This window comes from Ixodes scapularis, unplaced genomic scaffold, assembly GCF_016920785.2.
Source record: "Ixodes scapularis isolate PalLabHiFi unplaced genomic scaffold, ASM1692078v2 PGA_scaffold8__174_contigs__length_109621045, whole genome shotgun sequence".
Classification (NCBI taxonomy): domain Eukaryota; kingdom Metazoa; phylum Arthropoda; class Arachnida; order Ixodida; family Ixodidae; genus Ixodes; species Ixodes scapularis.
The window spans coordinates 75,643,439-75,715,527 of NW_024609883.1; the positions used below are offsets into that span (position 1 = coordinate 75,643,439).

Genomic DNA, 72,089 nt, shown 5'->3' on the forward strand with positions numbered 1-72,089 from the left:
AGGTGAGAGGCTGGATCGGGGATCAGTTGCCAGGAAATAAAAAAAAAGTCAATATAAATGAGAAATGAAGCTAATTAATAATTCTAAATCAGCCTTTAAATACAAAATTGAAAGTTAGAGTAAAACAAAAGAGAGACTCTAAGAAGCATGAAAAGACATACGCTATATTAAAAGGCAATATTTAATCTAATTTTGCCCTTACAGTAATTGGGAACCTGAAAATTTGCTAGGAATAAATCAAAGCACGTAGGAACTTTGCCATGTTCACTCAGAGCAGAAGACTAATGAGAATGATAGAACTGCCGCTGACGATATGCAATGGATACAACACAATTCGCTACGCGCAAATTGCACGGGAAAGCAAAGCAATTGTTAGGTACTGTGGGATTTCCCTTGCTGCTACCCGTCTCGGAGAATGACACAGCACACCGGTTCAACAACACGTAAACATTTAATGACCGCTATCGCCTGCGCCGCGATCCCAACAGCCCCCGCGCATCCGCTGCGACGGCCTTTTATCAGCGGCGGAGCGCCGCTCGCGTGGCCAGTTGCCCTTGGCCCCCTCGTGGCCAAGATGACCACTTATGATTGTCGGAGGGGCAGCCTGGGCCAACCGCTTGGAATCGCCAGGTTGCCCACACATCTCCCCCCTTCCAAAAACGAAAACAGAGGACGTCTTTGATGGTCTTCGGGGGGGCCTTCCTTCTTGGTCAGCAAGGGTCTTCTCAGATGAGCGAGCACGGGTCCGACGTCAGTACTTCCGGACAGTACCGATGCAGCCATGGGGGGTGGTCTGATGATGGGAGCTGCGTCGCCGCTGTCTGGCACGAGGAACTAGAAATTAAAAACAACATGAGGCCATGGCGCGGTAGGAAAAAGTAGCCGCGCACACGAAAGATGCCTGTCCCACTGTGCATGCGGGAGCGCGGACCATTTCTCTTCTCCCCCCCCAAAACACCGAAGAGGGCATGAAGATAATACGCTTAGAACTCGTGCTACTCCCGGTCGTCTTCACCGCCGTCTCAAGTTGTACCGCGGTAGAGACGGTGTGGAATCTTCCGAGAGGTGGTCCGGATAGTCGTCATCTGGAACCTGCGACACATCTACCTCCTCGGGTTCATAGAAAGCTTTTAGGTCGGCGACATGAATAGACCCGCACACTTCACCAGATTCACAATGCACCAGCTCATAGGACAGGTTGGAGAGCTTGCTACTAACACGGTAGGGGCCATCCCACCTCTTTGCTAAAGAGGCCGTGAAGCCTCTAGCAGCATCACTCAGCGGATGAGTTCGCCTCAGTACCAGATCTCCTACCTTGAACTGCAGATTTCGCCTCCCCTTGTTGTACTGGTTTGCCTGCTGCAGTCTCGAGACGTCGAGGCTCTCTCGAGCTTCACGCAGGTTCTCCGTGAAACGCTTCCGGAGATCTTCTGCGAACTGCGTGGTTGTGCGCTGCGTGCTTGCAGGATCTGTGCAAAGGAGGCCGTTTCCCAGGGGAAACACGAGCTCTTTTCCAAAGTTAAGTTGGGCCGGAGTAAAACCCGTGGACCGGTTGATTGTTGTGCGGGTAGCGAATGCCATTTCTGCTAATTTCGCGTCCCAGTCTTTGTGTCGCTCTGTATGCGATACAAGCATCTGCTTCAGGTTACGGTTCACTCTTTCCGTGATATTCGCCTGTGGATGGTAGGGCGAAGTCCGTTTGTGCCGTATGCCTAGCGCCTTACACGCATCCACGAACACCTTGCTAACAAAATAAGAAGCGTTGTCTGTAATAAGCGTTCCGGCAAAGCCAAAGCGCGCGAACGTCTCGAGAAGACAGTCCCAGATTTTCTTAGAGTCTAGTTTGCGCAAAGGAAACATTTCGACCCATTTTGTGAAATGGTCGGTCACTACTAGCAAATACTGATTGCCGCGTGGACTACGGGGAAAGGGACCGACAACGTCGCAGGCAACACACTCCCAGGGGTACTTGCTTTTGACCGACTGCATTAAACCTGGTGGTTGGCCACCTCGGGGTTTTGCCTTCTGACAAACCGGGCAGCTACGAGCGTACCTCATCACATCCTGCCTCATACCTGGCCACGTTGCAATTTGGGACAACTTTTCGTACGTTTTGCTCCCACTGCTGTGGCCTGCCAAGGCGGGATCATGCATATATCTTATAAATGACTTACGCAGTTTACGTGGTATTACAGACCGGAATGGCGGGCCGCTGGACCCATCGTCCGCCTGGGGGATGTATCGCAGCAGGATGCCGTCGCTGCTGAGCAGGTATGAGTCCAAGTCTCTGGGATTCCCAGCGTCGGCTGAGTTTTCTTCTGCCAGCTGGTGCATCACCTTCTGACAAAGTCCATCGGACAGCTGGGCCGCTCGGAGCTCCTCTCTGCTCACCAGGGTTCCCCACCGCGACTCTGGTGTGATGGGCGCCGCATTGGCCAGTGCCACCAAGTCGGGATCCACCTGCATTTCCTGCCCGAGAAGTGGAGCACGGGACAACGCATCTGCAACGTGGTTAGCCACTCCACGCTTGTACTCGATTGTGTATTTGTAGCGCTGGAGCGAAAGGGCCCATCGAGCGAGTCGTCCTGCAGGGTTTTGAAGCCCTTTGAGCCACGAGAGAGCCATGTGGTCAGTTTGAATGCTAAACGAAGCGCCGTCAAGGTACATGTCAAACTTCTTAAGCGCAAAAATAATTGCCAGGCACTCTTTTTCGGTTGTTGAGTAGTTTCGCTCCGCTCCGGTTAACGTATGACTGGCGAAAGCTACGGGACGAAGAACGCTGTCATGTTCCTGCAGAAGGACTGCTCCTAATCCGTAATCGCTTGCGTCGGTCTGCAAGACGAACGGACGATTCAAGTCGGGCAGGTTTAAACACGCGTTTTCAGTCACAGCCCTTGAAAGACACGCGAATGCGGTTTGCTGCTCTTGCCCCCAGCACCATTTCGTTTTTTTGCGGAGCAATCGGTTCAGGGGTTCAGTTATCTCAGCGCATTGCGGAATAAAATCTCTATAAAACGCAATCATCCCGAGATATCTCTGTAGGCTTTTGACGTCATAAGGGGGTGGGTACTCCGTTATTGCGCGCAGCTTATCTTCATTCGGCCGCAGCGTTCCGTTATCCACAACAAATCCGAGAAGGTTGATTACAGGCGATGCCAACTGGACTTTATCTGGATGAATCGTAAGGCCGGCTTGACGCATTCGTTCGAGTATGATCTGAAGGTGCACGAGATGCTCCTCGAATGTTCGTGAAAAGACCACTACGTCATCCATGTACGCCATCGCAAACTCGTACTTCGCGTCACCGAGGACAACGTCCATTAGGCGTTGAAAGCTGGCGGGAGAGTTGGACAAACCAAAGGGAAGGCGAGTGAATTCGAACAACCCCCTATGGCAAATGAATGCGGTCTTCTTTACATCAGCCGGATGAACTTCGATTTGAAGAAATCCGCGGCTGCAATCGAGGGTTGTGAAAACAGTCGCGTTTCCAAGGGCATACATTACTGAGGAAATACTAGGAAACGGGTAACTGTCTCTGACTGACACTTCATTTAGGCGCCTGTAATCAACACAAAGCCTTGCTGTGCCGTCCTTCTTTGGAGCAAGGACTACCGGGGAAGCCCACGGGCTTTTTGACTGACGTACTGCGCCTGTGTCGATCATTTCCAATAGCGCCGCATCAAGAAGTTCGCGCTTGTGAGCACTTATGGGTCTCGGATTGCACCTCCGGGGAGGTGCATCCTTGGTTTCGATGCGGTGCTGTAGGAGATCGGTTTTCCCAGGTCTTTCCGTGAACATCGGCGAGAAGGGTTCCAGCAGTTGCTGGAGCTGCTTCTGTTTGTCTTCACCGGAACACTTTTGCACGGCTTTGAGCACGCTGTCTGGAAGTAAAGGCATCTGCCCGGCAAAGTTTAACGGGAACGCTTGGCCGCGAATACAATCCTGCCGTCTGGTAAACGGCGTTAATTTCGTTTCGCCACCCAACCAATATCCAGCCTGGGCAAAGTCGAGCAAAACCCGCTCCGCTGCAATAAAATCTCTACCAAGGATCATGGGCACCGGCAGTTCTGGGAGGTATACGAACCGTTGTCTTCGTTTTCTACCATGAAAGGAAATTCGTAACCTGACTGCGCCGGCAGCAGGCAGTACGGACCCCGATGCTACTTGCAATTTCACGTTTGCTGACCGAAGATGTATCTTTCTCTTGTTACATTCCGCAAATACTGCATCCCCAATAAGCGATATGTTTGCTCCAGTATCTAAAAGAGCGGCTACTGGCATACCTAGTACATTCACAGTCATACGAGGTTCAAGAGACTTGGGTGTAGATTCGATTCTACTCACAGCTGGGATGAGCAATGTCGGTTCCTCGTTTAGTGAGGTTGTTCCTACCCCCGTCGGCTGGTGCGAGTCCATTAGCGGCCGGCCATCCAGAGCGACCATCCTTGGTGTTGAGAACTTCAAAGCGGCTCTGACGCTGGGGATCGTGCCGGCCTTTGGCTGAAAGGGAATCGCATTAGGGTCCAACTCAAATGCAGTTGCTTCGGGTAGCGTAGGACCGGGAACAGTGGAAGCTGTACGCCCGGGGATCAGTGCAAAGGCAGACGCGCCGGGAGTCTCATGACCGAGAATTTTATGAGCTAGCCGCCCGGATGTCTGTGCAAAAGGAGACACGCCGGGAGTCTCAAGACCGCGAACGGTGTGAGCTGGGCGCCCGGGTGTCGGTGTGAAAGCCGACACGCCGGGAGTCTCATGACGGAGAATGTTGTGAGCTGGCCGCCCGGGTGTCACTGCAACAGCAGGCACGCCGGGAGTCTCAAGACCGCGAACGGTGTGAGCTGGGCGCCCGGGTGTCGGTGTGAAAGCCGACACGCCGGGAGTCTCACGGCGAGGAGTGTTATGAGCTAGCCGCCCGGGTGTCTGTGCAAAAGTAGACACGCCGGGAGTCTCAAGACCGCGAACGGTGTGAGCTGGGCGCCCGGGTGTCGGTGTGAAAGCCGACACGCCGGGAGTCTCATGACGGAGAGTGTTGTGAGCTGGCCGCCCGGGTGTCACTGCAACAGCAGGCACGCCGGGAGTCTCAAGACCGCGAACGGTGTGAGCTGGGCGCCCGGGTGTCGGTGTGAAAGCCGACACGCCGGGAGTCTCACGACGAAGAGTGGAAGTGTTATGAGCTGGCCGCCCGGTTGTCGATGCGAGAGCAGACACGCCGGGAGTCTCAAGACCGCGAACGGTGTGAGCTGGGCGCCCGGGTGTCGGTGTGAAAGCCGACACGCCGGGAGTCTCATGACGGGGAGTGAAAGTGTTATGAGCTGGCCGCCCGGTTGTCGATGCGAGAGCAGACACGCCGGGAGTCTCAAGACCGCGAGCGGTGTGAGCTGGGCGCCCGGTTGTCGACGCGAACGCGGACACGCCGGGAGTCTCATGACGGAAAGTGTTGTGAGCTGGCCGCCCGGTTGTCGATGCACGAGCAGACACGCCGGGAGTCTCAACACCGCGAACGGTGTGAGCTGGGCGCCCGGGTGTCCATGGAAAATCGGACACGCCGGGAGTCTCACAACGAGGAGTGTTATGAGGAAGAAAAAGTGATAGAGGGCCACCGAGGGTCGATAGAAAAGCGTCAGTCCCCGGAGCCCGTGTGAGCCTCCGGGAGGCCCGGAGGCGGCTGCGGCGACTCGATCTCGTGGATTGTGTTTTTGACGCGGCCGGCGGAGAGTAGAAATTTCTTACCACCGCCGGCCGTAGCCGTTTCCCTGTGTCTGAGGCGGCCGCTGCCGTTCGCTGCAGTCCCGGTGTATGTGTCCTGGCTGGTCGCATCGAAAACAACGGGGCGTGACCCGCCCGTCGGCTTCGTGCGGTGTCCCGCTCTCTTTTGCCTCTCCCGAGCTCCGCGTTACCGGTCCAGAGGACAAGAACTCATCTTGACCAATGGAGGGGCTGTAGCGTTGTGATTGCGTGCCTTCGTAACCGCTGCACCTCCGTGATTCGTATGCACGAGGATCTAGGGTTCGTGATTCGTATGCACGAGGATCTGGGGTTCGGGGGACGGGCGCCTGATTGGAATCGTCTTGTTCTCTCTCGACTCTATGTGCACGTGCGTTTCCAGACCACGCAAATGATGGTTCCAGAGTCATGTTCTGCGGTGGAGGGGGTCGGTATCTTAGTTCCGCGAGGATGTCGGCCTGGATGGTGATTGCCTCCCGTGCCATCTCGTCTAAATTCGTAAAGGTACGTCCCCTGAGATGGGGATGGAAACGCGGGTGGCTTTGGCGGATGGCGCGTTGTACTTTCTCCGCGTCCGGTGCCGCGGCGTCGGCGATATCGTACAGGCCCTGGAGAGCCCTTACAAACTCAATAAGTGACTCTTCCGGGTGCTGTGTGCGCGCGCGCAGCTCGTCTTTAATCCGCACGCTGTAATCCGGAGGCAGGAACTCCGTCCTAAATCGTGCCTCAAAATCTGACATACTTGTGAATTTAGTTTGTCTTTGCCTCCACAGTGCTGCACTGTCTGTCAGTGCAACCGGCAAAAGGCGGGTGAGGATGGTTTCGTCGTCAATTCCCGACGCAGCTTGGTAGTCCCGCAGTTCCGAGACGAACATCCCAACTGACTTTCTATCTGCGTACCCCGAAAAAACCGGAACGCTAAGCGAGAGCCTTAGGAAGTCCCTGGGGGGCGTACTTCCAGCAGGAGTGGGTCTTGAGCGCATCATCTGCTCTCGTTGTATGTTAAGAAGCATGGTCATGGCCACTCTTAGTTCTGCTAGACCACCCTCTAATGATGCGTCTACCGGGACTGAGACTGCAGGCTTAGCGTCTGGTTTTATGTCACTGGCGGCGTTATCCGCGAGTGCACCGAGCGTCAAAAGGTCGTCCTCACTCACGTTTCTGTCGGCGTCCTCTGTAGACGACATCGTGTTGTAGTGGAGACTTGCGCAGGTCGATGAACGTGGGCTTCCGAAGAAACACCCCCTCAACTTTGGGCAAACTCAGGAACGCAAAATTGACTATGTAAAACGTAAGAACGAACCCAGTTTGCTGCCATCCTCCCAGACGAGCAGCATATCACGTTGGGCGCCAGTGTGGGATTTCCCTTGCTGCTACCCGTCTCGGAGAATGACACAGCACACCGGTTCAACAACACGTAAACATTTAATGACCGCTATCGCCTGCGCCGCGATCCCAACAGCCCCCGCGCATCCGCTGCGACGGCCTTTTATCAGCGGCGGAGCGCCGCTCGCGTGGCCAGTTGCCCTTGGCCCCCTCGTGGCCAAGATGACCACTTATGATTGTCGGAGGGGCAGCCTGGGCCAACCGCTTGGAATCGCCAGGTTGCCCACAGTACGTAGTTACACAGACATGAAACAGGGCCTAAGAATAGTGATGTTGGTGATGACAATGTCCAATAAATAAGATGACGAGGGAACATGCCGTTTACGCTGTTAATGAGCTTTGCGACACCGTCTCTTTACACGCGCCTATTGTTGCCCCGGTAATGGGGTATCCACACGAAGGAGAAATCCGCCACTTTCCTCCGCGGAGCGTGCATCACGTGAGACCTACGTCATCCCTTTTTAACGCCTCGCGGTACCGTTTTTCTCCGTGGCGGAGGCGCGGAGGTTTCGTGCTGTCAGCACGAAAGCTCCCCTGGTGCACACGGCGGATCCGGGGACGGAGTTTCCCGGGTTGTTGACGTCACGACATCCGTCCGCGGAGTTCTCCTTCATGCGGATACATGAAGGAGAACTCCGCGGTGTATCGTGACGATACAGGTGTATCCCCATGACGGACCAAATTGCTGTTTTGGTCCGCGGGCGGCGCATCACGTGACCTTACGTCACCGGTGTTTGAGGTCCGCCGGCGGTCCGCGGCCCTCGCTTCTGAGAAATGCAAGCGACTTTTCTCGCCGGACCCCTGCGGCGGACCGCTGCGTTTTTAGTATAATTGACGCGCTAAGTCTGGCAACAAGCTGACTTTTGTTGTTTGGATTGGAATTCAAATCCAAAGTCGTTTTCTTTTGGTGCCGACTGTTGAAGACGAAGAAGACAAACCTTTTGTTGTGCGACGATGCAACTTTTTACTTCGTCGCGCTCATGCATGGAGCAATTCCCCGCTCTGTGGGACAATAGTCGCGACGACTACTCAAATAATCATCTAAAGATGTCCCTGTGGCAGAACATCTTGGCCCAAGGCGCGCCGGGAGCTGTAGAAACTGCTCCTCGCTGACGCGTTGAAGCCGACGGTACTCGTCGGGGTCCGAAACCAACAGCTCCGAAAAGAGTTGACTATGCAGACCACGATCTTCCCTGCACATGCGGGGCTTCATGCAGCACGCCCTTTTCGGTTCACTTAAGTCCTCCTCGTCCTCAATAGTCAACGCCAGGACCACAGCGGCCAAACGTCTCTTTCGTTCAACCTCTATCTTGGCTCCTCACAAATAGCCTCAAAGCAGCTCGCTGCATACGTTTGGCGGAGCTGTGAGGTCGAGGGTTAGACCAGCCAGTTCACCCTGTCGTCTGGTCTTTTGGTCCGCCGTGTGGATGCTCAATGCAGCCGGGCCGCCCCCGGGCCGCGCATCACGTGATCAATCGGTCCGCGGCTGTAGTGTTTAAAGAAAAGAAAGACGAAGCAGAAATGAGATGAAAAAGGAAGAAGACGATGAAAAGGCGTACAACTGAATCGGCGTTCCTTCATCTTACATTCAACTACACTACATACACTACATTTGGCGACGAGGTAAAGTGGATTTCAACTTACTGATCTTGCAGCGCATACTATGTGGACCTAGAAATGAGTCACGCAATGCTGCAGCCGATTCCTTCGTTTCTTGAACGGCCTGGAAGACCCCTGGTTCCGTGGGACCAATGGCGCCGAATGTTCGAGAACTACCTTGACTGCGTCGAAGAGTCTTCCCTTATGCCGAAGCGAAAGAAGGCACTGCTGCTACATGCCTTAGGAACGGAAGGACAGCGAGTCTTCTTCACGTTGCCTCACGTCTCTGCTGCTTCCCCTAGCACAATTCCTACCGCAACCGCGTCCACGTCAAGTGTTACTACTACCACTGACGTGTACCAAGATGCTCTCGCGACTCTGGAGGCCCGCTACGCAGCGACGTACAACGTTATCACAGAACGCCGCAAGTTTCGCCAGCGTACACAAATTCCTGGTGAAACGATTGGCGAATTCCTCACGGCATTACGAGGACTTTCGCAGACCTGCAGCTTCGGCTCCGCATCGGACGAAGCGCTACGTGATCAACTGGTAGAGGGAGCTTCGATGACTCACGTTCGAGAACGACTCCTACTAGAAGGTTCTGCCCTTTCCCTCGAAAAGGCTTTGAACTTGGCCCGCAGCGTGGAACAGTCCAAGAAAGAAGTACAGGCATCCACTGACCCGCCTGCGGTCGTCCACAAACTACGAAAAACCAAGGGGAAGAGCTCAAAGTCCAAAATTCAGCCAGGCGTTGACGCACCAGCCAGACAGCAGAGAACATGCTACCGCTGTGGATCAGCAGATCGCTTAGCAAATGCTGCTACATGTCCCGCAAGGAGCAAGACTTGCACCAAATGCAGAAAACAAGGACATCTGAGCTCTGTTTGTCGGGGTACGGCGTCAACAATGGAGGTGGTGAGTTCTTTCACCACTACTTATGAAGACTTCAGTTCCCTTGAAAAGGAAAAAGAACGTGACCCAGTTACAAAAGTGCTGGAAGTTGGAGAAGTGCACAAAGCTGGAATCTATGTGACAATGCAAGTAGAACAACAAGATGTCAAGTTCCTACTTGACACTGGTTCTGCAGTTTCCATTCTCTCCCATGAAATCTACCAGAGCAAATTTGCGGACAAACATCTACTCCAACCAGCTGCAGTACAACTACAAAATTACTCAAGGCAGCTCATTCCGCTTCTTGGATGTTTCGTGGCAACAGTCACGTACAAAGGGTCCTCAGCATCACTTGTGCTTTACGTCGTCTCACAAGGATCAACATTGCTGGGACTGGACGGACTTTCCGCACTTCGACTTCGCATTGACGGATCTACCCTGCAGTGCATGGAGACCTCTACACCGATCTCTACGGACTTGAAATCTATCATCGACTCTACCTACGCTCACCTGTTCACACCAGGAATAGGCATGGCAAAAGGTTACGAGCATCTAGTCAAGGTGAAGAGAGACGTTCCTCCTGTTGCAGTAAAGCTCCGTCGACTGCCACTTACCATTCGTGAAGAAGTGTCTAAAGAGCTTCTGCGTTTACTCGATATGGACATTATCGAGCCAGTCACCGCATCTGAATGGGTATCACCCAGTGTTGTTGTAAGAAAAAAAGACGGAAAGCTACGACTATGCGTGGATCTTCGTGCTCCCAACAAAGCAATTGTCGTCGACTGCTTTCCATTACCAAACACGGAAGAGCTACTCAACGCCTTGAATGGAGCCAAGGTATTCTCCAAGCTGGACTTAACAGCAGCTCACCACCAGGTTCTTTTGTCGCCTGAAAGCCATGACCTAACTGCTTTCATTACACACGAAGGCCTCTACCGCTACAAGAGAGTGTGCTTTGGCTTGGCATCTGCACCTTCAGCTTTCCAGAAGATGACGCACGACATTTTCGTAGGATGTTCGGGTGTCCTTTGCTATCTCGACGACATTATCATCTTTGGTGCTGACGAAGAGGACCATGCAAAGAACTTGACAAAAGTTCTGCAGCGCATCTCAGACACTGGCCTGAAGCTAAACGACAAGTGTGTTTTCGGAGTAACAGAATTGACATTCGTAGGACATACTATCACTTCTCAAGGTGTGACTCCTCTACAAGAAAACGTTCAAGCTATTCAAGATGCGCCTATACCAAAGGACCATCATTCCCTGCGCTCCTTTTTAGGAATTGCGGGATATTACGCAAGGTTCCTTCGCAACTACTCGGATGAAGTGGAACCACTAAGAGATCTTCTACGTGGCGAGAAGACATTCGTTTGGACGAACACAGCACAATGGTGCTTCGATAGAATCAAGCTGCTGATTGCCAACTGCAACGCGCTTGCCATGTTCAGTCCAGGATTGTCAGTTCTTGTCACAACGGATGCGTCTGGATACGGTATTGGCGCAGTGCTCCAGCAGGCCAACGGATCCGATCTGCAGACCGTTGCGTTTGCTTCAAGAACACTTTCACCGGCAGAGCGCAAATACTCTGTTGGGGAACGGGAAGCCCTCGCATGCGTTTGGGCACTAGAGCATTGGCACGTGTATCTCTGGGGAAGACCATTCACCCTCTGCACAGACCACCAAGCACTTACCACCCTACTGAGCTCTCAAGGCACGGGTCACCGTCCGCTCAGAATCGCTCGATGGACAGCACGTCTGCTCAACTATAACTTTGTAGTGCAATACAAGAAGGGCGAAGACAACGTCATCGCAGATGCACTTTCCCGATCGATGGTCGATCGATCGGGGTCGGCAGGTCGATGGATTGCTCCACGTAGGAGCAATCCATCGACCTCTGACAGCTCGGATCTCACTTGGTAGTAGGGTAACACTTCAGTAGTTACCTTGGTCTTAGATGGCCAGGTTGTAACGACGAAATGCTTGATTTTTTTAAGTACCGAGTCAGCGGCTGTAGCAGACTGCAGGTCGTTCTTCGAAATGGGTTGTTCAGTTATGACGGAGATAACTTCCTCTTCAATCAGGTCAGGAGACGCATCAGGTAATGGTATGATTGAAAGATTTAACCGAGTGCTGAAGGGGTTTATTCAGCTGGCTCTCCTTGAACAACGAAACCTCGAAGAAACACTGACCGAATATGTCGGAGTATACCGTGCAACACCACACTCAACTACGGGTGTGTCGCCCGCATTCCTGTTGCACAATCGGCATCCGCGGACCAAGCTGAATGTCGTCGGATGGTCATCAGAAAGCTTTTTCACGGAACCGACCGGAGCAATGACGGAGCTGAGAGAGCGAATTAGAAGACAGCAGCTTGCTGCTCAAGAGTACGTAGACCAGAAGAGAGGCGCACGTACGCCAGCTTTTCAGCCAGGCGATTTCGTTCGCGTGAAGTTGCCAGGTCATCACGCCAAGGGGAGTTTGAGATACTCCAAGCCACGCAAGATACTGGAGCGTCGAGGATCGAATGCATTCGTGCTCGACGATTACAAGGTGTGGAATGCAAGCAAACTCTCAAAACTACCACAAGAAGTCCTGCCACGACTTACTTCGGGGACAGACAAAGGGCTGTCACCTGCCACTTCGTGGAATCCTCCACCAAACACGCCCCAGTCACACGAGTTTTCCCCGGCGGGAGACCGACCGGAATCGAGATCATTGTCAAATGGTACAGACACCCACCGACAAGAACTTCAACTCCAACCTCTTCGCAGGAGTTGCAGACAACGAAAACCTCCGGAAAGACTAGGAAGTTATGTGACATGAACATTGCCATATAGGCACTCGGGTTTTCGTTGACTCGACAACTTTGTTTATTTAGATGCTTCTTTTCTGCTTTGGTTGTTTTAGTATGTGCATTTCCTTTAAAAAACGGGGGAAATGTAGTGTTTAACGAAAAGAAAGACGAAGCAGAAATGAGATGAAAAAGGAAGAAGACGATGAAAAGGCGTACAACTGAATCGGCGTTCCTTCATCTTACATTCAACTACACTACATACACTACAGCGGCCCAGTCCGTCGTGTGGATACACCTGTAGCAGTGGGCCTGCTGAATGGGAGCCGCGGGCTGGGGTTCATTGGATGTACTGCGGCCACCCATGGGCCGGTTGGAAGACCTCTGTGGATCGAATCTGGCCCGCTGGTCGGAGTTTGGAGATCCGTACGCGGCGTTTAAGCCACAATAAAGAGTTAATTTTCGAAGTCGCTTTCATAGCAGTAAGCTCATTTAACTTTATTTCAAAATAAGATACTGGTTTTCCCCGTGAAAGTTTTTGAAAGGGATCACTGCCGACTAATAGATGGAGCAAGTCCACATTGGACGTGAAAGTTGGGATTGACAGCCCTTAAAAAAATGATCCTTTATTTTCGAAACCCAAACTGTCGGCTAGTTATATTTTTGATCTAAATAAAAGAATCGGGAGCAATTATTTTGCGAGCATCTGTTCAGCTGTCATAACTTAAAGGTTTTGTTTATTTTTCTTTATAGCGGGATATTTCTCTGGTAATGACAACTTAGAATAGATCGCGAAGTCCATCTCGACCCAGGCACCACATCAGTGTTGTGCCTACATTGGACCAACAATGGCAAAACTGGCTCCAGAGGTTGGTCAGAGATCGGCATTCTGGCCAAGTGCAACTTCTTCCATTGTTGGCCCAGCCATCAGCACCATCGTTGGGCCATCGTTCCACCAAAGTTCCAGCCATCATTGGCACCAACGTTGGGCCGTCGCTCAACCAATGTTCCAGCCATCATCGGCACCAACGTTAGGCCATCGTTCAACCAATGTTCCAGCCATCATTGGCCCCGATGTAAGGCCATCCTTTAACCAACTATCGAGCCATCATTGGCACCTTTGTTGGGCCTTTGTTGAACCAATATTTCAGCCATCATTGGAATCCACACTATGTCAATTTTGGCTTTCACACTCATTCAATGGATATGCCATCACTGGCATACAAGTTCATTCATTGAATAGACCGATATTGGCAGTCGAGCTAATTCATTGGCATGTCCCAAAGTTAATGCCATACATTTTTAATGCTGGCTATGCAATGATGACATTGCGTTTAAATCCTGGTTATTGCAACAGTCGGTTTTAAGAACCCCTGGCCTGTTTTGCATTAGTAGCCCGCTGAAAGAGACTAGGAAGGAGGTTCAGCGGGGAGCCTATGCCTGGTTCTGGGGAGGGTCCTGGGGAGGATCCTGGGGCGAGTCCTGGGGCTGGAGAGCCATTACGGCTTCCGAACGCCTCTTCCTGCCGATTCCCCTGTCGCAAAAAAACCCTGGCAGCCACTTCAGCGTCATTTTTTAAGCTGTCGATTCTTCAATTTTTATCTTCGCACTAATGGCATGCATCTACCAAAAAATCAGAAGGTCGAAGATCAACGCTTTAAAACCCACATTGGTGTTAGTAACGCACACTCCCAAGCAGCACATTGTGAATGGGCCAAGGCTCTACATAAGTTTATTTGTTTACCTGTAGGATCGCGATGTTCTGAAGATCTTGGCTCACAATGGACTAAAAGTTCTTCCGCAACCTCAAGCAAGTCGTTGTGAAGTCAAGGAAGACTGGCATCCATTAGCTTTTTTTGAACTATGTAACTGAATATATCATGCACAAGCAAATTAACAGACGCGATCAAGCCGCAAAAGAGAGTGCTGGCTCACTTGCTCTTGCAGAAGCCTGGCCGCGGCATCCCTCCGCTGACAAATGCTTGCTGAAATGAATCCCACTCGAGCTTGCATCTGGCACCCCTCTGAATTATTCGTTATCTCTGAAAGTGTATCGTCTGGAAGGTTGGATATCTGAAACTTATTTAAAATGTCCCGTACTGAATTAACCTATTTAATACACGAAGGAAACGTGTAAAGAAAAAGTACCCACGCATTAGTTTGTAAACAGGCACGAAAACAGACACAAAATATTCTCTTCAAATTTCGTAGAAGTTTATTATACACAGGATGTTCCGTAGAGAAGTACGAACGTGCAAGCGATCTGCGAACTGTAACGAGGTACTGCTAAGCTTTTATACTACTGAAAAGATTGCAAAACAAACAGAACCGGGGTAATTCTAGGCCACACTGTCTGTTGTCCCAGCAGGTGAACCCCGAAATTCTCCTGACATACGCCTATCATTGGCAGTGGCAAGCAGTTCATCGAATGACGTTTCATTGGCAGATCGCTTTATTGACACGCTGTTTCATCAGCAGATTGTTTTACAAAATAATATGGTTAGCTTTTTTTCTTTTCTGGTGCCGAGTTACCCCAAATTGTCGCAGCAAATGGCATGAAGGGCGGGACGCGTGGGTTAACATTCTTGTACTGAGCCGTTGCAGAACGTCGCCGCGAAGGTGCATGGACGGGTGTGCCGGGCCGTGTCACACCCGCAAAAAAAAGGAGTAAATATTCTGCCGCCGAAATAATAGCCTGGGGAAACAAAAGCCGGCAGTTACCCCCTATTGTGTCTCGTATAAAACTAATTGTGAAAACAACTATTTGAAGCTGTAGAGTAATTCCCTGGTAAGGTGTACCTCTTTTATGCGGGGGCACCCTGGTTTAATCGTCAATGTGGGATCACATTTTTTTTTTCTAGGCATAGGGCGATACCCACGGCATTTGTTTTTTACGATTAACACTGAAAAAAAATTAATGCTGTCAACGAAACTTCGCTCAATTAATTAGTAGGAGACTCCCTTTCGGGGGGTGAATGGAGGACAGCGAGGCTTGGGCCGCCGGCGGGCCGCTGGGAGACGGCGTGCACAAGTGGGACAATTGGGTTAATATTTTGCTAATGAGCAGCAGCAGGCTGTGATACACGGGCCGTCCGAAGCTGTCGGAATTTCTTTTCCCCGGGCTATGTCCTTCATTCACCCCGGAAAAGGGCGCAGTCCCATACCATTTAATTCAACGAAGTTTCGTCCAAAGCAATCGTTTTTTTTTTTTCAGTGTCAATCATAAAACACATGTTATAAATATCGTCAAGTGCTTAAACAAACGTTCTAGAAAAAAATGAGACCACACTGGTGCATTGAATCAGGGTCCCGCTGTGTGTGAGACAGACACCTTATCAGTGAGCCACTCTACAGCTTCAGATAGCCGTTTTCACAATTCGTTTTATACGAGACCCAATAGGGGAACACTGCCGGCATTCGTTTCCGGGCTGCCGGCAGAATATCCACTTTCGCGAAAAAAGTTCCCCGTAGCGTGCGATTCGCGTAGCGAGTGTCGGTGATATGTTAGTGTCGACGAAACGCGACCGTGAAACGTGTGTCCATGAAAAGTTTTCTATGAAACGTGTTTCCACGAACAGCCGGGAGAACAAGAAAGTTAGTATTCTACCGGGCGTTGCATGATATCAGGCAGCTAATGGGAGGTGACTCTCAGTATAATTTCGGAAAAATTATTGCCTCGGCTGCCGGGAGAAAAGACACTGCGTAATTCTAGAGATAATGTGGAAGAGTACCCGGAGAACAGCGGTCACTCTTTGCCAACAAGCGGTTACAGTGCACTTACCAAAAAATTAGCGGACTTGAGAGATCGCTTGTTGCCGACATACGTCTAGGACTTTTCAAACACTGAGCCACACAGGCCGCAGCTAACAGTTCAGTCAGGGCTAGGGAAAGGAATGTTGGTAGGGGGAAGCAGAGGGGTTGCTGGAGAGGTGAGAAGGAAACATTCCCCTCCCTCCAGCATTTCGCCTGCATCCTGCTTCTTCAGGATCCCCAGGCGGGTGCGCCCACAAAAGGCTCATCTTCGAGGGTCATCCGAACAATGAGCATAGCGAGAGGATTTGTTTGTGAATACTTTTGTAAATTCGTCCCAAAGTTGATAGTGCAGTGAATGCTATGTGAATAGTCTACCAAGCAGTGCCCTTCAGGTAGGTGTCGTACTCTGCCTTGTAACCCACTTGGAGACTATAGTCACGTGACCGCAACCGGAGACACGCATGGCCTAAAATACGCATGGTGCCTACTCTGCTGTCAATACCGAGTGAACAGGACAGCAGCACGCAGGCTACTCGGCGACAACTTTTCTTGGCAGTGCAGTGGAAGGCACAGCCCGCGCTCCCTCTCCCTTTGTGAGCGTTGAATAAAGCTGTGCGCAGACTCTCCTCCTTTCCACTACATTGTCAAGAAAAGTTCTCGCCGAGACAGTTTTTTAAGTCCCAAAGTAACTGCACTTCCCAAATGTTAAACAAAAATGAGAGGTATGACGACCCTATGTTTTACGCCGTAAAACCCACACCTGAACTAAAATGCAAACATAGCCCCGTCTTCTTTCTGCACACGATATCCCCAAATAAACTGAAATTCCGAAGAAAGAAATATTACTCAGAAATAGGCCGTGCCGTATATTTCGCAGCACGCTGATAACATATTTTTTGTTTCGCGAAAATTGTGTGCATGTAACAAAAATTATACCATTTCTTAAACCATGTATTTATTAATGTAACACGGATGCAAAGATTCCCAAAGCTGAAGATAAAAAAAAAACGTGAATCTAACAGAACGATGACAACAAATGGAGGGGTTCAGGGCTCGAAAGTGCTAACGACTTATCGTATTGCAGAGTAATAAAAAAAGAAATATATCTGCAATAGCGTCTGCGTATTTGTGGAATTTGCAGAACAGTGAGATAATAGGACGTCCCTAAGGTGGCGCAAAATTCACGATTAAGCATTAAAGATTTGTTTCGGGTGTTAAAAATAATTTTTAATGTATATTTCGTCGTTCTCGACGTGGGCCTCGACGGACATAGCGCCGCTGCTTGCGTTTCTGTCAAGGTGAGAACTAATTTTTACACGTCGTAACGACACTATATCGCGCTATAGGCTCGTATATTTGGCCCACATGCAGCCTTGAGCGAGCTGGTTCAAATGTCGGTACAAGACAGCAACGGCGTACCCAACGCGGCATGAGAACCGACTGGGCCTCGATCTGGCCGACCGCGATCGCTCTGCTGAAATATGAGCGTGGGAATTTCGAGCACCGTTAACTCACTGGTGTTACAAGAGGCTGCTTTGTCGTTGAGACTTTGCAAAGGCCTGCGGAGCCCTTTCAGTGCTTGGCGCATCTCTCGCGCAGCATCGTAACCTTTTTGGCGCCTGATAGGCCAACAGAGCCGCGAAATACGTAAACCGTTGCGTCGATGCGTGATGTTGAAAAATAAACAGAGAAAATTTATCTCGCAGGCTTTTCCAGTTTCAGATCTGGCGATTTGAGACATAAATGCTGTAAAAGTCTTAGAGGGATCAACTTGTTGACAGTATTTTTGCGTTCATTTGGCTCGCACTCTACACTAATGAACTGATCTTTTGATTTTCGAGGCTTGAACTTTTCTAGAGAGCTTCGTGAGAACGCCAGTCGTTTCACACCAGCTCGGAGCACGTGGAGCGAAAGCTCGCGCTGCAGAACCCAGGGATCCTGGGCTCAATCGCCACCCCTGCTCGTTTCAATCTGGATGAGCACCGTACTGGCGTGCGGTTGTATATCACTTCTGCACGTTAAACACCCCAGGCTAGCGGTTGTACTGCATTGACTAAATTGCTCATCTACAGCGAGTTACTCGTGGCAACTTTATAATGGCTGACCAACTATATGCTCTATAAATATCCCCCCAACCCCAATTATTAAGACAAGCTAAAACTGCGTGTGGCAGAAGCTTTTGCTGTATGAGCCCCAAGCTGCAATACCGGAGGTGGAAAGCCTTGGTAGCTAGGAAAGATTGCATGTTCTAGCGTTACTGAAAAATATACTGGTTAAAGTTTATATTTAATTAAAGACATAGTTAAAATGGGGAGATTGTAGGCTGTACCATATGGTTGTGCAGGAAAATATATCGTGTTGGTTCGGATGTTAGTGGACGTTAAAGACCCTAGGCTAGCAGGGGTACTGCACTGGCTACATTTCTCACCTACAGCTGAGACACTTGATGCCCGCTGAGCCTAAATTCTGGCTGCCTAAACACACACACACACACAACATAATTATTTTAGGGCTACAAAGTGATGTGACTGATAACTGTGTACATATTGCACAACATGGCAGATGAGAAATATAGTGAAACTAATTTCTGGCGAAGGGGATCCAGCCAGGAAGAGGAAGGGCGAACCAACCGGGAGCGAGCAGCTAGTCGCAAGGGTTGAACAACCGAGTCTGGCGTGTTCCGTGCAAGTCGACTCCGACGATCATCCAGATGAGTGTTTGAGCGACTACCAGACAAACTCTGTAATGACCCGAGGCCCTTGCGGGAATTCTCGGCAGCGGCCCAGGGCACCTGAAGACGAAAAGCTGGAATGATAATTCACCCGCAGGAGCAACTCTTGGCAGTGACTTGAAGGGACCCACCCAACTATTTTCACTTCTGGCAGGTGCCTGAGGCATGGCCATTTTAAGATTGGTCGGTGCCCGCAAGACGTTGAATCCAGCACCTGGATTCGATGACCAAGCAGATGAAGAACTTCGCCAGAGCTTCGGGAGGGTGACAAGACCCGGAAAATAAGTTTACAGAAACTGAGTAGGATTCAAGTTCATTTGCACATTTGTATATATTTTTACCGATTTCTAAATACACTTTCTTTAATCCTACAACGGTCCAGCAAACTCTTTTTTTTTTTCATTTGATACGGTGACTGGACGACATTGTTCATTTTGAGAGACTGCGTCATGACTGTGAAGGCCTAGGTAAGGCCTAGGTTGGTTGAAATATTCAAACGAGGTTGCACAGTTTGAGGAGGTATTGAGTCAACCCGCATTATTTTAGAAACAAATTTTGAGTTGCAGATTTTGTGATTCTTTACAAGTGCATGACAAAGCTTCGATAAGCGTCCCTAAGGTGTGACTATCTTATATTTCGCATATAACCGTGTTAAGGTCCTTCGCAAGCGAACCTGTGCGACTCCGCGGTACTCCTGCCAGTCAAATTTGGTGTTGCAGTCTCCCGCGGTGTGGAACCCTTCAGATATGTCTCGGAGTTGAGCGAGGTTGGCTGCTATCATAGGCAGTTTCCCGGATGTGCGCTACTCGCTGCCCAGCACCAGTCTAAACAACTGTTTTTGTGGGACTGGTTCAGTTGGTCTGGCATTGTGCGTACCTTTCGAACACGACATTTAACGTTATAAATGCAAACAAGTGTATCGTCTTTTCTCCAGCTAGGCTTAAAGGCTTCACTAGTTCGGCGTACAATACAAACAGTATCGCCTACATCAAACTGGCACTGGCATTCTTGAGTACGACGTCTTTCATTGCACGGAGATGCTCAAGACTATAAAAACACAATGACATGAACTAGAAACCACAAACCTTTGGAAGTGTGCGAGATAAAACCCGCGCGCACATCAGCGTAAACACGTCGGTCCGTGTCGTCTGGGCAGTGCAATCGCATCTTTGGACGTTATTTAACGCTAGCGCAACGAGTTTTGTTCCTAATTAAATGCATCGCCAACTATTTTAACCATTCTTGCACCCCGCGCAAGTGCCTATTACAGCAAATTTGTAATTAAAACAAAACATAAATAGAAAGGGGCTGCTGCCGCTAAAGGAAACAGCCAGTGACGTTATAGTCACCTGGACCAATAGGAGCTGACATGCATTTGTTTTGTTTCTTTTTGTTTTTTCCTTAGCTCCACCCCCCTGTAATGGGTAGGATTTCGAAATACGCGCACGGGCATTAGTTGATCGAGAGCCACACGAAGCGCGAGTGCGATACCTCCTAGCCGCTGTCGACAGAGGGTGTCGGAGCGATTCGTTGTCGCTAACGAAAAGTGGGCGTTGTGTTCAATAAAGACAGCATGCCAGTGTTTGTAAAGCTATCACTTTTTCTATAAACGCTTCTTATGCCATGAAAATCCGACCGGCATTAAGCAGGCCTAGCGAGGCTCCGGCGACAATCTTGGCTGCTCAGCCTCCAGCGGTTTCGGCCTTACTCGTATTACTTGCGGTGCTGGCGCTTTGAAATAGAGATCTTTGGAAAGTTTTTTGCGCCTACAGTAGACACCAAATGCGCGTGCGAGCCGTATGCTCTCGCTCCGGCTAGAAGCCGCGTACGGATCGCCAAGCGTTTTAATTATATCGCCTGTAGCATGCTGATGGCCGCCATATTGTTTTTAGGGCGTTAGCAGTTACTCGGTTTTATTCACCTCCGGCGGCTAAAACCCCTACACGAATAAAGGCGATAGCCAGAGGAGGAGTCATTTACACGAATAAGGGTATTAAAAATCTAACTGTGTGGTAAATACGCCAAAAACGCAGGGAGAAAGAAAGAAGCCTTGATAGATCTGATCAATTTTGACACATGGTTGAAAAAACCTGGAGACCGTGGGTAAACGACACGACACTAAAAACTCTCAACAGACTTTTTAGTGTTGTGTCGTTTACCCGCAGTCTCGAGATTTTTTCAACCATGTGCAATGTACACCAGCTCGTTTTCGCCCTTAAATTTTGTGCACTAGTTTGACACCTCGTCGCCAGTTTGTTGTATATCTAAGGCCATGGAGTAATCGTAGTCGTTACGAATAAGCATATAGTACATATAGAAACAACTACTGCATTTACGATCGGGCAGAGCAGTATATGCAGAGAGTTTGGCCATTCGTTGGGAAGTATCGGAGACAAATGAGGAGGCGCATTGGCCGAAAGCGGGCTGGGCGTGTCCCAGGGCGTCTTTACAAACTGGAATGTGGCCATCTAGAGGCCGGAAAGAATACCGTGGCGGTGGTCGCGAAAAGCAAGCCTACTAAGTCCGCCGGAGTAACTCTCGGTGACTGAAAATATGGTGCACGTGATGTTTCAATCACGGTCATTAAAAATCCCGGTGGAAGAGTGCTGCTAGCGAAACGATCGACATAATCCGTACGCCAAGCGCCGAGGGCCGGGAATTTGCCGTCCAAGCGGCCGTCCAAGTGGTCGCACTCTGTCTGAGCAAAACAGAGTCGAGCGGCACATTTCTTTCTTACATCTTTCTGCATGATCATGATCGAAACATCACGAGCTCTCTATTCTCAACCATGGAGGGCTACCACCTTTACGTGCTTATTAACACCATATACCAATATATACATTTGATTGAAACAGTTTCTCCCTATACCACCGCTAGGATATTCTTTTATGCTTCTTGTTGGCCAAGAAAGCATGTCAAGCCCACTTTCTACGTCTCTTGCACGCCCTGGCTCTGCCCGCGCCTTCCATTGACCAAACTTTCTGTATACATGGCTCTTAATCAGGGTAATTCCGGTATTGGCAGACTGCACCGTTCGGCTGGCTAGCTTGCTCGCGTCGGTCAGTTTGAACTTGCTTCTACCTCATCGTTTTGCGTACCTACTCTTGGACTCTATAAAAACGCCCCCCCCCCCCCCCATCCGAAACATCACGACACGTCATTGTTTCTAAGGTGTACAAAAAGTGGCTGCGAAAACCACAATTGTTGGTTGTCTATGAATTGCAGTAGCATTTGTCGTGAGGCTCACGACGCAGCTCACTGTGAATACAACAATGCAAATTTTGACTGAACACTTTATTTTACGGCTGGTTTAGGATTGAATCATTGACGTCAGCGTGACTGCAGTGCGCCACTTGGAAATTGAGCGATTGCTTCGCCTTTGTGTAAAGGTTGTCGGCACCCTGGCTGCTTCCCAGCCCAGTTGCCCGTCTGCGAGGCAAAGGTGCCGAACTTATCTCGCGTGCGGCGACGTCACGCAAGCCATGCGCGCATCGGATGCGCCGCCTTGATAAGGCAGATAACAGACGGCGCACGGGGAATCGCTGCCTGGACTCAGGCGCCTCTGGTAACCATGTTAATCGTCTCGTCCATCTCCCATTAGATGTAGTTGCTTGTTGTTGAAACCGTTGGCTCTGTGTTATTCCTCCGGGTCGGGTATGCAGCAAGGCAAGCCGACAACAAGGTTTAAGCTTTCGTCTCTGTGTGATCGCTTAATGATCAAGCTGTTTGCCGACCATCATTGCAACCTCGTGTGCCTTTCTTGTCCTGTCTATCTGTAATCCTTTAATGTTGAATCTAGTGCCACCAAAAACTACGCTTCAGAGTAAGGGTACTTGTCCATATTGTGGCTTAAAATCATGGCTGCCAATTTTCTAAAGCTTTGTCTGAAATCCCAGAAAACGTATTTCTGTCCTCCTCAAATGTTTTAACAGCTCGTGACAAAGCAAAGAAATATTACAGGAGCTTCCTCACACCGAATGTAATGCTAAGGAAGCCGCACTTTTCAATCACGAAAATCGGCAGTTGCGTCTGCTGTGCACAAGCACCAAGATTGTGGCGGCCTCATCAATGCAGAGGTAGAGTGGTCGGGGAAGGGAGTGCCGATACTCTAAGCGCTGCTCATTTAGTGGCTCTAGTTTAAGCTGTTTCACCACCATCGTACACCATGCACCAGCTAGCTCAACTGAAACCGATAATTGCCTCTTAGCTTGGGTGAAAATGTGAATGTGTGCATACTACCGCTTGTCTAGGCTTGTCATCCTCGACGTTGTCCTGTAGAACGACGTCCAGGAAGACGTCGTGGAGAACCTCTAGGGCGATCTCAAGGACGACCTTTAAGACCACCTGAAGGACGCCGTCTAGGACGACATCAAGGACAACGTCTAGCACGGCGTCAAGGACGACGTCTAGTACGACATCTAGGACAACCTCTCGGGCGATCTCAAGGACGATGACTGAAACGACCTCTGGGACGACCTCTGGGCCGATCTCAAGAACGACCTCGAGGACAACCTGTAGAACGACGCGCAGCGCCTGCGAATACGGATGTGCTGCCTATGCGGAAAGCAGCGCCGCCACGAGGCGCCTCCGCATATGGCGGCTCACGCGCGCGCCGCTCATAGGCACAGCGCTTCAAGATCAAAGATCGTATCGCGAAAACCGGATGACGTAGCTACAGAATGCTATCACATTAAAAATGATGCATGGCATGATAATTATCACCTCGTTTTGTAAGAAATTGTAAGAAAATCTTTATTGGCTACAGTTCTGTTTTTTTATCATATTACAAAAACCGAGTTTTTCGTTGAAGTATTTGGCATCCGCCTGGATACTTGACTGCTTCATGACTCGTAGGCGCATACTCCTCGGATGCATATCTGAAAAACAATGCATCGATTTAACTTGCACAACTTAATTATTCACGTTTATGTTCACAATGACCGGCTTTAATTCTAAGCTGGACAGACAAATGTAATGCTTAGCTTCTTACTTTTTTTGTTTGTGCATAATTTATATCCTCTCATGGGGAGGTTTGATCTCTGTATTTCATGTTCATTTTTTGCTGAATTATTCGATGCAGAACGAGCCACTCCTTTAATATATTATTGATATGTTTAGGCGTACTAAGACAACTCGGGCATCGCTGGCTTTACGCCAATTGCGTGGTCCAAATCGTCTGCCTGCCAAAATATCCGCTAAATTTCTTAAGTTTAATTTGCTCCTACTATTACCATCGGCCAAGTCTTCCTCTAAGTCTAACCTACCGTCTTTCTTCCGGAAAATCCTACTTCCTTTTTGGCAATTATCGTGTTATGTCTTGGAATCGTTCTGAGCGTACATTGTTTATAAAAGAAGCTCTAATCTGCTAATTCGAGCAGTCGCCCATAGGTTAATTGCTTACCCATGATGCGAATGCACCTTTTTAATGCTAAATTTATTTCAATGCGGGCGAGGTTAAGATTTCTGTCACGTCACCGAATCCGTACCATATGCAGTTGTCTCCTAATTTTTGCGGGCTAGCAACTCGTAAGTTTAAGGTTGGACAGTTTCCTGATATATATCAATTTGGAGAGTATTCTTCTACTACGTTTTATATTTGTATTTCTGCGTCGCGGTACAATGTGTCCATCTCTATTTTCTATGTCTTCATTAAAATACATATTCGGATGTATTCCTGGTATCATGGTACTATGAATTTCCGACCGTTGCCCTATAAACAGATGCTCAAGCAAAGCCTAGGGTCTTAAACTAGACCTTCAAGCAGACCGCCTTACGCACGTTCACCAATCGTTTCGTTTCGCTCCACTCCGAAAAAAAAAAAGAAATTAAAAATGAGGGAATTCAAGGCTCTGATATTCTCCGTTGTTGAGCTCAGCGCACGCAGCGTAGCCCAAATTGTAGACCTTTGATTAGCCGGCGAGCTGGAACTCGATATCTGTGGCCAATCAGTAGCTGTGTGCTCTGCGCTACGCAGTGTTTGCTACGCTTGACGTCGGAGTATAACAGAGCCTTTAGGAGACCTTACTCTAGAGCTCTGTTTGCTATAGAAGAAACTCGTCTCGTCACTTCATAGTATGAATTAAGCCCGCGCCCGCTGCTTTCCGCGGTGTACGTTTTACTTAGAGAGATTTAGCAGATCGTACACAGTCGAGAGCGGGTCCAGCAGAGCTCTAGCGTTCGATCAACTATACTTTGTTCACCCTTAAGCGGAGACGAGAAGCTCCGCCTTCAGCATAAGCTCGGTGGCTTTCGCAGTTCTTTGGTTACGCGGGCCTGCGCATTCATACTTGCTTTAGCAAGGGCATAAAGCTCACACTGAGGGCGGACCTTCTAGCGTCAACTTGAGGGTGAACGGAATATAAGATTCCGTAAAATAGAGATTTAGTAGATCGAACGCTGTGGAAAGCGGGAATGCTTCGACGAAAGGGCATGAGCTCCCGCGATAAGAGTGTAGTACATCTATATTCCGTACACCCTTAAGCTGAGACGGTAGGCAATACCACAACCACGAGAGCTCGAGGTCGCTGCTTTGAAGCCTTCTTCCGGAGAAGGAACACTCGCGCTATAAATGCATGTATCAAAGCCAGGAGCGGGGTCTACCTCTCACTTGTACTTTCGGCTACAGTCTCAGCTTAATTGCGAACGGAGTATAGAATGCAGTCTTCTAAAAGTACGTAATCTCAGGTTCGAGCTTCCGCCAAGCCTCGTTGGAACCGTCAGGGGTTATCCAGACGACCCCTTCCCGCTCCCAGCGTCGACCGCCGCACCGACGCGTCCGAATTCAACTAGCGTTGCCAGGTTAAATTCAGCAGTCGGTATTCGCATTATGGTGTCAGCTGTTTCTGGCTTCAGACTGTACGTTAATGTGTGAATTCACTCAGCTGACACTTCGTTGCAATGGTTACGCTGACCATAGCAGACGAACTTAATGATGCGAAGGACACGGTGGGGTGGCCAGGTGAGGTGCGTGCAGAGTCTTTCGCCGAGCTTTGCAAGGGCGCAGCGTGAACAAAAATAGTTAAAAAAATGACGTAACGCGCATGGCTGACTTTTTATCCTCTAATATCTTGACCAGTTTTACACAAGAAGAAAGAAAAAAAAAACAAAGAAACGTGTTTTTTCTTGCAGAGAAAGGGTAAAAGCACAGGCGAGATGGTGAAGAACTTCCATCGTAAACCGGAGACACGGAAAAATAAAAAAAACGGACAAAAGAACAACAAGTCTCAAACACAGCTTCTAGTTTATTTGAACACCTCCGCTCTTATACATACACCACAACCCTCCTCTGCAAAGGTCGAAACACCTCCTCTCCACTCCATCAACGACAGCTCAAACTGAACCAATGACACATGCTACCTCCCTTCCTTTCATACCAACCAAAACTGACCCAGACGACCTCCTTTCAAATCCATGATAACAGTCACTCAAACAACAAACCCTCCTAACGTTGAAAACAACCCTCCCCCCCCCCCCCCCAAAAAAAAAAAGTTACTTTTTTTTTGCATTTTGGAAAAAAAAAATGCTTTCAACCGGAACGTGGGGCTGAATAACCGATGTGCCCACTTTTCAGCCTTTCAATCGCTTGCCTTGGTTCTACTTCTATAGTAACTTTTGACATTACTTGAATATTTATGTATGCTATGACTCCGTGAGTTATTTTGGTAAAGGATCGAAAGGCATGTGACGGCAAAAGGGCTCTGGGACGTTGCATTTTCACGTACTTCCCTCCGGCATTCCGTTTGGCCCACTGCAGTCAATCATTTGACTCTTCATCGTGTTTTGACGAAAATACCTTTAAACATACCATCTACACTCGCTAACCTCAGACAGATGTGGATATAAGCAATTCATGTTTGTAAAACCCCTGCGAGACGAACTGTACCTCAAAATGCTTGGCAAACGCAGCAGGAGAGTAATTGCTATTTTAAGCACATGCTTTAAAACGTTTACACGGAATCTGTTCAGGGGCTTGGATCACCGTAGAAGGCGGGAATAAAAGCTATCGAAACCGCCACAAAAACATGATGGACGAAATTCAGGAGAAATTAACTTTCTCCTGAGATTAAATCGCCTATTTTTTTTATAATTATTATCTCCTGAAATGACAACAAAGATGCAAAGAAATGTTGATAGGAGAGAAAGCAATCCCGAACATCACCTGACGAGAATCGAACCCAAGACACGAACATTTCAAACCATATACACTCAACCATCGCGCCGAGAAGAGACTTCTGAAAGCGAATCCGTCACGTGGCTACAACTTTTTTTTTTTTGTTTATTGATTTTGCCACAACAATACAGACTCATAAGAGGTGCTACGTGAAGAAAGGCTCCTCATCTCTCACGCGCTGGGAAGAAAGAACATTGGAGCTCAGTTCCGTCTTTCTCGGCGTCTGGCTTCCCGCCCGGCGACTTTGCCACGCGCTATTTGAGCCATTGTTTGTTATTATTGCAAAGGACAGACCGTATAGGGCAATTTACAATAGGAATGCACTGCAGGTTCTTGCAGGGCGGCAAGCCAAGAGTTGGAAAAGTGTGAGTAATCGCGTGACAATATCACATGACAGTCTCGCGTGATTTGATGTCACGGAAAGTTTTCAAAAAAGCCGCAGAAGTGTGGGGAAGCTAGCAAATCCAACGTGTTCTGGGATACCGACTTCACCCGTAGGATCAAGGTAAATCAAGCATATCCGTTTCTAGTAGGAATTTAGGCATTCGCATGCAGCGACAAATGCGCTATAGCAAGAGGGGCATGCTTCGTGTAGTACTTGACAAAAATGATGGTGCATGTCTCAGCTAAGATATGAAGACGCCGAGTTTATTTTCGTTCCAATTAACTTTACACTTTCCGTGGCATACGACATAGACATTAAGACGAACTTCGCTTCAGGGTGACCAGATGGAACCCCAAAGTTTCATGGCCGTGATTAAAATTCTGGATTTAATGGTAGGGCATAAAAGAAATGAAGTTTGGGCTTCTGACTCACCCCGCCAACATTGCTGCATGGTTCTCTGTTTGTTAGCTGTAGTAAAGAAGACCCTCCACCATGTCTCAAGACAGGACCGAGGTAGCAGAAAACGGAGCAGTGAGATAAGTGAACTGAAAGCTAGAAAGAAAAATGTTCTTTAGCTTACAAAGGACACAATATATGAAATCGAATGTTTAGTGTTTCTTAAATTGTTGTTTTTTATACTCACAATATCCCTCGTGTAGTGATGGTGGTAACAAAGCTCCTTCAATTTTTCAAAGAATTCTCCTTTATTCCCCACGAAGCTTGGAAGGTCTTCCGCTTTCACCGCACCGTTTACCACGTCAGCTGGAACAACAATGGTAAAGCTGTCTTGTGCATTTAATAAGAATTACCCCTCAGAACCACGGTAGTCAATCATAATCAGTGGGTGAGAACATTATCGGCTGAATCGAGTGGTATACTAAGCACATTTCCAATCTGCATAGGTATTTGACGACGGTAGCAAATATATCGTGTTTGAAACGCCGAAAAGGCTTGCTTGCTATCCACTTTTTCGTCCGTTGTCTCCGGCTTTTTTATTTTTTTTTTTTGACTCTATCCTCGTTCCAGAGTCGGCCGTAAAAATCGGCGACTGCGCGTAGCAATATAGACCTTTCATCGAAGGCCTATTTCTCCCGTGGATTTGATTTCGTAAAATTGCAGGGCGTATATCCCTTTCTGTAAAGGATAGAGCCTAAAAACTTCCCAGGGTCAACGGTGGACGGCGATGCAAACGACCGAGTCGAGTGGCGGGGTGCTTTGGCGCGCGAATTGATGGATGCATCGGAAGCAGCGTGAAAGATGCAGCCGAGCAGGTAAAGAAAGCAGACGACATGCTGAGGACATCCGTCGGTACTAAGTGCGCCATCGTTATGCAACCATGTTTTTTTTTTTTTGTTTTTTTTTACTTGAAGTTTTGAGATCATTGCTCGAATTTATTTTTAAATCAATGGTGCATTACAAAGAGATTACGTTCATTTCAATACACCACGGTATTCGCCGGCAGTCTGAATATGTATTTTTAAAGCAATCCGGAACCAGAGCCGTTTATGTAGAACTTGGTCATGATGTGGTGAGAATGGGGCGAAAATAAGGGAACGCCTTTGGCTGAAATTGTTTCAGTGACTTTAGTGTGATGATTGACAGCTTTTGTGACCAACCACAAGCCACAAATATTCTCTTAGTGGAGGCAATGAGCTTAACAAATACCCTCCAATCACAATTTCCAGCTAAGGATGTATTCAAGTATTTTAATTAGGCACGCCAGACATGAATTCGCGACTCTTCGTAACTGAAAGGGCAACGCACGTAGCTGTGTCGTCGCGGCGACACTCAGAACTCACTCAAATCTTTATTTTAATTGCTGTAAGAAACGTTCATTTACATATTTACAAACTGACTGGCGCGCAGGCCACACCGAGAGATTCTACATTATGCTTATCTAAACGTGGATGCGGGGCGTCCCTAGTATGACCCAGCTCTACTCACTATGAAAAACCTATGTTGCCATCGTCGCAGGAATTCCTGCTCTCCAAGAGTCCACAGTTCATTCTCTCAGTAGTCCAATATCTACTCGTGCAACATGGGAAGTATTGGGAACATGGGTGTCAAACAGGGACGCTGAATCTTGGCCCTACATCTGTACTTCAACAGGACTCGGCGTACTAGTATCACAACCAGTTTCTCAAAGCGATTGTGTGTACGCCTTTGGAAATGGGCGCGCATCTCAAACAGTTGAGACACAAGAGTGAAGAACGTACACGCGACTACCCAAGTGGTGAAAACATGCTTATTTGTCTAAGGCCAAGTACAGTGGGGAAGATGCCTGTCGCGGTAGCGCCCCAATGTTACAACCTATCCCTCGTGGACAACATTCCATACCCATGTATGGAATGTTGTCCATACATGTCCATCCAGCCAGTGTCGGCAGCGTCGGCTGGTACGTCTGCGGTAAACATGCGATCCCAAATTACGTGGGAACTTCTTGTTTGGTGTAGGAAAGATAGGTCGGCCGCACAAAGTGTTTCTCACATTAACGACGCGGAACTCTCCTGAACGTATACAGTGGGACACTTTTCACTCAACCTATTATCGTGCCGACAGAACGCTAACGCTAACGCTATTATCGTGCCGACAGAAACACAATAAAAAGAGGGAGTCTCCCCGGCAGGACACAGGTCGCCAAGCACCTGGTCGCGTGCGACGACACAGGTGCCGTCAGACGTGACGTCACAAGGGTAAGTTTAGCGGAAACATTTTTCGCGAGGATTAGGGAAAAAATTTCCCCGCCAAATTTAGCGGCAATATTAACGTTGCGCATGACGTCACACGTAAGGTCATGTGACGTCACACGTAACGTCACGTGATATCATACATTACGCGTTTCCTATAATGATGTCACACGTGACGTCACACGTGACGGTAACGTCGTAACGTTACCCTCGTGACCCTCACGAGGGTCACGAGGGTAACCCTCGTGATCCTCGCGAAGGCATCCTACGTGACATTCGTGAGGGTAACCCTCGTGGCCCTCGTGAGGGTAATCCTCGTAACCCTCGTGAGGGTAACACTCCGAGACTCTCGTGAGTGTAACCCTTGTGACCCTTGTGACCCTAGTGAGGTTAAGCCTCACTGATCTCTATAACAATAGACCGATCTCACCAGCGTGTTTGGCTACGCCGCCGCTGCCGCAATGCATCGAGGGAACTTTAGTCTTTCTGCATGTGCGACAACCTCGCTGGAGCTCTGGGCGTGGTCAGCGCGAGACAGCACGAGCCTTGTCTTGCACTGCTGCTTGTCTCCTGCGAACTAAAGTTATGGCGGCGTAACGCATGCGCCGAAAGCTTGGTGTGATCGGTCTATTGCTGGATCGCGTTTGCCCGCTCCGCGAATGAACCCACTGGCGGCAATCTTTTTGGTAGAGTTATACCTCTAGCCAAGGTACAGCTGCTGCTGCCAGTATCATCCATCCATGGCACACAGCGTTGTGGCAGTTGTGGTGGCAGGCTGATATCAAAATAGCGTGGGTGATAATTCGTGCTTGATTAAAATTGCTTGACAAAACATATTTTTGAAACCCGGCATGAACGGTAGCCGGATCTTTGAGGAGCCGGTGAAAGTTTCACGAAATCACGGCTCCGAGGAAAAGCAGCACAGCACGCATCGAAATTCGCATCGAAAGAAGCGTCAAAAGCAGACGCCGGTACGGTGTCTGCTGTCAATGCGTGCTGCGCTGCGTTCCCCCGGTGCTGCGCTTTCGTAGAACTTTTGCCGGGTCCTCAAAGATGAGGCTACCGTTCACGCCGTGTTTCAAGAATCTGCTTCGTCGAACAACTTCAATCAGGCGCGAAATATCACCCACGGTACAGTGTACTAGATCCACGGCTATTTTGGGGCAGCCTGCCGCCGCAGCCGCCATTGCGTTGTCCGCCATATTACTATGATGGCTAGATATAATATAACTCTACCAAAGAGATGGCCGACCGTAACCGCATTCCCGTCTATAGGCGGAGCTGGTCAAGCGCGATCCAGCGAATAGACATAGAGATCACTGGTAAGCCTTGTAAACCTCGTGAGGGTAACCCTTGCGAACCTCACAAGGGTAACCGTCGTGACGTTACACGTGACGTCACGTGTGACGTGATTATGGGAAACGTCCTATAATGCAACGCGCGGTTACACACAAACCGACGCCGACGCCGTCGCTCAAGCAGGAAACAAGCGCCTAAGAGTTGCGCTATAAAACGGACAGCCGAACAGTAACTTTCAATTGATATGACGGTGAAGTGTTGCTTTATGCTATTTGATGTGTCCCGTATGGACAGGCCTTTGGACTACGTCGAAATGCAGTAGCACTGCTTGTCCTCTATGAAGGATTCTTTATATAACCACAGCCAAACTTCGTTCTCGTCCCTCCGGTGTACTCACTGTATTGCCGTTACTGTTCAGACTATGGGCAGGAGATTCAACTGTTGCGTCCCTACCGGCTGAGCGCAACACTGCACACGAGGAGCCAATACCATCAAGCATAATTTGTCTATTTTTCATGCAACGTTTCGTAAAATAAAAACACATTTCTAGATATATATTTTTAAACAGGGCCACGGAGTGTATTTCTTCCTGAAAACGAAGAGTCGCGCGCTTGTGTTGAAGCAATGTGCGAAATGAAATTCGAGATAAATTTCGTCTACGCTGACATGTTACCAAGAACACCCAAACAAAGGAAGAAAAATAGAGTATTTACCACACTGATAAGCCAGCACAAAGACCAGAAATACGCAAGCGAGTCGAGCCATATCCTCTGTATCTCGTTCTGAAGAGGGAAAAACGATATCAACAGTGAGTAAGGAAATCAGTAGAAAAACAAATATTCGGTCATTAATTTACAATTTCCGTTTAAAGTATTGGTAGCATTGGCACAGGTGGTATTGTTTTGTGTCGGTGTGTGTGCGTGTCTATGCGTGAACCTGTGTAACGAATTGCAAAGTTAGCACAGTTGGGTAGGCTGTTGCATCAGTGTTTCGAGTACAGTCGCTGAACGTTGAACAGTTTACGGTAACATCGAAGGTGTCTTCGCGTTTTTCGTTCCTCTCTCTTGTTGGCCCAAAATAGAGAGGCGTGTAAGCGTGATCCAGAAAAACAATATTGCCCGCTCAGCTTGGCTTCAGTTAAATTTGTGCATAATTATCTCGGTCGATTCCGTAAGGTATTTTATATTAAATCATAGGTGTTGCTAGCGGCACTCAGTACGTTGTTTCACGGTGCGGCAACACCAAGTTTGAAGCTTTTGCCAAAACTGTCTTATGCAATGTGTAAGTTAAAGAGAGGAGAAAAAAACGCGTCGCGAGTGAGTAAACCCGTTTGGAAGGAAACTCCGCACTCGCAGCAGTTCTGCGGACCGAAGTGGACGATGTATGGGCCGTGATTTCTTTATTCGTTGGAACTTGGAACCAGCGCCGTCACTAAGGTCCGCGGCACCCGAGGCGGTAGCACACCGCAACCCCTCCACCCCCTCCCCCCTTTTTCTCTATCCTGCAGCTTCCTAAAAATATAATATTTAGTCCGGGACTACTCTATAAGAGGTAGTTTTAGAATAACGTACGCAATTTTAGCGCAGGCTAGAGCTAACTTTAGCGCTTGGGTTAGCACAGGCTTCGCAAGAGTGTTTTAGAATAGAGTTTCTCCACTGCGAAGCCAAAGCCCAAGTGTCACGCGGTCGCAACGCCACCAAGATACACTAAATCATTTTATTAAAAAAATCCAAGCTCTTTGTTTCAGAGTAACGTATTAGATTTGTTTAGATATAAGAATGCGACGGGAGCGGTCGACCGATCGTGTCCGCTTGCGTTGCCTCGGAAAGAGGTGTCTCGTGTACTGACTTTCGCCGCCTTGGCCGAGAAACGTTCTCGCGTCGCAAGCAGCAACTTGCCGGCGATCGTTGCTCACCTTGCCGAGTCTTGCGAACCGTCTGAGACGTGCACCTCACGTATAGTGCAATGTCGTCCTCCCTTAAAGCGCAGTCACGAGGATGTTGCCTATGTCGCGCTCTCGACGCCGCCAAAGCGGCCGCAGTCGCGGTCGGGACAGAGGCGCAATTTTTTAACTGTGCTATTCTTGTTTTTAGCCAACTTCTTCATCACCAATCCTTCTTAAAGGAGCGTAAAGACTCTGAGCTCGCACGCAACAACTGAAAAGTAGCATACGCTAATATAGCACACGCAACGTGCAAATCGCACGTAGCGTTCGGCGCATGCGCAATGGCGACAACGCTATTTTTTAATACTTTCATTGTATGGTTAAACCCGTTTTTCGCACTGTTAACTTAGAACTTAATTTTAGGGGATGACGTATAACGTAAATCAGTAGACACAAAATCGAGATGCAAAAATATTATGGTTAATTAAAAATATATAATCGAATGTTCCGGCTACAACAGGGCTCCCTCATGGGTGGCAGCACACACTCATTGGCTGATCTACACTCTGTTCACCAATAAGCTGAGACTACGGCGGAAGCTACGTGACCGTCGGACCAATCAGCCACCTTCCTTTAGTCACATGCCCCGGCTCTTTCTCCGCGTGGGTATGCCCGGGAGCCTGTTGACGTGGCGAAAGAGGGCGCATGACTGGTCCAACAAGAACCAGTCTAGCGACCCGCAATATATAATCGCTCGACGGCTTTTGGATCGCTAGCGAGCAAATATTTGAGAGCTACGCTCTAATAATGCCAGTACCTTGCTTTTGAGTGGCCGATGCGCACCAGCACGAAAAAAAGAATCAAAAGTGAAATTTTATAATTTCCATGAAAAGAGTGACGCCACCAGGGTCGCCGAGTTTAGATGATCGCAGCTAAAAAGACGGTGCTCGACTGCTTCGATATACTACTGACAGATGGCGCTACGTAAGAAACGAGAGGCTGATGCAACTCGACCGACTATCTCCCCGTATAGCGACAGGTGGCAGGCAACCTGGCCATTGGAGCACGTAGAAAGCAAGGTAACACAAAACGCTTGGAAAGAAAACTTACATTTTTAGGCAAGCAAGTCAAAGCATCAGAAAATATTACATTACAGAAACTCGCGTCGCATCGAGGAAAGCGTAATAAACACTTTCGTTAGACTGTTCGCTAGGGCCAAGACTCGACTCGTCGCCCCCGTAGGGTAGCTTGGTGCGTATCTTCAGCTCTTGGGGGCCCATTGACGAGGCTTTCCGTTCACGAAGTAGTTGAACGACTTTTATGTCCTAACTCGTTTGCCTGTATATGGGCAAGGTGACTCGAATAGGTAGTAGTTTAAGATGCGCCCACGATGCCTGGAGACATTCGTTATTTCTTTGAGGAGTAATCGGTAATTATTTTCATCAAGGGGATCAGGAAGCCGAGTGAATCCAGTGTAAGTAAAATTGTGAACGTGCGAAGTGTTTCCTCGGCATTGAAACTTTTAAAGTACGCGCTACTCCCCATCGCGGGTCCTCAAAAGTATGCAAAAACCATGGTCAACCAGAAGCAATCTACTAATCCGGAAGTTTGGCCATGTTTGTTTTTGTTTACCGCTGAACACTTTGTATATCAAAACTAACACAACATTAATAAAGAACGCAGGTTAATCACTATAACGTGTAAAAATAGCATTCAGTTATCCTAAATATATATATATATATATATATATATATATATATATATATATATATAAATGACATCTTCAAGTTGTGGGGAGCCGAGGCGTTCGCATATAAGTAAAAAAAAGCCACCGAGGTCCAAACAAACTTGGATAGTTTAATCGGGCGTTTCGGAGGGGGACCCTCCTTCTTCAAGCGTCACATAAAAGTGAATAGGGTTACATGGTGGCCGAGATTCTCACTCGGAGAGGGAGAGGAGAAAGCTGTACATGAGAGGGGACGACAGAAGGCACAACATAAGAACACAAATGCCCCAAAAAGGGACGGCAACAGCAATTATATTTGAAGTTAAGATTTACGACAGGCGGAACACAACGGTGTCCCCAGCCCCGAAAAACCTCCCCCGATGACGGAACCGCGAAGGCAGGGCCCCAAGGGCAAGAAGCCACACGCGGCCGGCAGAGCGAGTCATCTGGAGCCGACCCCCGTTCGCCCCGCCGCAGGCGAGTCCCGCACACTTGGTCCAATGCCCGTCCGACTCCGACACCGGACCAGAAGCGCCAAAGGGCGCCGCTCACAATACATCTGCTAGACAAAGAGCGAGAGGGGAGCTTAGAGGGGGGGGGGGGGGGGGCGTATCGGAAGGGGCGACAATTTGGCCGTTCATATGAGCTGTACGACACTCGGTCTCCCCGGGCTCCCATTCATGCCACTCTTGACCGCGTCGAATTCGTATATGAGATGGACTTCCTTGAACTCCGCTCTATGTTTGATCTAAAGCCGGATTGAAGCAGAATGACAGAGAGTTTGTCAAATGAGCGGTCAGTTTGTGCCAAGTGTTTAGAGAGTGGAAGACTGAGTAATTTGGTCGAATGGGATCGGTGGTTGTTAATTAATTTATTGAAGGCTGTCATGGTTTGTCCCACATTTTAGCATCTGACACACCCGACACTCAAGGACGTAGACAACGTCGGGAGTGCAGCACGTAAGGTACCCGTCAATATATATATATATATATATATATATATATATATATATATATATATATATATATATATATATATATATATATATATATATAAATGTTAGCTCTTGGCGAATATGCTGGGGTCATGGAGGTAGGAAGCTTCTGTAGATGACATAACGCCACCAGCGGTTAAGCCGGGGGAGACGTTTAGCTTGGAGGGACACTCCTCCAACGAGGACCAAAACCTAAAGGTGCTATTGGACGAATTATGCGAAACACAGAGCTGATTCGGAGCTTAAAGCTGATTTGGTTGTGTTTTGGTAACCCTTGGGGGCGTTCCGCCGGCCGCAACCCTTAATTTCGGCTTCACTTGGATTTTTCTCTCCAGGCTGACATGAGCCGGTATGTCGCCTCCCCTTATTCCTATGTCCATGGCTGGGATCCTCGAGGAAAGTGTGACGGAAAGCCACGAAAAAATGTGCGAAGTGTTTAGGATCCTACTCAAAAAAAGAACTGTACAAAAAAAATGGTAAATTGAAAGAAATATCAAAATTTTAAACGCGCTTTAGCAGGAATCGCACCACGACCTTTCGATTGTGAGCTCGGCATTCTACCACAGTGCCATGTACATATCGCAAGCTTCACTGTCACACCCGGTTGCGGGTAAACGCAAAGCTAGCTCGCCTTTTCTTTACTGCGGTGAACTTTACTATCTGTACAAATACCAACGCCGATCGCAGGCGTTATGGCGTTCGGCGTTAGCGTTCGAACGGTTTTGTAAGAAGAACCAAGAAACACAGTTCGTGCCCACCATTTTATAAAAATATAACAGAGCATAAAATAATATCACATGCTACCAAAAAAAACTCACACAACCCCTACAATGATTTTTGTAAACCCCAATGAATGGCTCGGTAACACGTTCTGTGTATACCGACGTTCTCTGCATAAATCAAGATTAATCAAGCTTTTTCCTATCCAGGTTTGTTCATAAAATTTGAACGAAATACAGTGTAGAGTAACTTACCAATAAACTTTTATCTTCGAAGCTCTGGGGTCTGCAGGTGTCAGATGTTTAGGACTTTGATTATGAGCCGTAAGGTTTCCGCAAAGATTTATATAGTGGTGATGGAAACAAGCACACAAAAACTGCATGCTGGAAAGGTTTATTGCACTTTTTTATTGTGCACATTCTTCGAGAATTTTCAAGAAGTAAAGTGCATGCTTCTACTGTTGGTGGAGGTTGCCGACTCACAATCGTCATAGATCAATTTTTTTCTTTTATTTTGTGTTTTGTATTCTTGGATGCCCTGAGAGCCGAAGTTTATGAAAATTCCTGCTTAACAATTGGCAAATTGTATGTTCGACAGTAAGTAAAATATAAGAATAAAGTAAGCGAGGTATACGCACTAGTCCTATACCCGGATCCTAAAAGACTGTTCGGTAGAAGCAGCATAGCTTTGATAAAATTACATCAATCGTCCTGATATAGGTAAATTTACATAGCAATTAGTTAAATATACTTGTGTCTTACACTTTAGAGCTGGGCTCTTTCACTTGCAAGAAGCTTCGTGGCTAATATGACACGTATGATTAGTTTCATATAAGCACTACCGTTGATGATTTTAGTCTTATCAACGATGATGGCGTGTGGCCCGAGGGGTGCTTGTTTAGGCCTTTTTGGGGTCCGCTCGTAGATTCTGGATCTTCCGAGACTTGAGATAATGCGCCATAACACAATGAATAGCACACAAATTTATTATCAGAATGTGCGTGGTTTGCGGACGAAGTCTGATATTTTTCCCATCAATTTTGGTATCAAATTTTGACATTGTATGTGTCACTGAAACTTGCCTAACCAGTTCTATATCTAGTTCTGAGTACTTCAGTTCCGATTACCACGTTTTCAGATGTGACCGGGATTCGACAGGTTCCTCCTCGACCCTCCGGGAAGGCGTACTTACGGCTCTACGGAAATCGTTATCGTACTTTCGGCGGTTTGACCTTGAGATACATGAATGGGTTTGGATTGGAGTTCGTGTCACGAGCGGACCAAATCCGCATATCGGAAACTATTACTTTGTGCTTATAATGCAATTAATTGCAAAGGTTCAACCGAGCTGGACAAGGATGACGAAAATAATCCCTGGAGAAGGGGAACAAGATGGACAAAAAACAAGCACAAATTTCCAAGCACAGCTAGGTGACTGGTGCGCGACCAAAAAAATCAGCCTGGTCCGGGTATCCAACCTGGGACATCTCTCCATTTCCAGTGGAGCGTTCTACCAACTGAGCTAACCAGGGGTTGAACGTCAGTAGAGAAAACAGGTTTTCTTAGCTGCCACCAGTCTAACAGCGAAGTAGGCGGTTAAAGAAAAAAACCTTTTTTTCTTCGCAGTTACCCTTTAAGAGAACTTTGTAAGTTGTTTCCAAACGCAAGCGTCAAAGATAGTTTGTGTTTGACCAATTTCAATATTATGTAAATATAAGAAAAATATTGTAGATATGTATTTGTACAGTTCAATTTCTCAATAACTTGTCAACGTGATTAAAGTAAATAAAATCATAACCAGCAGGGGGCACCTTCTTTAGTGGGTGTTTGGTGAATGTCGCCACTACGGACCCCGAGCTTCGTGGGTTCACTTATAGTCGGTGAATGTTCCCAGAGCACCCAGTTGCATTCAGTCCGCTTACAGGAAGTAAATTCTCCAGAATCCAGATCTGACTGGCTGGTTTGGCTCGTGGCGGAAGTTATCAGTCGGCCATTATGAGGATTTGCCCAAAATAACAAAAAGCGTATATAAACATTTCGCGTTACCACGGGGTAACCACGAGTGCGAGCTCTGCACATCGATGAGTTAGAACCGAACGGAAGGTGCTTTGATTTCCTCTGGTTTTTCTGCTTTATATCATGTAGACGTTACTCTGGTTCGCCAAAGAAGGTTGCCGGCCCGTTTGGTCGCTGCGGTTGCGCTGGTGCTGTGTTTCAAATACTACGTTTCAGGCACTAAGCCTAAGATTTGACTTCGATGTGTTTTAAGGGGAGAGATAAAGAGAGACAAAGACAGAGACGAGACGAGACAGCAAGGAGCAACACGCGCAAAAACTAAAGGAAATAATTTAAGAAAAGAAAGAAAATACAGTCTCGCTACAGTCGAGGAAAGTCGATAGAAGAGATCGGAAGAGAACGAACGCTACACTTTACCCTTCGACGCACATGACAGCGCCTAATTGGCGATGGGTTGGAGCGCGACGGCTGCGTCGAGACTCGGTTCTGAAACAAATTAAAATGTTGAAAGGCGCGAACTAAAAGAGGACAACGAAAGACACACGTACAAGGACAAGTGCCAGAAGTAAAGTTTGGGAGTTTCCGTGCTCGGGGAGCATTCAGCGACTGTAGGTTGACCCACCCTTGTCTGGCTCTGCATGGCCTGCCCATGACAGGGAAAAAGGACTTCATGATGGTTGTGCTGGGCAAAAGGAAGGTTTGAACCCTTCGTCCCCCCCCCTCCCCCCGGCAAGGCAATACAGCACCTTGGCCTCCGCTTCTTGCGGAATAGTGTCCTGGTAAGGCCCGACCAGGATAATCCAGTCAGTCGCCTTTCTTTTAATATCCCCTATTGTCCTTCACTTTCCTCCTCTTCATTTCCTTCAATTTGTACCATCCTTTGAGGCAACGACCAAACTTTGGTGGGTATGGATTACCTTATTTAGAACAACGGCACTATGACAGAGCAGCACACGACATAACAGCTCGTGACAAAACAGCACGCGTCAAAACAGCACGCGTCAAAACAGCACAGCGTCAAAACAGCACAGCGACAAAACAGCACGCGTCAAAACAGCACAGCGTCAAAACAGCACAGCGACAAAACAGCACGCGTCAAAATAGCACGCGACAAAACAGCACAACGTCAAAACGGCACAGCGACAGAAGTGCACGTGCCAAAACAGCACCGCGTCAAAACAGCACGACGTCAAAACAGCACAGCGACAAAATAGAACGGAGTCAAAACATGACATTGAAAATATAGCTAGAGTTCGGCGTTTTCGTTTTGTATTATTTAAAATTCCGCGTACTTTTTTTTCGGTTCTTATTCCAAACAAAGGTTTTCGGTTTATTGTGGTGAATATTTGTAAACTCATAAACTTGTGAGTTATATTAGGTTTATTGATGAAAACACTAACGAAAATGCAATATTAAAAGCGTTTGTGTAAAATGTATATTGGGTACCAGGTACTGGTCTTCTTATTCTTGGCCGTCTTTGGCAGCCGACGCGGCCTGTTCTGTAAGACGCACTGGGGCCTTACTGTGATCTGACATTATCGTCGTGTGCTGGTATTTGTACACAGGACGAGCATGAGCTTCAGTGCCACTTCGGTCGGAGACGCAAATTTTAAAATGAAGAAATCAGCAAGCATTGTACTCGGTGCACTTTCCCCCCATCTTCACGACTGCGAGAGGTGATAAATTCGCGCCGACGGCAGAAAGACAGTAAAACACTCGTATTTATGCCCTCATCTATTAGACGGAAGCTAGGGGTGTTAAACAATGCGCGACATTTACGGACGCTCTTGATTTCCGTTGTTTGATTTCACAATTAAACTCTCTCCTTTTAACTTCTCCGGAGAAAAGTGATTAGGGTTAGCAATCCTGAACGCTCGCAACGTCCGTCCGCAACCCGCGACGCCGTTAAAAGGCTGCGCCAGGCAAAAGCCGCTAATTTCTTTCAAAATGTGTGACACACTTGAGACAGAACTGTACTAGTCTGGTGAAATAAAGACTTTCCTCAGACTAAGCTTTATTTTTCATCTAACATAAAATAAATTCTTTTACAAAGGTAAGTTGTCTCATGGCATGTATTTTGGCCTTTGTTTGATTCAGAATTCTCCAAAATTCGGAGCTCAATTTTGCAGTGTTTTTATTAAAAATAAACAAATAATATCCAAATGTAACCGTATACTGCACAAAAAAGAAAAAAAAAAACGCGATTGTATCAATTAATATTTTCATCAGTTGGATTAGGAGTTTGTGCTGTTACTACAGGCATTACCAAGTTGTCCTTGAACAAAAGTGGCGCACAAGTGTTATTTCGATAAATGTAGATACCTTTAAAATATATACCCTACTGGATGTAGCCGCAGGGAATCCTGAATTCATTCCATGCTATTCTACAAACCAACCGCACGGCCCCAAAAGGCAGAGTGAAAAAGGATGAAATGGAGAAGTTTCAACTGTCCTCTTCCACACTTTATGTAATTTCCATGGTCCATAGCTTTCACAATTACAAAAACACAACCTCTCCTTCCTCTCAGGCACAAATAGTATGACCAAAACCGGAAACATAAAGAGTGACTTTTGTCTTGACCCGAGAGTACAATGACCTGTTGTCCTGACCGAAATTTGAAAGATATGTGTGGTGGCATTTTCCCAGGACCATTTACTCTAAGCGCCGATGAAACCGTAATTGTGTGTGTGTGAGGGGGGGGGGGGGGGAGGGGATTGGCACATTGAAATTCAGAGTTTATCAGATAAATCCGAATAGACAAAACTTTTACCGGAGGGTAACACGAAACCCTTGTTATGGGTCACATCCCCCCCCCCCCCCCCCCCCACAGACACACACCACTCCAAGCGCCCTCGAAAATACTGAACTTTTTCAGTTCAGACCGAATTCGGAAAAATGAATTCAGCGAACTTTTACCGGTTGTATTCGGTTTAACCCGAAAACGCTGAACCCTAAACATGGCGTTTGAAGTTAAAAAAATGCACGTCTCAAATAAGGCACTGTAAAGGAATTGAGGTGCTAGGCCAATTCGTCGAAAGCCAACTTGTCGACGGCCAAATTTTCGAATCCTCTCTTTTGGAAGCAAGTTCGGGGTGGGTAGTAGACTCGATGCGCGCTTGAGAGTTCCCTTGGCAGTACCGAAGCTCCCGCTGGTGCTTATTCTGGCTAGTCTTTAGCGTGACTACACAAGGCCGAGGTTGAGCAGTTTCGCGTGGCTCGCATAATGATCCGTGCTCCGTGCTGCGCATGCGGGAGGAGGAGTGACGTCACACTGCGCACAGCTGGCGCGCCGGAACCGCCGCCGCCGCGCCCGCCTCGCCGGTCTGCGCATTCCAGAGGAGTGATGTCATAGCCGCGGCAGACGTACTGGCGCCACCGCTTGCCCAGCTGACGCTCCGCCGGAGCCGCTTGATAGCGCCTCTCATTTTGGCCGCAGAATTGCTCACACTACGTATATCCGGGCATAGCCGAGTTAAGATACCTCATTTTTTTTTTGTGCAGTTTTGCTCATTTTGACGCGCAAGTTTGCCGGTGATATATTCTACAATAAATAATTAAATCGCACGGAGATGTGCTGTCGTTAGTTGTTAATAGAAAAAACGGAAAGCGTGTTCGGCAACGGTGTGTTCAGCCCATGGTGCAGTGTAAGGCCACAGCATTGAGGCTGCGGCATAATACTGATTCACCGGTTTCCACTCGATCAAGGTTTTCGTCGGCAATAATCTGTGAATTTAACTCAAAACGTACAACTTCTCGCCGGCAAACTCCAGCTGCGTGTTTCCAGGAGATTTTATTCATGGCGAATGTACCCGACAGAATCGGTGCCCATGGTACACTTCGAATACGCTCCACATTAAAGTCACCGTATCTTGCCGTTTCTATCAAAACATCTGTAATCGGCGCATCTCCCGCTTTTCTTTTTTTTGTGTGTGTGTGGGGGGGGGGGGGGCGTTTTACGCGTTTGTAGTAATTACGAAACGAGGAGTACTACGGAACCTCACCGGACCGCCACAAACCATGCAGTTCATAACTTGAACTTTTAGATAATTTTTCCCAATAACTTTTCCCCTTTCCCTGATACTTCAAGAAACACCAGACAACGCAGCCAGCATCGACGCGAAGGTATCTCTCTAACTAAACAGTGTCTTCAGAGATTAGTGTAGTTAAGTAGTAGTAACTAGTGCTAACTTTATTTGTTTTTAGCAATCACACAGCAGCAGCACTCGGGACACTGACTTGAGTGCGATCCCGTCGCCGCCAGCGTACTTTTTTTTTTTATTGTTCCTCCACTAGCTGGTTAAATAATGCCATGCAATGTCCAACCCTTTTTCTTTACGTTCTGTTTTGTTTTCATAAAACGCTACCTATTACAGCCTTTTTACATGCGTGCTGTTTTGTCGTTGTGCTGTTTTGACGCCGTGCTGTTTTGGCACGTGCGCTTCTATCGCTGTGCTGTTTTGACGCCGTGCTGTTTTGTCGCACGCTTTTTTGACGCGTGCTATTTTGTCGCCGTGCTGTTTTGTCGTTGTGCTGTTTTGACGCGTGCTGCTTTGACCGTGCTGTTTTGTCACGTGCTGTTTTGTCGTGTGCTGTTCTGTCGCGTTCCCTAGAGCAACACATGGGCACGGTATTTGGGCATGCGCTGGTAGAGTAGCATTCTTAGCAAAGGCTTTTCTTGTTGAGGTGTTACCTCTTCCTTTGTGGGGCAGAATGGTGGGTGGCGCACCAGAGCCACTGAAGTCCCGAGCAAACCAAAATACCCAATCCGCCTCTGAAAAGGGGTCACACCGAAGCAATTGTTCTATCAAGCAATTATAGATGGGCGGCCCCGCACTGGGCGCCCATCTTCACATTCACCTGGCGGTGTTGTAGTTGTAGTGCAGTTTGGAGTGCCGTGTAACAGAGTCCCTCTTGACACTTCTTTCGATGCTGTGGCTACAAAAAATTCTTACTGACCGTCTCATTATGGATCTTTGTCTCTATCTCCCAGCACACATTCCCAAACACGTGCATGACATACAGAACATTTTAACTCAACTTTCACAGCCGTAATTAAATTTAGGTAAATCTAATGCTGATTACACCATGGGGGACAATGCACGAATTGATTCCCTTGGTGGCGTTATTGAACGATCGCTACTGTTTTCAAATTTTTCTTTAAATAACAAATCCTCAACATTTCACAGTGCTGCACACTGCTCTTTCACCTGCATTAATATCTTAGAGAGCTTTGTTGACCTCCCCTGAGTTCAGAGACGTATTCATACTTGGAAACTAGACAAAGCGGTCTGGGAACGTTTTAGCCAAGTTGCTACATTCAGGGCTTCACTATCTGCTATTATGTCCCCTGAGGAGGCTACGACGTGTGGTATTCAACAGATAATTAATGCCGCCGAGCAGTCTATCGCCCATACCTCCGGGAATTTACCAAAGAAACGCGAGCCGTCGTGGCACGAAGGCTGTTCAACCACCACTACGAAGGAAAATCGAGCCTGGAAAGCTTCCCGGTGGTAGACAACTGTGAAGACTCAGAGTAACTTTAAAAGGCGGAAAGCGCAAGCCCGCTAGAGAAGAAAGCTAGCAAAGAAGACATCTTGGATTTGATATCTCTCCTCTGTAAGTACTTTTTCGTACGGTTAAAGGGGCTTGCGATTGCCTACGCAAACATCAAAGGCGACTACCGATGTTTTACCATTCCTGCATAAAACGTGTCTTGGGGTCTGTCAGAGATGTTACCAATGTTCTTGTTCAGCGTTTCCACGGTGAATTCAGCGCTAATAATTATAGTGCATATTTCTACCAATTTATATTTCGCACAGGAAGTAGCTCCATTCCAACCTTGGGTACTAACCCGGTGCAATATAATGTGGCCTTTGGAATGTGTGAGCTCATACAAGCATATGATTTAATTATCTGACTACAACCCCGAGCCTGGAACGAGATGCGACGGACAAACACAAGGTCTTCAACACAACTGAAATTTACTTGACAACAAAAGGGCTTATATACGCATCAAATCCTACACAAAACGTTAGAGACGAGAGAAGCCGAGAGAGAGACAGAAATGGGGAATCTTGTGCCAAAAGCAGTACAGCAAAGTAAACTTTACAACAGAACTGAGAAGCAGTGACCACTATTATACAACACACAAAAAAGACAAAATGTTTCAACACTGTTTACACTGGCAGTGCCTCCAAAACAACTAAAAAGAAAGATGTTTTAAGGATCACTGAAAACGTACACTTTTCTGGCGAAGGCCGGAACTCTAGAAAAGGAAGGACGCAAAAAACCAAACGACGAGGAACCGTACACAACGCAAACTGATATTGATAAGGCTTGAACTTGGGTAAAATCAACCAGAACCTCCTAGGCCACAACGAAATGCTTGTTCTTATGCGCAAAGGCACCAAATTTGTAGGAATTGACACTACTTTAGCCAGTTCAATGTTTTGTTCGCTGGAAGAGAAAAACAGTCTGTTGCGACAGATATATTACAAGATGTAGTGAGTACACTGACGCTACTATGGTCATCGTCCACTAATTTGAAAAACAAAAGGTGAAGCATGCTGATAATTTCCAGTTTTATATTAGGGGTGTAAGGATCTATTATTTACCGGATTTTTCATGCACTCCGAAAAGACATTTTCTATTGGTTTTAACTAACCTTCATCGTCCAATATATTTTTCCATAATACATCCAAGTTTCTTCCGCCTTTTCAAACGCTAATCAGCACCGTGTGGCCAGTAACGCGCCATGCTCTCCCAAAAATTTTCCATAATGAACGCATTAATTTAATTGCCAGTATCTTTACTGGAGAGTTGTATCCAGTCTCGTTTGTAGACGATTGCATTAGACTAACGAGAATGAAAAGGTAGAATATATTTGTAGACTTGCAAAGTGTAATTACTGCAATTATCTCGTCTGAAAGACACGAAAAATACGCTCATAGCGCTTGTGCGTGTCGAGATTAATAGAACATTGCAGAACGGATGCTACATTTCATTTTGTTGGGTTCCAAGGCACGTGAGTATATTAGGCAACAAGAAAGCTGATGGGCTGGTCTCATCCTCCAGGAATCTTCGGCAATAGACCTATCTTACGAGCCAGTTTGACTACGCCACCGCTGCCGCTATACATCGAGGGAACTTTAGTCTTCCTGCACGTGCGACAATTTCGCTGGAGCTCTGCACGTGTGGAGCACAAGACAAAACGAGCACTCTCGTGTACTGCCGTTTGCCTCCTGTGAACGAAAGTTATGGCGGCCACACGCTTGCGCCGAATGCTTGGTGAGATCGGTATATTAGCTGCTCGATACGTTACCAGGACATCAAAGGAGTCTTCAGGCCTTCAATTTTTGAAAGGATGGCTGAGAAAATGGGACAGAGCATCTTATAGTAAGCTTCACTTCGCGAAGCCCATTTCCGAATTCGGGGAGAGTACCTCATTCGGGAATCGGTTCCACGAGGTCTTAATATGTTATCTTCTCACAGGCCATTCGCATATCGCCCACGAACGCCTCCTCTGCTGGGAACATCCACCACGCTGTGCAGCCTGCAGACGTGTTGTGTCCATCCTACAGAAATTATGGACTTGCTCTGGTCTTGAGTAAAAACGACGGTATTATTTTCTTGTCTTTTTTATATCCTATACTGGTTTTCCCTATCATTTTATTGGAAAACAACCCTGTCATCTCAATCTATTGCGTACTTAGTTTTATTGCTTTCACTGGCCATTTACACCGGATCTATTACCACACATATATGTCAGGTCACGGCATACTAAAATGATATATTATATTACGTGGTGCGGCCCACTTTGGCCTAAGTTGCTTTTTGCGCCATAAAACCCTCGATCATTATCATCATCGAAATTTCGGAAAACGATCTCTCCAACAGTTATCACGCAGAAATTACAAGACAAATACTACATGTACTTTGAGGTTTTCAGAATGCGCTCCGTCGCTCCTAGAACATCGCGCATTCCTTTCTTGGAAGAACGTATTGTTGATGGCGTTCACACGTCAACAAACACGTCAACAAACGCAGCGCCGCATTGTATTTCGCATTTTGTTGCAGTCCTGAGGCAAGTTTCACCGAACGTTCACGGCAAGGGCGTGTTTTTCGTTTTTATTTTCGTTCTTGTGCGGGCGTACATTGTTGATCGTCCTGTTTTGCAATAAACCGACTGTGTGTGAAATCATGTATTGACCAGTTATTTTTCTACATTTCTGTGCTTAAAACACGAGTGGTTATGATCAAAATATTACTCTAGAGCGTAAATGTCTTGCTAATATAAATTTTAGTAAAGAATAGTTTTGATACTCTGTGATTGAAATGAGGCGTGAAGTAACCATTACGTGTAAGGAAGAGGGTGACATGAGAATAGATACAAAAAATACACCATCGCACGCTAAAAATAAAGTTTATTTAATTCGTTTTTTTTTAAGTTGACGATAAGTTGACGATCAGCAAAAGCAGGACACCTATAGCTAGGCGTCCATTGGCATTTATGTTCTTCTCTGTTCCTTATTATGTCAAACAACGCTCAACGCTATGATCCGCCCAAGCCTATTAAGCAGCACCAGAAGTGTATCGTCATGGCGATGGTCGTCTTTGCGCTTTTACCGGCAACAAAAATTACGCATAAAAAATGTGCCGTGAGACTGAGCGTCTTTTTTAAACGCAAAGACCAGAGATGTTATAATGCTGCGCTTCAGGGCGCTGCATGCCACTTCGGATAGTAGCGTTGGCTGCAATCGGACATTGTGAATTGGAATACAGCTCTAAATAGCATTCACATGGGAGTTTACTAGAGGCGGACTTCGCAATCTGTTTCAAGATATCACGGCCGGGGCAATATCTAGTCTGCCGCACATCTAATTTCTAGTTTTCAGAGCTGAATAAACGCATGCACGCGAGGGAACTGTTTTGAATACTGGACCGTATTTAGCTCGAAAATATAACTACCCCGACTAGTTCGGTTTCGAAAATAAAAGATAATTTTTTTGAGGGGCTATCAATCCCAACATATCACGGCCTATGTCCACTTGCGCGATCTTTCTGTAGAACTATTTTCTTTCCTTAGAAATAAATAAAAGATTGCGTTACCACTATGAGAGCGAATTCCAATATGAACTCTTTATTGTAACTTAAACAGTATTGGTGCAAAAATAAACAAGTAAAAAGAGAGTTTTTCTTTTTTCAGATACGATTTAAATACGTCTAACTTTCCAAAAGAAAAGACAGGAACGAGACGTGCTTTTTTGCCTTGTTTTACTCCCGGATAACTCCTGGAAAAACATAAGTGTTCACTAAGAATTCCTGGGCTATAGGTGAGATCTTTAGACAGGTGAGTAAACGGCATCAGTGGAAAGAAACTTCCTAGGAGCACGTTCTGTAATACAATAACACGAAAGTTTCTAAGAGGTTGTGCACGGGCCTGTTATTGTAGTCTTGCTTAACAATGCTGAAACAACCTTATAATACACAATAAAACCTAAAAACGTCCCCCGCAGCGCAGTTGTTAGCGCAGGACACCACACTGCTGATCTGGCTGTTTAACCAGTTTTTAATTTACTTTACTCTAGTTTAGCTAGAGCGGCAAGGGAGAAATATACAAAAACAATACTCGTACACTATACACTTAACAATCTAAATGAGTGACAAAGCGCAAGAAAAAACGACCACTATAAAGGGAACCTAGCAGATCAATTTGTTGATATGCGTATGTTGATATGAGTTGTCTCTGGTAGGCCTTGTATAAGTGCTGCGTTTTTATCTCAAGTTGCAATCTCATCACGATTCCTTCTAATATCATATTAATAGCGGCTCTCCGCCAAAGCCGGTCGCTCGCCCGCAATCCCGAAACATGAAGAGCACCGTACTGTAGCAAATAACGAAACTGCATCAGCCACTCCATAATAATTTTATATACATTTCAGTATTTGAAAAAAGTTTAGTCCTAACTATAACTGGAATGGGAAGATGGGAGAGCATTATTTAAATTCTTGGATAGTTCGAAAAATATTGAAGCTTGTAGGAACCGCAGTTGTATCAAACGTCCAGATTTACCAACACCAGAAGGTGTTGGCAAATTAAGGGCACAAAATTTAAGAATAGGTAGTTTTAGAGTATTGGCTCCTACGCTTGGGGGCACCTAAGTCATAGGGGGACACGAGCTCAGCGACACTCGCACTGTCGGCCCAGCATGACATGCTTGCTTTTTTCGCTTGAAGCGCCAATACGGTTAACACGCGAAATCAATAAATTTAAAAAAATGAACACATATTATATTTGCGCTTAACAAACACTTGTTGTGCTTGCGTCAGAGATATATTTGGTAATTTAAAACCACATTTACAAGTTGATGAGTAATCAATAAATGTTTTAACAGAAGACCAAATCGTCTCCCTTTCGTCGTTTCGTCTTTTATCCTTTTCACGAGAGCCTTTTTTCCCTCTCTCTTGTAGCTCGCTTTTTGTACAGCACACCCGTTGTACAATGCACAAACACTCAGACGTGCTGCTTTCGAGCACGTGGCTCGAATCAAATGTTTTTCTTGTGACATCTTGAAAGAATTGCTATACACCTTTTCCTGAAGGGCACAGCCATCTTGAATGTCCTCACTTCTGGTAGAAGGTAAAATATAGTTTTGATCTCTCCACACCGCTGGAAAGTGTTCACGAAAAATGCATGATTGTCACACATTCCTGTTTTGCTTCACGTATATATTCTCGCATATTCCAGGTTGACATGTGTTATTATTTGTTTGTCCAGCATACCAGATACGGAACGCACGTGACTGAGAACAACAGGAAACAGAAAACGTCTTCGTTCATCCTTAAGTTGAGCCTGCAGCCAATGTCGCAACCACAAGCGCAAGAGCTCGGGGTCGTCGATTCGAGCAGTTCTTCCGCTGGTCGAGCGCTCGTGCTAGAAATGCACGTTTCCAAGCCGGGAGCTCGGGCTAGCTCGCTCTTGCAGCTTTGGCTGTGGTCTCAGCTTAACGGTGAAAAGAGTATAGACCATGCTGGGGAAGCCACTGAATGTCCCCAGAGTACCGAATTCCATTCAGTCCGCTTACCGGAAGTCAATCCCGCAGTAGCCAGTTCTGATTGACTGGTTTAGCTCGTGACGAAAGTTATCAGTCGGCCATCTTGAGGATTGGCCCCAAGCGAAAAAAAAAAAAAAGTATATAGGAGGATTTCCGCGTTACCATGGCTCCAACGCGTGCTCTAGGCATCGATGAGTTAGGACCAAAAGGAAGGGGCGTTGATTTTCTCTAGATATTTGTTTTTTTTACTTCAAGTAGCCGCTAATGTGGTTCGTCGAAAAAGAATGCTAGCTCGTTTGCTCGCTCCTGTTGCGCCTCAGACGCTATATCCCAACACTCGACTTCGATGTGCTTCGAGGCGAGTGGGAAAGGGGAGACAACGAGGAACAAATCACGCACCACTCGGAACGAAATAAGCAACTTTAATAAAAACAAACTTGTGTCGCCACAGGCCAGGAACGTGGATTGAAGAGCTCACACGAGAGGAAATACTACACTGTACGTACTCCGCTTCGACGGCATAGGGCAGTGCCAGAATGGGAATCGCGACTACTGCGCCCCTACTCGGCTCCGAAGCGAAGCGTGTGACTTTCAGTACTCTGGGAACATTCAATGACTGTAGAACGTGCTTTACGCATTCCTCTTCTGTGTCTTCGTCGGTGTGCAAAGTCGCGTCAAGACAGCCAGTGGGATTCGCGAGACAATGCTATGTCAACGATTACCGCTTCTCTTCAGGCTTAAAAGTGGCCAGAATGAGAAGACGATCTAAAAGGCAGGCGAGATGATCACTCATATTTTGTGATTTAAGCGAGGTAAGGCAAGCCGAAAGCCTGCTGCACCTTTCATTGCAAATGAACGTGCCTATTAGTGCAGCGATCATGACGGATTTATTGTTTAGAGAGCAATGCAGAGCGGCGTCATGTTTGCCCTAGTGGCCTTAGGGACCGCACTATCCCAAAAAGCACTTAAAATTTGACGCATGCACGGTGGTGAGCCTTTATTTTTAGGGGCCCCCGAGTGTAGGGACCACTTATGCCAAAAACTCCGTAACAAGCTGGATAGGCTTTTGATTTGAAAGTACTTGTTTAATGTTCTCCACTCCCTCGGTGAGGGTGTCAGAGTTTTAGGAAATAATTCTCTCGCGGCGTTGAGAATTCTAAGAGAAGCTGCACTTGCCAGCTGGCTGGGAGTCTTCCTAGCATAAATGCTGAGGCCGAAAAAAGGAGGGCCAGCAGAAGACAAAATATAATGCGCGTGCATTTACATGTCGCCGTCAGTAAGAGCACACTCCTTCCAGAAATGGGGGGCGGGGGGGGGGGGGTCGACATGCTATTTGAGTGACTTGATCAGGGTCGACTATGAAGAATCAAGGATCTGGAGTGTCCTTTGAAGCTCAGATAACTGAAGCGTCCTTTAAAGGACAGGCCTTTCCTTACCCTTCCCGTCCTAGTCCAAGCTTGTTTGCCGTTCCCTGGTGCATTAACCCGGATTCGTGTGGGAACTCTGAAAGAGCCACCGCAAAGTGAAACGTCATGGTGAATGCCGCAGGGTAAACTGATCTTTAAGTTTGTACTCCCTTTGAGACCGACTGCAGCCTACACTACGACCTTATGGATCCAAACTAAAGTCCCTTGATACTTCATTAAAAACTAAAGACAGCCAATACAAATGACAAACAAACTACGCTGGAACACAATAGCGGCATGCAGTTCAAACCTCTGCTCTGTGCCGCCATTCGCTTCCTAAACCTGCACCTTCACGCAGTCGGCGCTTCAAGGAATATCGCTACTAGTAGGAAGATCTTATATATAGGAACTTAAATCCGAACTAAAGTCCCCAGATAAGAGCTTCCTTCAAATCGAGGCATTCTTTGAAGCACCGACTGCGCGGCGGTGCAGGCATTAGGAAGCGAATGTCGGAGCACAGCAGAGGTTTGAACTGCATGCCGTCATTTCGTTCCAGCGGAATTTGCTTTGTCATCTGTATTGGCTGTCGTCACTTGTAAAAGAAGTACTACATCGTCTCACCCTACGATGGACTAGAGGCAAAAGCTACGGACCGCAATATCCAATCATGAGTCACTTAGAAATTGCGTCGTATTTCGCTTCGATGCACGTATCAGTGCCCGCGTATCGGATCACTAATGGGGACGGGCGTACAGTGGCTCGAGAATCGAACAGCACTGAGTGACACATCAATTTTACATTGGAAAGAAAGTCACGACATACAGGCTCATTGCAGTCTCGAAGCTATAAAACGATGCAGCACTTTTTGATTCGGACCATTATTCGTCCACCCCTAATTAATATTAAGCATGTCATAGTTCAGCGTGTAATGTGATTGGACCTGGCGGCCCGTGGCTTTGGCCTTCAGTCCATCGTAGGATGAGGCAAGGCACAGGAATTCAAATCCAAACAAGTGGTGGCAAGATTGCATCGCCGCGCTGCTCATCAACTTTGTATTTTTCCTATCACCGATTGAACCGATCACCAACAGGAATGGCTCCCTCCGTGATACTGTTTTTTTTTTTTTTTTTTTTTTTCTGTGGGTGATGGGTTTATGCCGGTGAGAGCAACCCGCGGAGACAGCAAACGCCGTGACGACGCATTTTTGGTGCTGCTTGATTGATTCCGTCTATCGATAGCGTGAGAAGGGACGCTTCAGATTTTGTGCGGTACGTTGTCGGGCTGGTTGGTTCATCTTAGTAAAACATGTAAAATAACGCAAAAAAGCCAAGGACAAGCGCTAACTTTCGACTAGTTTTTACTCAGGAAAAGCAAGCATATATACACACACGACAGGCAAAGCAGCACGACATAAAAGTTGACTAATTTTGTGCACGATCATTTAAAAACTGAAACTCATTACTATGAAGTACAGTAAAAGTGCCGCTGACACATGCTGTCACCCATTTTTCTTTTATGCTTTCAATAGCTCTCGAGCGACCGTGTCTCGGCTTCTCCCCGGAATCCTTATCTGCTGAAGTCGCGGAACACAGCCACAGGTGCTGCAATCCATAGTCAAATGCGAGCCATATTTATTTTTTATTGATAATGCGTGCTCCCGTGCTTGGTCATTGGTGGCACAGCCCCGTCTGGCCGATGTATACCTTACCACAACTCAGTGGGATTTCCTAGACCTCACCCGCCACTGTGCAGTCCACGTAAGAGGTGACGTGTTTCTTATCGCACGACACTTTTGCCTTCTCATCAGAAATGCGGAAGCACAACCCAGCCAACTTCTTTGGGGCAGAGAACACAACGGGAACATTTGATTGAGCTCATTCGAAGACGGTTAAGAGAGCTAATGCAACTTCATGCCTGTAGTCTACACTGCTGAAGTCTTGAGACCACCAGGCGGATGCTAGTTTTAAATGTAAGATTTGTAGACTGGATTTGGCTGGTTTCCCCTTTTCGGTCTTGGTTTCTGTGGCGAAGACCGCCCTACGAAAAATGAAGGGTTCAAAAGGAAGGTCCCTACGAGGCAGAGAAAAGAAATGCCAGAAGTTATTCCGTACATCCACAAGGTTGCCGACAATCTGAAGAAAGTTGCAAGCAAATACGATGTTCCCGTTGTGTTCTCTGCCCCAAAGAAGATGGCTGGGTTGTGCTCGCACATTTCTTATGAGAAAGCATAAGTGCCATGTCATAAGAAAGCCGACACCCCCTTACCTAGACTGCACAGTGGGTGTGGTGTACGAAATACCACTGAGTTTTAGTAAGGCATACATAGGTCAGACGAGGCGGTACATCAAAGACCGAGCACGAGAGCACGCATTATCAGTAAAAAATACATATTTCTCTCATTCACCTATACATTGCAACACTTGTGGCTGTGTTCTGCGACCTCCGCAAATAACGATTCTGTCGAGAAACCCAGAGACGGTAGCTCGAAAGCTATTGCACGCATTCTTTACAAAAAAAAAAAAAAAAAGAAGAAGAAAAAGTGGGACGGGGGGTGTCAGCGACACTTCTATTGTACCTCATAGGACTGAATATCAGTGTTTGAATGATCGGGTACAAAATGAATAACCTTATATGTGGTGCTGCTTTGCCTGTCGTGCGTATATAAATGGTTGCTTTACCTGAGTAAAACTAGCTGAAAGTTGGCGCCTGTCCTGTATACTTCTTGTCCTTTTTTTACGCTATTTTATATGTTTAGTTTGAAATTTCTTCGAGTGTCCAACTAATCACGCCACGGCAGCATAAAATTTCTATGAACAGGACCTACGTCATTCGAGAATTGTATTTTTTCGAGCTGTAACTCCTTTATTTCTGGTATCATGACTTACGTAAGCGTGATTTTCAATAAATAAATAAATAAATAAACAACTGAAACGACGCGCATCATGGTTACACTTTATCGCAGGTGTTCGAAGGGTTGTTTTTGTACGAGTGTGCTGCCGCCACCTGCTGTACAGATCTCATTGTTTTCTCCTGCGATGGAGCCCGCTTATTGTCTTTTTGAGCTTGGTTGCGTACGGGTTTCTCATCTTTCTTGAAAAGCGACATAGAGCGTGATGTGCGCGGTATTTTTTTTTTCTTCGAGAACTGCAAGAAATCAAATTATAGTAGTGATAAAAAAAAACATTTTGAGACGTTTTATTTGAAATATGGAAACGCCAAAAAGCACCAAATCAGATCTGTCCTTAAAATTACAAGAAAAGCTGATAATCCGGAGAAGATTTGATCTTCATTTCTGTAACTGTATAAATTCAGATGAGAGCCCCAAATGAAACGTTCGCGAGGCTTCTTCCTTGGAAATCACAACCCTTATTTTGTTTCCTTCTCTTATCTGTACCAGGACGCCTTCAAATTATTCGGGCCGTGTGCACGGGCCCACAAGGCTAAAGAATCCCCTTCCCGTCAATCACTTTCTCAACACCCAGATTTGAAATACACGCACACACGCACACGCACGTACAACACACACACACACAGACGCGCGCGCACGCACGCATGACAGCACGCACGGATTAAACTTGTAAATAAAAATATCTCCGACATCACGGGACCGTACTGAAAAAGAAGGTTCCGTGTTTCCGTTTTTTTTTTTTTCAAAGTTGGGTGTGTTTTTGCGTTTTTCCACAAGTTCGGTGTTTACGGTGTCAGTTTTTGTAGTCAGAGTAAAAATCATCCGGGTTTATTGGGACTAGAGAAAATACTACACGGCATGGAATTCTTCCTACTTTCAAGACCTCCGTGACCCGAATGATTTGAAACGCCCTTGGATATATAATATATTTCTCATAGTAAAAATGGAAGGGATGAGAAAACAATGAACGTTAATATTATAAATTATTTGGGAAATTAAAGGAAATTTCGGCAAAATAAGGACATTTTAGGCGTCCGCTAGGGAACTTTTGACTTTCCCTGTTGCCAGCCCGCCGCCCGACTGTATCGTGCCTCGGACTTTAGGGATGCCATTTTCCCCCTCATTAAAAGAGTTGACATATGTAATTAGTCTCGAACAATACCAGATGTCTCATGTCTGGACGGTAACGTGCGCGAATGCGCTTACAAAAGCCAAATTGGCAGCATGCCGTCAAAGGTCGAACATGCCTTGTGCTCGATCCTAAAACCCAGGTTGTGAAGCTAAAATTGCTGGGGTTACCGAGTCACATTGAAAACCGCCAAATAGTTGAGGCACTAGAGACGTTCGGAAAAGTGATCTTAATCCAACGTGAAAAGTAGAGGGTTCCAAAAATAAAGAACTTGCAGACCATAAACAGAGAAGTGACACTGTCGCTAACGGGAAGGACTGTAGCCTTCAAATATGGAGGTAGTGCATATTTGAAGGCTACACTCCTTTCCCGTAGCGACAGTGTCACTTCTCTGCCTTGTGCTTGTAAACAGTCGACCCCCGCTTTGTGTACGGTGCTACAAAATCAGGCACATCCGCCGGTACTGTCGTATACTATGATTCTCTCAATGCCGACGCTTCTGGCATACTACAGAGGACAGCGTCCTTACTTATGCAATATGTGTCGAGGAACGTTCTGAATCGAAGAACCTTCGACAGAAAACCTCATGGACGTCCGTGAGGTCGTTGAACCTACAGGCGACATTTCTTCTCCCGTTCACTACGACGAAAAAAATCGCCTTACACAGTCATCATGTGAGGCTGAGGCACGACTCCAAGAGCCAGCTACGCAATGAGTGAACACAACAGTTCCTGTGGCGATGGTGTGCTCGGGATCTTCCGCGACGAGAGAAGCATCAGAGGACTTTCCACTTTTTACTGATAGCACGACGCAAGAGAAGAACCTTAAAGGGACAACGCCTTCCAGGGAAGACGGTCAGGGACCCACGACTGAGACTAGCATGGTTCTCGAAGACCCACGCAAGGAAGAAATGCCAGGTGACAGCTATGTCCCACAGTCAGATCTTTTTAGATCACAAACAGGCAGCCAAACGACATAAACCGTACGAGAAGAATGAAACAGGCTCTGCACCTGTCGGGGAAAATTCCCCAGCCCACAATTCCTCAAACATAAATTGTTGTGCGTAGCGCCCGTCCGGCTCGCGTGGCCACCTTAAATCTTCGAATTTTAAGATCTCGAAGAAAACAACATCAACTTTTTCAGCTCTTGTGTCACCAACAGATGGACACCCTCGCTTTACAAGAAACCATGATTTCAACAGAGCAAGAAACCGGAATTGCATAGGAAGCTTTCATGAGTTATTTTGAACTTTGCGTAGGTCATGAGCGCCGTATTTCAGCGGGATGTTTTTAGTTTCTGAAGAAAGCCTGAGCTTTTTCGTCAATTTGCTTGATCATTGATATGGAGGGGGGCTCTCTTTTGTGCGTCCTACAACATGGTTATAAGGATTGGAGGTTTCTGTGTCGGCTAAGAACATTTTATTTTTATTCGTATTCCTTTATTTGACTACAAAAAGACATCTTGTCCTTCTTGGCGACTTCAACTGTCTGTGTACCGATCGATGGTGTTCACAACCAACGTCTAGCAATCATTCGAGCGCAACTAAATCATTAATCATTGAGCAAAACCTAATAGGCATCGGTGATGCCAAATATATAGAGCTAAATTATAGGCACACTTTCCAAACTCATTACATGCTTGCCTTGACAAAATTTATGTTTGCGTTGAATTGTTCGCTCAAATTAATGACTATACTGTGAAACCAATATTCTTTCCTGATCACTGCCTGGTATGAATTTGCACCTAGGGAAAAAGTGGTCATCCTTTCGTCCCGAATGGGGTTTGTGGAAATTTCAAGTAAATCTCCTTTACGAAAAGGGGTTCACTAAACGCATTTCTTGTGTGTTGTCAACTGTTCTGGACCTCCCCAAACTTACCGTATTTTCAAATTGGGATATATTTAAACAGAACGTCGAGAAGTGGGGCCGTTGTATATTCGAGTATCCTGGAGTTTGAACGGAAGAATGATCGACGAAAATTATTTAACATCCTGGAAACCTTATACGAACTTGAATATTTTAGCCCCGGGACTTACACGGGGGAAATTAACATTGCGGGGGTCAGGAAAGTTGTCCAACGCTGCAAATCAACAAACTGGTCTTTATAACAGCGATAAAACTTATAAGGACGTAAAAAGATGGCTCCGTTGAGACCACCCTGCTGCACAGTCGAACGCTGCCAGGCTCGTGCTGCTCTGTTCGAGCTCCGAGCTCAATCCCGTCGGTGCTGCTCGTGCCGCGCGCTTAAAATGTCATTAGCTCCTGACGTTGCGTGAGCCACCGCTCTAACCGCTCATTCACACTGGAAGCGGATCCGCGTTCGCAAAGCGGTTGCGAAGGCGCTTGTATAAAGATCTAGTACAATTCCTCGCGCACTTGATGTCATCGAGTGCGCGTCCGATTGCAGTGGATCTTTATAATACCGCGCTCGCAACCGCTTTGCGAACGCGGATCCGCTTCCAGTCTGAATAAGCGGTAAAGCAGTCGCTAGGGCGATGTTGTGCCCAAGAGACAGAGCTATGATGCTGACGCTCGGTGGCTCGTAAGGATAGTGCCGATAGCTGGCATGAAGGGGACCGATGTTGAGGGTGTAGGCTGGATGCGGACGACGGTTCAATGTGAGCAGGCTTTAGGAGGTCGACGCAGATGGTGTCATGCCGCCCGTCAAATTCAGGACGAAGTACTTGTCGCGCCTTCTGAGGACCCTAAAAAGGGCCATTGTAAGGTTGTTGCAGAGGCTTCCTGACTGCGTCTCGACGCAAGAAAACATGTCTGGCCGAGGTTAACTCGTCGCATACGTACGTCGGATGACGGTCGTGATGCCTTTTTGATGTGGCCACGCAGGTTCCGCATAACTTCTCGAAGCTGGGAGGCATAGCTGAAAGGATCGGGCATGGTAGAAGTAGGAGACGTCCCGAACATTTCTCCTGGGAGGCGAAGTGACTGCCCGTGGACTAGGTCTGCGGCAGTGCATCCCAACTCTGGCGTGACTGTTATGCGGAGGCCTAGAAGCACGATGCGAAGAAGTGTGCTCTAGTTGTTCGGGTCGTTGTGTGCTCTTTGTGCGGCCTTTAGGCTACGATGAAATCTTTCCACCAGGCCGTTAGCAGCGGGATGGTACGCTGGTGTTCGAATTCGGGAGGTCCCGATTAGAGTCATGATCTCGTTAACCAAACGAGATTCGAATTGTGCGCCTCTGTCGGTGGAAATAGATGACGGAACGCCACATCGTGAAATCCAACCACTGGCGACTGTCTTCGCAATTGTTTCTGCACGGATGTCCGTGATAGGGAAAACTTCTAGCCAGGGGGTAAATCTATCTATGCAAGTGAGCATGTAGATGGCTCCGACGGATGGTGGCAAAGGGCCGACGATGTCCACGTGGATGTCTTCAAAGCGAGCGGTGGGTGTCTGTATTGTGGCGAAAGGTGCAAAGGTATAACGATGAATCTCATACAGCTGAAAATGCAAACACGTGCGAGCCAATTTACGCACATCTTTGTTCATCCCTTGCCAAACGAAGCGGTGGGCTATGAGGTGTTGGGTCGCCCGAACGCCGGGATGAGAAAGGTTGTGCAGTGAATTGAAAATGGATCGCCAAAACGTTGGATGTACTACCGGTCGGGGTGATCTCGTGGACATGTCAAAATTATTGTTGTGTCGCAGCCTGGCAGTAACACGTCACGAAGATCAAGGTTGCTAGATGCGGAACGTAGCTTCGGTATATCTTTGTCGCCTTGCTGTGCTGCTGCTAGAGCAGCGGCATTCGTAGCGGTGGGGATGACGTTGCTGCAAGGTATCCGTGAGGACGGATCAGCAGCCGAGTTGTCTGAGGCTTTTATGTGGCGGATATCACTTGTGAACTCCGCAATAAATGAAAGGTGCCGACTCTCTCGAGGAGAGAGACGGTTGCTGGTCGTTTGAAGTGCGTAAGTTATCGGCTTTAGGTCGGTGAGGCTGTGAAAGTGCCGACCCTCTAAATAATTCGAAAAATGTTTGATGGTGAGGTATATGCCTCGTAGTTCTCGTTCAAAAGTGCTTTACCTGAACTCGACTGGCGCCAACTTCTTAAAAAAGAACCCAAGGGGCTGCCAGTCTCCGTCAGCGAACTGTTGCCGCGCCTATTTCTTCAGTGACGTTCGAGGCATCCGTCATGATAGAGAGAGATGCACCAGCGAGCGCGGGCGCCAACATTGCCGCTTCTGCGACTGATGACGTGATGGTTAGGAATGCCTCCGCTGCCTCTGGATACCATGGTAGAAGTGTGGTGCCGCGCTGAGTCCCCTTTAGGAGATCAGTCAGGGGTTGGAGGACAGTGGCGCAATGCGGCAGAAAACGCCGATAGAAATTCACGAGGCCAAGGAACTCGCAAGCTTCCTGCGTAATGTAGGCGTTGGAAAGTTTTTGACTGCGTTGAATTTAGATGGAAGAGGGCGAACACCCTTGGAGTCTACTTTGTGGCCAAGAAAATTGAGTTGTGAAACGCCGAACTCGCACTTGGCCTTGTTGATGAAAAGCCCGTATTCCGCCATGCGCTGGAAAAGAATCTCCAGGTGTTGGAGATCTTGCTCGATGTTAGCGCTGGACACCACAATGTCGTCGACATAGACAAAACAAACAGTAAGCTTACGGGTGACGCTGTCGATAAACCATCAAAATGTCTGGGCCGCCTTACGAAGGCTGAAAAGCGTCCTCACATACTCGAAACGTTTAAAACGTGTTGTGATGGCTGTTTTCGGTATGTCACTTAGGTCTACGGGGATCTAATGGTACGCTTTGGTGGTGAACAACTTTTATTTGGAACCAGCAGTTGACCAGGTAAATTTTTGAAAGGATGGTTGCCTCCTTCAGGGACGCCGAGAAAGCCGCCGTTTATGGTAGGCGGTAGCGGTCTGGAACGGTGGAGTTGTTCAGAGCGCGGTAGTCCCCGCAGGGCCACCAATCAAAATGGGTTTCTTTTACAGCATATGGAGGGGTGATGCCCATAAACTGGACGATGATCTGATGATGCCGTGTTCAAGCATGCGCTCGGACTCGGCTTTCGCTATTTTGAACCGTTCGTCCAAGAGGCGTCGTGGAGGAGCATGAGTGGGAGGCCCGGACGCTACGATGTGATGTGGCACGCCGTGCTTTACCGGTTGCAGAACTTTGGCGGGATGTGTGAGCGACGGGAACCGTTGGAGTAGGTCTTCAAACTTTGTATTGGTTGTAATGCAACGTTGTGGAAGTGGTGAGATAGATGCTCTGCCTTGAAGAGCTAGCTGAGTCGTGGACTCTACAAGGCGTAACCGTTGCATGTCCACTAGCATGTTATGGTTGCGGAGAACATCTGCTCCAAGGAGCGGGGCCGTCACGTCGGCAACCAGGAAAATTCATCTGAGTGTTCTTCTCAAACCGACGTTGAGGGTGACAGCTCGTTCACCATACGTCGCGTTGGCGGACTTGTTTGCGGCCTGCAAGGTGACGTTGGCGCGTTGGCACTTGGTTTACATCGACGTCACGGGTAGGACGCTTACTGCGGCGTCGACTAAGAACCGAAGACCAGTATTCTTGTTTAGTATAAAAAAGAGAGGGCTGGCTTCGGAACCGGCACCACTCTCCGCCTCTAGTGGTTGGTTCCGGGGTTTTCCGGGGCTGTGCAAAGTGGAACGCATTTTTTGTTTTCATGCCGAAAGTGCGATGGTACCCGCACGCACCTCGAGAGGGCGAGGGATGTCGGGGCCTACGCTGTCGGGAAGATGGCCTTGGTCGTTGGCCTGCTGGAATGCGATCGGTGAGAGCGGCGATCTGTGTAGAGAGTCGTCCGATCTCCCGGTGGAACTCCTCGCGAAGGTTGTTGGCGTCACATGGAGGTGTCAACGTTTCGGCCGAAGGAGTCGAGGGAAGCGATAGTCCGGACTGATTTTGGACGTGTGCGATGGTGGGCACTGCGACTTCCATGACAGAGTCCACGAACTTTCCAGATCCTCGAGGCTGAGTCCAGCGGCAGCGGCGAGAACCATGCGGACACCTGTCAGGAGCCGTTGCGGAAAAAGTTCCCGCAGCAGCGCTATATCGAATGTCGGCGCCTTCACGCCTAAAAGTTGCTGAAGGCGCCGCAGCAGTTGTGTTGGCTTGCAGTCGCCCAGCTCCTCTGATGAGAGGAGTTGTTGTAGTCCGCGTTGTACCGACGACGTGGTCCTCTGTATCAGCTCCGCCTTGAGGGTTTTGTAAGGGGAGTCTACCGGCGGTGTCAGGACCAGATCCTGAATTTCCGCATCGATGTTCGGCGGAAGCGTTGCAAGAACTTGATGGAACTTCTGGGTTTGTGATGTTATCCGGACCCTGAGGAACTGGCTCTTTACCGGGGCGAACCAGATCTGAGGGTCCGCTGGCTGGAATTGTGGCTGTCGGAGATGGAAAGCTGAAACCAACCAGTGGCGGAGTGGCGGGTTCACCAGACTGCGCCATGACGACAGGAAGCGGTTGATAAGCTTGGCGCAGCAGGGTAAGGGCTTCAGAGGTTTGGCGTCCGTCAGGTCACCGATTTGTGGAGGTCAGGAAAGACGTCCGTCGATGCAAATCAACAAACTGATCTTTATAACCGCTATAAAACTGAAAAGAACAAAACCGGACTCCGCTGAGACCACCCTGCTGCACTATCAACGCTACCAGGCTTGTGCTGCTTAGGGTGCCTCAATGTCCCTCTGTTTAGGGTGATGCCACCCTTTGTGGTACCCGATGCCGACAGCAGGCGCTCACGGGTAAAATACAAAGAAATCGACGAAAACAAAATGTCGCCAGAGCACAGTCAGCGCTACAAACGCGTTGAGGGTCACGCTGTTTTACACACTTCGGAACAAAAAATAAAAATAAAAGTGTGGGACAAAATGGCCAGATGTCTCCACCTTAAGCGAAGCGCACATGAAGGCACCCTAGTGCTGCTCATTTCGAGCTCGGAGCTCGGTCCGGTCGGTGCTGCTCGTGCCGCGCGCTTAAAACGTCGTTAGCCCCTGACGTTGCGTGAGCCACAGCTCTAAAGGCCCGTTCACACGATGCATTTTTCTCGCGCATCTAGTGTCGCACAACGTAGTTTCGCCAAATGGTTGCGACGTCTGAACGGGTTCGAAAAGGACGCGCGCATATAAAAAAAGTTGCGTGCACACCTCGCTTTTTGAGCGAGCTTTTGCTGAAACTTTGCCGAGTCCTCTCAATCACTCTAAAGGCGCCGCCAATGGCCGCTCAGAAACACTCTCACGTGGCCTTTGAGGGGGAGCGAGCTGTTTGAGAAGACCACTTCACTGTCGGTATTGTAGCCGAGCCAAATCCAAAAAAAAAAAAAAAAAAAACTGAAGCCACGAACGATGGATACTGCCGGCGCTTCCGCTAGCACGTCAAGCACCACTGAAGGAAATGTGAGTAGCATATCGGAAAAAAGTCCAGTGATGGACGAAGACGTAATTGGTGATGATGATATTTCGCGTCTATTTTCGGTCATAATTAAGAAATGAAACCTTGAGAAAAGGAAACGAAAAGGGACGTACACAGTACCGTTTCAAAACCAGCACAGCGTACAGCTCTCATTTACTTCCACAACAGTCTTCTTCCTTGTCAACCTCCATCCAAATTATACATATTCAACAGTAAACAAAGTAAATGGCAGTAAATGACAATTCAACAATCAGAAAATGACAATTTGAGAGTAAATTAAGTAAATGGAAGTAAATGACAGCTGTATGCTGTGCTGGTTTTAAGACGGTGGTGCGTATGTCCCATTTTGTTTTCTTGTCTTAAGGTTTTATTTCTTAATTATGATTGTTCACCAGCTTAGAATGTGGCGGAAGATGAAGAACACGACGCTGAATGGCTAATGGTGATGATGATGATGTTGTCTTTCAACTGAAGCGGCACTTTATGGTCAACACCGAAACTATTTTCGCGAGTCTGAACGTCATCGTTGTTGCACGTGAAGCGGTACGTGTGAACGAGCACATTTCGCAAAACTTGAGTGTCGCGAAACTGTTGCGCGCCTAAAAGATGCATCGTGTGAACAAACCCTAACTTTCGCGCTTTGGCGGTACAGCATAACCAAAGCACAGTTACAACGATTTGCCGCGCGCGCAGCTGGCCAAGTAGGCAGCACGGCCGTTGCCTAACGATTATCGCGCTATCCCTCCACGCAGAAAGCCAGGGTTCGATTCCTGGCCGCGGGTACCCATTTTTGCTGACTCTAACGTGATGTTCTGGTAAATTCAAGAACCGTGTTGCAGCTAATTTGAGGTTAGAATGTTCTACACGGCGAAGCTTCTACGCTGATTGTTGCAGAAGCCCGCGCGTGTACAGAAGGGACTCTGCGTTGCAAACCGGAGCCAGTCTCGCCCGAGCGTTCGGCTCTGCTGTTACGCCGAAATCGACGACCGCGAAGCTCAGCTGTTATCTTCTGTTTCCTTCTTATTTTGGGCACAAGTTCGCCCCATTAAAAGTGTCAGTTTCTTCGGTTATTCCTAGTTTGTCACATCGTCCATCGTGACAATATGATGCAGACAGGTATCGAAGAGCAGTTGTTCGTTCACGAACCGAACAGTTTACGCTCAAGGAATCCCTAACGCGATGATCGCTGAATGATGAGAGAAGATATGCCCTGTCAAAAAAAAAAAACATTTTGGCAATTGATAACGAAGTCACCACTGTGTTCGATAAACCGGTAATTCCGAACGTATTCCTAGACCACTACAAGAACCTTTTTGGCAAAGTGATATCAGACGAGGAACAAAAGGTGTAAAAGAATTACTGTTCAAATTACTAGTCCTTCCAGAAGAAGAAAAAACTTTGATTGAAAGAGCGTTGACCGTTGAAGTCCGATATGCCATAAACTCGCTTCGGATGGATAAGACACCTGGTCCCTACGGAGTCAGGGCAGAATTCTATAAGAAATTTATTAAATCTTTATCTCCTATGCTGCTTGATGTCTTCCCCGTCGTATTCCAAGAAGAAATACTTCCGCCCAATTTTATTAAGGTCATACGGTATTAATAGCTAAAAGTACAGATGAAGAAGTGCTGAAAAAGACTGAGAGCTGGAGACCAATATCCTTATGTAATGTAGACTAACGATATTTGCAAAAATACTCACAGAAAGACTTGCGAAAAATTGGGAGGTGCTTTATCATTTCACCGAGAGAATTAGACGGCAAATTCAAGAGAAATATGAAGTAGATTACACAATTCATGATTCAAGCTCTCAATTATTTCGCTGCAATTTAAAATATGACACCAATATGAATACACTACCCACCTTTTCTGACAAAATAAGCTGCAAGGTTCAATCTGTAAATCTTCTACACCTGCGGTTCCCGCAAGCTTTATAATCTCCCGATCTATCCAAGATTTCAATGAATCTGCCCCAATCTTCACATTCAGCAGTAGTCGGAGCCAACGCCTCTTCACATATTGGAAGGAACACCAAAACACCATGGACGGGTTGCTGCAGTTCTTTCATCTGCTGCATTACGGTGCTCTTCAACCGTTGCGCAGGAGCGGGAATGACAGAGTTTGGTGGTCGGGTTTCTGTTAATGTGATTTCACAAGGAATCGTATGGCGGCCACGACCACAAACGAGCTCGAAATAACTGCAAAGTGTTTCCTGTAAAGATATCGCTTTAGGAGAAAGAAAACCAAATTGCTATAAGGAGCTTCGTACCCAAGGCAGCAGAATGGGAAATTTACGCGCTAACCAGTGAGCTACTGGGTACGTTTTAATTTTTTTTTTAATATTTTACAACCGGGTGTCTTTTAGCATTGTTTGGCAAAACTACAAAAACCTGTATATACCTTTTGAAAACTGTTTGTATCGGACTGTTGCAAAAAGTGCTCCCATGAAGTCTTCCTCCTACGGATGTCGTTTACTCTCTTGACAAAAGACTTCGCGTAGAGCCCGGGCATTTTTAATCAACCCTTAGTTTTCCCACAACACATTTCCAATTGTGATTGAAATTTAGCCCACTTTAAATTGCATTGAAAAAAAAAACCTTCTTTATTCTTGGGCCTTCAAAATTCACAAATACCGTCTAAAGGGTTCCCCAATTTTTTAGGAGAAAGGCTGGATTGGGGATCAGTTGCCAGGAAATAAAATAGTAAATAGAAATGAGTAATGAACTCAATAAATATTTCCAGATCAACGTCTAAATAAAATTTGAAAGTTAGAGTAAAAAAGAAAGAGAGACTCTAAGAACGATGAAAAGACATACGGGTTTTTGAAAAGCAGTTATTAATCTAATTTGACCTCACACAGGAACTGGGAACATGAAAATTCCCAAAAAATACATGAACGTACATAGGAACTTTGGGTTGTTCCCTCAGGGTAGAAGATTAATTAGAGTAATAGAACTGCTGCTAACGATATGCAACGGATACGACACAAGACGCTACGCGCAGAGCGCAGGAGAAAGCAAAGAATTTGTTACGTACATACTTACACAGATATGAAACAGGGGCCTAACAATAGTGATGATGATGGCAATGTCCAATACATAACATGACAAGATGACCTGCAGTTTACGCGGTTAGTAAGATTTGCGATACCGCCTCTCACGAGCGCTTATTTTAACGAGGGTAGCAGCAGGTTTGGTAAGAGCGAGCCGCGGGCTGGGCTTCATTGGAAGTACTGTGGCCACCCACGCGATGATTGGAACACCTCTGCAGGACGAATTTGGCCCGCTGGCTGGAGTTTGAAGACCCGTGGCATTAAAGCTACAATAAAGAGTTAATGCTCGAAGTCGCTTTCATAACAGTAATCTAATTTGAATTTATTTGAGAATAAGACACTGGTTTTCCCCTTGAATATGTTTGAAAGGTACCACTGCCTACTGATAGATCGCACAAGTCGACATTGGACGTGAAAGTTCGGATTGATAGACCCCTGAAAATATTATCCATTATTTTCTAAATACAAGCGGTCGGGGTAGTTATATATTTTATCTAAATAAATTAATTGGAAACAATTATTTTCCGAGCATGGGTTCGGCTGTCATAACTTGAAATGTTGTTTTGGTAACGCGATATATTCCTCCGGCCATAACACGTTAGAATAGATCGCGAGGTCCATCTCCAGTGATTGTTTTTATACGAAGGGGCAACACGCAGTGTTGTTTTCTTCTTAGCACTACAATGTGAATACTATTTACAGCTCTATTCCATTTCACATTGTCCGACCACAGCCTGCGCGACTATCCGAAGGAGCAAAAGCCTAAACTAAATAGTCTCTGCTTTTTTCATTCTCCCTCTCCACTACAGGCAATGGTTATTTCTCGCGTAATGTCAATCACTGATTGTCCACACTATGTTCCTACAATTTATATTACAAACAGACCTTACGCTTCACTGTACTATTTTAAGGCTGTCCACTCGGGTTTTAAGTGTAGAGACGTGAAAAAAGAGACTCGAAACAACATTTTCTTGCACACAGCCGGTTTCCTGCACAACCGATCGACGAACAATGCACACTCGCAAAATGATGAAAATAAGCAACACAACTTGGCACATGCGTGTTTTTGTATCTTGCATCACCGCTGCCCAAAACTTAAAAGTCAAATTCGGGGTTTTTTTATGCCAAACCTACGTCGGGCATCTGGCACGCCCCAGGGAGGACTGAGGATTAATTTGGACCACCTGGGGTTCTTTTGACGTGCAACCGAAAGCTCGGTTAAACGGCGCCTCCTCCGCAGTAAGCCTCCGTCAGCTTGCGGGCACCTCGGCCGGGTTTGGAACCAGCCACATGCGGATCCGTGGGCCGGCGCTCTCGCCTCGAAGCCACCTTGGCGGCGCCTCACCGCTGCAAAAAAGTGCGAAGTGTAATGGTACGCAGGGTTGATTGAGATGTGAATTCCAATAACAATGGATTCCTACAAGAAGTAAATGTACAATTCCATAGGAGCGACGGAGCGCACCCTAAAACCTAACAAAAAATACACGCATTTTTTTTATCTAAGCTGTTTATGGTTTTTCTTTCGTAGAGTTTCCATATGCGTCGAAAATAGACTACGCTCACACAGGCGAACGCGCCTCGCGCCCACACCTTGCCCGCATAAAAGATTCGAAGTAAATAACCAAAATAAACCGTTGACGAACGCGCCTGCAAGATGCTATTTGTTTTAGACTTTCGCTTTAGAACAGTTACTGCTGCAGACACAGGCACGTGCGGCGCGTCGAACACCATTCCCGGCATTCTCCTTGATGTTCGGGTAATTTAGAGATAGGTCTGTTCAGTACATTAGTTAACAAATATAGGCACCATTTTTAAGATCAGTAGACTATCTGGTAGACAGTAAAGTTTTCTCAAAAATTTGCCGCTGTGCGACCCGTATCGGCCATGCCTACGCTCGCACCGCCCTCTCCTTGTCGTCGCTCCAAGCCACTTGCGTGCCTAGTTTCCTTTCCTTCCATCTCCCGGGGTGACGGTCCCCAATCGCGTGTCTACTTTCCGCTGGGTGGTGGTCCCGTCGCGCGTCTTAAGTTCTCTCGGGCTCCTCGGGGCGGTGTTAGACGTCCATGCGATATAATGACCACCACTTAAGACATCAATAAATGTGTGTGCGAACCTTTAGCCACGCTGACAACCGATCAAGACAATAAATATGTTCGAACCTTTGTTCGAAATTCTTTGTAACGTCTCTGTCGTATGGTAAACAGATTCGCTGGTTGTCCCCTTTCACAGAGGGGAATGGATCCTGATTTTTTTTTATTCTCACTCACGTGATCAGTGGTACACATATGTTTTATACATCTTTACTTTATACAGGATGACACGTCTTTAAGAAACTGAACCTTCAGAACACATATCTATATTTATTTTTATATTTAACAAAATTGTGAAATTTCCAAAATTCGATTGTTCTTGCACTTTGCGTTTGAAGCATCCTACGAAGTCAATTATAAGTAAACTGTTTTATGTGTCCTGTCTTTTGAATTTAACCCGCGAAAGAAACATATCAAAACGACTGATATAAGTTAATTCGTTCAGTAACTACAGCGAATTAGAAAAACAAAAATTTGTGCTTTCTTCTTAATTTTTATGTTTGCTTTCCCCAAGATGGCGCTCGCAGTTCATGAAGATGTAGTACTATAGTTCGGCAGCCAGTTCGCCGCTGTTGTCCAGCCAGGACCTGTCACTTGGTCATACGTCGCACCCCTCGCTTTGCAACGTCCCTTTCTGAGTTGTAAACGTTACTAAAAAAGGAATGAAGTTTCGTTTCCGTCTGATATAATCTCAATTGATTCAATAGGTTTAGAAGACTTGACTACAGTTTATACGAACTTAAGCATTATATGTAGATGATGCAAAGTTTCACGTGTCAATACGTCACACAAGTAAAAATATCCGACCACATCCCTTTCATAATATTTTCAAAACAACGTGAAAGCTTGTATTTTATTCTATCCTTGTTCCCTTTTTTGTCGCATTACAGTTGTTTTTGCGCCACGTTCGACTGTACTCTGGAATTTAAACGTAAGCTCAGAGACACGACACGGCACTCGAACACAAGAAAAAATATATCAGATCTAGTTGTTGAGCACTGTGCTCTCGCATTCTCACCGGGTATACATAACGTGCTGGCAGTTGTTGATGGACGCCATAACATAGGAGGTGTCTCGACAAATGTTTACGCGGAAGTATGCAACGCAGTGAAATAGTCCATTTTATGTATCTCGCTTCGCATTTCAAATTGGTACTCATGATGAGTGGTGATCTTCAAAATAGTGAACAATATTGATTATAAGTGTAAAGAATGAAAAAAAAATGTGGTTCAAAACGACTATATTTATTTCCAGTAATTAAAGAACATTGAAAAAGTGGGCGTACTATATAAATCAGGAGCGCGATTTTAGAGGTTTCATCCAAACACATGTACAAAGGTTGCAATCGCGAGTCAGCGTGCGAAGCGCCCTTCACACACGGCCAGCCTAACATCTTATTTGAGCGTAGCGATTTTTGTAGACTACAAAGACACAGCAATTTTTTTATTCTGACATTCGAGGAAAAGTTATTTAACCCATAGTTTCAGTCCACCTAAATTTGCCTACAGAACCGACCGTGCAAGGAAAAATTGGTAAACATTATTAGTCAACATGATTCCGTCAAACGCACAATTTACCAACCGACGGTCGCGCGCCTTCAACAGTTTCCAAAAAAGTCTTTTCTGCGCCCCTTCAACACACTTTAAGGAGAGCAATATCTGCGTAAGGATCTACATATTCATTCAAAGTGTAGAACTGAGCGAAAAATGCGAAACTAATATGCAGTCGCTCGAGCAAAGTACGAGTAACACTTGTAAGCCACTGGAGATAAAAGGGAATCAAACTTTTAATCTTACTCTTTTGGAAAATCATGCGGAAGCTATCCTGCAACTACACAGAGCCAAAACCACCAATTGTTATAACCGCGAATGCAGAGGTTGCGTGCGAACAAACGGAAAACAGGAAAGCCTTCGAGTAGTGTTCTCTTGCGCACGCGACTGTTTGTTGAATAATAACATCTTAGAGCTCGGTAATTTTATTTTTGTGCTAACTGGCCCTTAATACAAAAAAAGAGATACCTCCAAACTCTCGCAATCAAATTTAAGGCACCCTATCTCCAAGCAACTACAAGGGCCACCCGCACGACCGCACAGCACAGAGGCTGTTGCAATTTCGGCCCCCTCGGAATGCGCGCCGTGGCCGGAGATGCCCGTCATGAAGCCCTCGCGGCTTCCCTGCGAGCGCGCTCAGCTGCACGGTTGACGCCGCAGTGTAATTCACACCAAACAGCATACGCGCGCAAGAGGGAGAATATTCACCACAACACGTTTCACGTGGGTATTTTTTATATAAAACGCATGTCGAAGTCCGCAGACCGGCTCGCACCACTCGCACAATTCTGGTTAAGTCGGTTAGCGGCTTAAAAATTGCGCAACTGAGCCCCCCCACGCTACGCGCTATTTGTAATTTCGAAAGGAAAAAAAAAGAAAGAAAGAAAGGCAGGTTCCACGCGCTATGGTCAGATTCATTCTACCTAGAGTTTTACTTGATTGGAAGTTGAATTTTAATGACCAGAGTTGGTTCTTATGTTCTGAATTCTTCACTTTTGTTTACTAATGGCGTGTGCACTCAGGCTATCTGTTGGTGTGGTGTAAAGTAAATTTTTATGTATCTAATGTAAAAGTGTGAAATAGTATACTTGGTCAGCCTGAAAGGTATTATATGACGAAGAGTGGCTGTCTCGTACTTCTCACACGCAGTAGGGTTAATGCATCAGGGAACGACTAACAGTAGAGTCTCGCAGAAGAGAAAAGATAAGGAAAACATTGCCTTTGGCGTTACCATTCAGTATACCTTCCCAGAAATGTAATTAAGAATTGCACATAGGGCATCGCACCTTACCTTACTTTCTAGAAATGTACTGTTATTGACACTCACACTTTAAGGCGTTCACTTCCACGTTGTACTTACTGCTTGGTTACCCGTTCTTTTCTCCGTCTCAGCCTATAAAGTGGAAAGTTTTCCAGTCAGCTGGAGTGCATGCTTCTTCTCAAAGCAGTAGAATTGGAAGCGCGGCTCAAATATCGAACATTGGGAAACTCTTTCAGATGTACCGAAGGAGTGGAGAAGGCGAAACGAATATTTCTCACATGACCAGCTGCGAACAGCGCTAAAAGACGTTGGACCGGGACGAGGAAAGACACAGACAGAGCGCTGCGTGTATGTTTCTAAAAATTGTTGTTACTTTTGCGTAATTTATTTGCGAACATTTCAACAGCAAAGTTTCCTCAAAAATTGGATTATTTGCGCTCTTCACTGTTTTCGTTCGTTGGCAAAATAAAAATAATTTGCAAACAGACCCCAGTCCCTAGGCCGCCCCCCTCCCCCACAGAGCTAAACCTAACCCAGGCAGCACATAAACGTGAAGAAAACGACGAAAGAACGTCGAAGACGTCTGTGACGTGACGTCGTACAACGTCGAAGGTCCGGACATTACCTTCCTTGGACGTCGATGAAACCTTTAAATGTCCGCGAGAAAAGGTGCCCGGGAGGTTGAGAAACCGTTTCCAAAGACGTTTGCCATGCGTCACAGGCACGTCTCAATGGGCCGTTGCGTCTTCCCTCGACGTTTATGATACGTGTGTTTTTGACATCCGGACTAACAACGACATTCATAGAACATCGAGAAACCATTCCAAATTACGTTCCCCAGGGGTCGTGGAGAAGAAGCTGTGTCCACACACCCCTCACCCTCACGAAAAAAAATACTTTTTGAGTATTATTGCGAAGGCAAGTTGCTCTCATGCAAGTACGAAGGAAGTAACTAAAACACTGGTTTGGTACGAACTGTTTATTTTAGCATATTCAGACACGAAATGCAGTTCGGAGCGACGCCAGAAGACGTCCCTGGATGTGCCAGCCTGAAGTATATAAAACAGTCACGTGAAGAAATGAACAAGGGTCTTTACCACGCTGCACGGAATGTTTTACCACTTACCTTGCTCTTCTGATTAATCCGCTAACGGGCGTGCTTTACCCACCCCATTGCACATCGCTGGTACTCTCGCAGCGAGCACGGGAATGGTTTCAGAAGTGGGATCTCGTCCACTGGGCATTCATGAATGGGATCGTTGAAGGCGTCTGAAGGGAGTTGATTGAAGACTGGACTTTACGCGCCATTATCTGCACTGCCCCTTCTTTTCTGAGAGGCGTCATTTATATCCTCACAGGCACCTTGATCCCAGCAGTAATACGATTCAACGTGTGAAGCGTCATGGCCTCGAAAAAGGTCCGCGAGCCGTGACTGAACATTACGGGGTTTACGGCATTCACCAACTTCTTAATAG

General features: G+C 47.0%; 1 protein-coding gene across 1 annotated transcript; it reads right to left on the reverse strand.

Annotated features, from left to right (window-relative positions):
* Positions 1-23,716: 23,716 nt before the first annotated feature.
* On the reverse strand, positions 23,717-32,181 carry LOC120849401. The gene is made up of 4 exons (XM_042286795.1): positions 32,130-32,181; positions 28,074-28,192; positions 27,863-27,982; positions 23,717-23,752 (listed from the first exon to the last, which is right to left on the reverse strand). The coding sequence occupies exons 1-4, from the start codon at positions 32,179-32,181 to the stop codon at positions 23,717-23,719; spliced, it is 327 nt and encodes a 108-aa protein (XP_042142729.1).
* Positions 32,182-72,089: the final 39,908 nt, after the last annotated feature.

Excerpts from the sequence above, each read along its gene's own strand:
- LOC120849401 (XM_042286795.1), bottom strand. The coding sequence starts at position 32,181 with ATGGCTCGACTCGCTTGCGTATTTCTGGTCTTTGTGCTGGCTTATCAG. Across the intron at positions 27,983-28,073 it reads ATCACTACACGAGGGATATT|CTTTCAGTTCACTTATCTCA; the intron begins GTGAGTATAAAA and ends TTTTCTTTCTAG. Across the intron at positions 23,753-27,862 it reads CATGCAGCAATGTTGGCGGG|ATATGCATCCGAGGAGTATG; the intron begins GTGAGTCAGAAG and ends ATTGTTTTTCAG.